Consider the following 72,089-nt stretch of genomic DNA (forward strand, 5'->3'; position numbering starts at 1 on the left):
TTCAGTCCCTGGTTAGAGAACTAGAGTCTACCTGCTGCAGCTAGAAGTTTGCATGCCACGACTAAAGATCCCTCACACTGCCACTAAGACCCAGTACAGCAAAATAAATAAATTACATAAATATTTAAAAATAAATACACAAATAAATTCTACTACATCTCCTGCCTCATTTCCCCCTCTGTCTTTTACAGAGAATTAGTATTGAGTTGTCAGCATTCAATGTCTCCACCTCTTCTTGTTATAGTATCTTCTCAGAATACTCTAGTAAGGTTTTAGTCACACTGTTTCCTGAAAATGTTTTTGTCTGTGAGTTCCATATTGTCACAATTAATAGATTCTTCATTATTCTAATTTACTCAGTCTCTAAGGAACATTCAATATTTCCCTTCTTGAAATATTTTCTTCTCTTAAATGTAGATACACCGTGATATCCCGGTTTAACCTCACGTTCCATTGGCTACTTCTTTTTAGTCTTTGCTAACTTTCTCTTTCTCATTCTGACCTCAGTATTACAGAGGCTTTGATTCTTGACCTTTGACTTCTTCTCTATTTACATTCACATTTTAAATGATCTTATTTGATCCCATGATTTTAAATGACCTCCATATGTTAATGTCTCCCTAAATGATATCTTCAAATTCTGGACTCTTCTGAGAACTTCAGACTCATATATTCACATTCCTATTCGACATCTCCATTAGTTTTACAATAGGCATGTAATCCCTTACATGCATAAAATGAAACATTTCACTTTTTTTTCACATAATGATTGTTTAGGTACTCGGCCCAATCTTTCTCCCTTCCCTCACCCAGATAGCTAAAAAAAAGTAGAGAAGACATAATTTTTAGTCATCTAAAAAGCAACAAAAATCTCAGAAGACAACAAGGAATTATCAAGTCAAATGTAGAGATAAAATGGAAATCGGGAGAGGTAAATGAGCATGGCAGCTGTTGCAAGATGAGCAGAACTGTAATCAAAACTTAGACCCCCCCAAATTTGAGACCCTAACAGGAGAATTGTTTCTCAATAATGGTTTGGATCTCAAAGACTTTCACTTCTTGGAGAGAAGGTAAAATAGGAAGGGAAAAACTCTCACATGAAATTTCAGCATGATTTTGAGTTGACTGGATTATCTGGGGAAAACCTCTGGTCTTGAACTTAGTTTAAATTGATTGTGGATCACTGTTACCTCTGGAAACTTGGCAGAATGAATCACAAATTCCCTCTGGAGGTGGTTGCAGTCATCCTAAGTTTCTTAAAAGATTGAAGGCAAAATGAGAAGAGGGCAATAGAGGATGAGATGGTTAATTAGCATCACCTACTTCATGGACATGAATATGAGTAAACTCTGGGAGATAGTGAAGGACAGGGAAGCCTGGTGTGCTGCGGTACATAGGGTCGCAAAGAGTTAGACCCAACTTAGCAACTGAACATCAATAACAAAGCCTCTTATAACTACCAATATATATATTTCCATCCCATAATTTAAGATAACCAGGAATACAGGAAATAAGTCACAATGAAGGAAAAACACTAAAAGAAAAATGAGGTAACAGAGTGACCTATAAATACTTCTCAGAAAAAGATTATAATACACTTTTGCTTACAAATGAGAAGCTCGTTACCTATAGGTAAAATTTAAAAATTGATGAATCAGATTAAAAAAAAAAAGATACAAATTTACTAGACATGAAAGGAGGAAAAACTGGCTACAAAATCACAAAATTAACTTTTGATTATTCCTTTCTTCTTAAATCCTCTTCCTCACGCAATCTTCCCATCTTAGTTAGTGATTACCCTTTACTGAATCGCTCAGATGACATGTCCTTCCTCCTCAACATTCAATCCATCAACAGTGCTGTTGATTACACCCCAAGAACTTGCAATATTCAGATATTTTTCAGCAATTTTACGTTATAATCCTGCCCACACTGCTATAATCTATCACCTGAACTACTGCAATAGCCTATTAAATGATCTCCCTGATTTTTTATCATTGTCCTCTAATTTTTTCCAGTGGAGCCCAAAGAGATCTTTGAAAATTTTGTATCAGATCATATCAATTTTCTTCTTAAAACCCTTCAGTGCCTTGCTGTTATTTAGTCACTAAGTTGTGTCCGACTCTTTGCAACCCCTTGGACTGTAACCTGCCAGGATCTTCTGTCCAAGGGATTTCCCAGGCAAGAATACTGGAGTGGGTTGCCATTTCTTTCTCCACTTAATGGTTTCCTTTCCCTTAAAAAAGCTTATGAAGTCCTACGTGATCTCCTGATATATTTTTCTTATACCATGCTCTCAGCTGCCTTTCTTGAGCATATAAGCTTAACTTCACCTCACAATCCTCGCACATACTAATATTTTTTTCTGGAATGTACCCTTCTTTTATACAAGACAACTCAAGGGTCATCTCTACCCTGATAAGTCCCTGATAATTCCATCTAACCCCTGCATTACCAGTCATTCTAGAGTACGTCTTGTTCTTTTGCATTTACCACTCTCTTGAAATATATTAATTATTCATTAATTAACTTATAAGACCTTACCACTCTAGTTCACAGTTCTATTTTCAGAGCTCAAAGTAGTGTCTGGCAAAGAGTAGGGGCACAAAAATATTTGCTGAATGATTAAGTACTTACTTTACATCTTATATTAGCATAATTGACAACTTTATTATAAACATATGTTTCTGTGAAAGTTTATCATTGGAAAGTCATTTGCAAAGATATTTCTCATTTTTCTCCACTGTTTAGTGTATGAGTGTGTTAAGTGGCTTCAGTCCTGTCCAACTCTTTGCAACCTGGTGGACTGTAGCCTGCTAGGCTCCTTTGTCCCTGGAGATTCTTCAGGCAAGAATACTGGAGTGGGTTTCTTCTCCTCCTCCAGGGGTTCTTACCGACCCAGAGAGCGAACCCACATCTCTTGTCTCCTGCATTGGCAGGCATGCTCTTTACCACTAGGGCCACAAATTATGAAATTGTGAAAAACAAAATGTAGAAATTGGACTATTTGTGATGTCCAATGAACTACAAGTTTCACTAAACTGCCAGTGAATGAGGGAAAGCATTTGTAGCATATCTAAGAGGATTTCAGTTTGTGTCCTGATAAAGTTAAAACTATGGAGACGTCTAAATCTTGAGTACTAAAAATACAAATCATGGAGGGTATACATTTAAAAATAAAAATTGGTTTACTGACCAATAACATATCTTCTGATGAATTTCTTAAATGTTACAGAAATTCTGAGAGTGCTAAATAAGTGACCAGTAAGGAGTTCAGTGAAAGAGATTACTTGGAATTTAGTTAAGGATTGAAATTGGCCAAAAGGTGAACACAGAGAAAGTGAGATGGCTTTTAGAAGAAGAAAGAAATACAGTTTAAGGGGGAAAAGACCGAAAACTTTTCTTATTTGGGAACAGAGGTATCTGAATTATATGGAGGCTTGCATTTTCAGGAAGGAGAAACTAGAGGAGTGTTTGAAAGGCAGGGCGAGCCAAATGAAAGTGTCATTATGTTAAAGGACAAGGGGGACAAGATTGGAAATGGACACAATAAAAACTATGGAAGGCATCATGTTAATGGGCATTTGCCAGAATGTGAGAAGTGCTTCCTATATTCCTTTGTTCATTCTCCACAACAACTGGGATATAAGGAGGGGCTGGTTTTGATTCCTGTTTTAAAATTGAGGAAGTAGAAATTTTAAAAGGTTTAAAGTACTTATGTAAGGCAAGTACTTTTAGTGAGGAACTCAGGATTTTCACCCTAATCTTTCTGAGTCTTAAATCCATTCTTACTCAACATTCTTTATAAAGCTTTCTCTTCAACTTAAATCTAGGGTGTACAAGTTCTGCAGCAAAACCCTGAAGGTTTTCACAGGTCCCTGTTTAAAATTTGCTGTTGCTTTCCGATGAGAGAGTGAGAGAGAGTGTGTGTGTGCACACAAGAGTGCCTGAGCCACTGCCTCTATTTGTAATAACACATCAGATTTCCAGGGCCTGAGGTTTCCTTGGCAGGCAGCCATCTATTCCCACCTTCTCAAGCTTGTGGCTACAACAGTTGGCATTCCATTTTCCTGCCTGCTCTTTTTAGACATTTCTTCCATCTGATTAGTTATTTAAAATCTTCCTGCAGTGTTTGTTGATCTTCACCTGTTTGTTGCTTTTCCTGTGTTTAGAGGTTAAAACGTTATGTTGGTGCCAGCTTAACAAAACCTAACAAGAGATGAATTCACACGACCATTTGAACTAAGCAGATGGCAAGGTATGGTCTGAAAGTTGAATAGCTTGTTGTTGTGCCTGCCTTAATATAAGAGGAAAAAATTTCAATGGATTTCATCTATAGAATAAGGGGCTCAACATAAAATTAAGCCCAATTATACTAATTGGCTAACAACGATTTAAAAAAAGAATTTCTTTCAATTTGCTAACTGCAATACCCTGGTTTAATTGAATTATATCAAGTCTCAGAATAAATTTGGTTATTACTGCTAGCAATAACATTTTTTAAATAATGGATCTCAAAGCCTTAGGAAGGCAGCCTGCTTAATGAACTAGGCCACTTGGACCCTCAAGCTCTGAGAGTCAAAAATCTGAGTCAAGAACATTAGGGACTAACTTTTAGGCTATTTGATTGAACTAATAATCACTCAAGAGTGATTAGTAAGTGCTCAGTACATACTACCAAAATGAGAGAGATGCTAACCTCGTTGAAGTGAGAGTAAGCAACAATGACCAAAAGAGCTGTGTTAGACAGAGACAGACTGACCTGAGGAAGCATGACCATTTGCTCCATTGGCTTGTCTTGACATGAATTTGTATACTCTTAGATCGTAAGACTTTCTCTGTTGTTTAGTCACTAAGTTGTGTCCAGCTCTTTGCGACCCCATGGACTGTTGCCCCCACAGGCTCCTCTGTCCGTATAATTTTCCAGCCAAGAATACTGGAGTGGGTTGCCATTTCCTTTTCCAAGGGATCTTACCAACCTGGGGATTGAAACCAAGTCTTTGGCACTGCAGGCAGACCCTTTACCATCTGAGCCATCAGGAAATCCCTCAGTTCAGTTCAGTTCAGTCACTCAGTCGTGTCTGACTCCTTGCGACCCCATGAATCCCAGCACGCCAGGCTTCCCTGTCCATCACCAACTCCCGGAGTTTACACAAACTCGTGTCCATTGAGTTGGTGATGCTATCCAGCCATCTCATCTTCTGTCGTTCCCTTCTCCTGCTGTCCCCAATCCCTCCCAGCATCAGGGTCTTTTCCAATGAGTCAAGTCTTCACATGAGGTGGCCAAAGTATTGAAATTTCAGCCTCAGCATCAGTGCTTCCAATGAACACCCAGGACTGGTCTCCTTTAGGATGGACTGGTTGGATCTCCTTGCAGTCCAAGGGACTCTCAGGAGTCTTCTCCAACACCACAGTTCAGAAGCATCAATTCTTTGGTGCTCAGCTTTCCTCACAGTCCAACTCTCTCATCCATACATGACTACTGGAAAAACCATAGCCTTGACTAGATGGACCTTTGTTGGTAAAATAATATCTCTGCTTTTTAATATGCTATCTAGGTTGGTCATAACTTTCCTTCCAAGGAGTAAGCATTTTTTAATTTCATGGCTGCAATCACCATCTGCAGTGATTTTGGAGCCCAAAAAAATAAAGTCTGACACTGTTTCCACTGTTTCCCCATCTATTTCCCATGAAGTGTTGGGGCCAGATGCCATGATCTTCGTTTTCTGAATGTTGAGCTTTAAGCCAACTTTTTCACTCTCCTCTTTCACTTTTATCAAGAGGCTTTTTATTTCCTCTTCACTTTCTGCCATAAGGGTGGTGTCATTTGCATATCTGAGGTTGCTGATATTTCTCCTGGCAATCTTGTGTTCAAGATTCCAGCTTGTGTTTCTTCTAGCCCAAGGTTTCTCATGATGTACTCTGCATACAAGTTAAATAAGCAGGGTGACAATATACAGCCTTGAGGTACTCCTTTTCCTATTTGGAAGCAGACTGTTGTTCCATGTCCAGTTCTAACTGTTGCTTCCTTACCTGCATATAGGTTTCTCAAGAGGCAGGTCAGGTGGTCTGGTATTCCCATCTTTTTCAGAATTTTCCACAGTTTCTCGTGATCCACACAGTCAAAGGCTTTGACATAGTCAATAGAGCATAAATAGATGTTTTTCTGGAACTCTCTTGCTTTTTCCATGATCCAGCGCATGTTGGCAATTTGATCTCTGTTTCCTCTGCCTTTCCTAAAACCAATTAGCCTTTACCAAATTTGGCTCTAACGCTAAATTCTGGTCCCCATTTCAGCTTTGTTTTTCTTAGGAGAAACTTCTCTTTATCCACCCATGCATATGCTTGGTCAGGGAAATACAGCCAACTATTTTCTAGATCCTAGTTTTCACTATCATCTTTGCTTTTAGATGAGACCCCTTCATATTAATGTCATTTATTTATTCTGGGAGTTGGTGATGGACAGGGAAGCCTGGCATGCAGCAGTCCATGGGGTCACAAAGAGTCGGACATGACTGAGCCACTGAACTGAAGTGATCCTACAACTTTGATGATTTTGGTATTAGAATCAAGGTTTCCTTACTTCGAGCTTTCCCCATCATTTGGGAAACTCAAAAACATTAGTGAGGCTACCACTTTTGTGTCACAGTTCTATACCTTTTCAACTCAAATATCTTTTTTTTTTTTTTTTCTGTTCCATTTTGACGTATTCTTTCCTGGTGACTCGGCGATACAGAATCTGCCTTCAATGCAGAAGAGCCGGGTTTGATTCCTGGGTCAAGGAGATCCCCTAGAGGAGGGAACGGCAATCCACTCCAGTATTTTTGCCTGGAGAATCCCATGAACAGAGGAACCTGGTGGGCTGCAGTCCATAGGACTGCAGAGTTGGACATGACCGAAGTGACTTAGCACACAGGTACTCATGCACCCATAGCCACATCTCACACCTTTACAAAGAGAGAACACATTTGCTTCCAAAATCTTAAGTTTAGCTATTTTAGTTTCATCTCTCTCACTGCATCTCATTTTTATCTGACTTCCTCCTTTCCTTGCCAAGTCACTTCACTTTTCATTTTTATTAGAATTAATATAAATTGTCCTTCTTATTTTTAAATAAATATTTCAATGGATTGAACAAAATAATATCTCTCCTCCTAGGAATTTCTATAGAATGTCTTGTATCTTCTCGCATTTTCAGAAAATGTAGGAAAATTCTGTGATTGTATTTTATTGTCCAGCAGACCAAATTTTTTTTTTTTTACGATATACACTATTTTGATCTGCCGACCTGTATTGAAATTTGCTATTCATTCTTTGGTACAGTTACGTTGATTTTTGCTCCTTCTACCCCACAGAAACTCCTTTCTTCAAAGTCACCAACTACATAGTTAATATGGGCTTCCCAGGTGGTTCAGATAGCAAAGAATCTGCCTGTGATGTGGAAGACGTGAGTTCAATCCCTGGGTTGGGAAGATCCCCTGGAGAAGGAAATGGCAACCTACTCCAGTGTTCTTACCTGGAGAATTCCATGGACAGAGGAGCCTAGCAGGCTATAGTCCATGGGATCACAAGGAGTTGGACATGATTGAACAACTAACACCTTTACTTATGTTATTAAACATTTGTCTAGGTATTTAATGCAGTAAATCAGTCTTTCTATCTGTTCCTTTTAAATACTGGTGTTCTAAGTGGCATGATGTCAGCCCTCATTTCTTCTTGCTTATACACTCTTCTTGTCTTGTGAGCTTTTATATACATTCTGTTTTTGAATTACCCTCACCACTAATATGCTAAAGATTCTCCCAAAGCTCTGACTTCTCTGTTGAAGTCACATCTACTCAAATACCTACTGAATATTTGTACTATATGTTCTAGAAGAATCTTAAACTCAACTTGTAAAGCTCCTCTTTATTATAAACTTATAAACCTGATCCTCTTCCTATACTCCCCAGTTGGAAGACTAGTGCTATCACCAAACTCTCCCAAGTCAGAGCAGAGGGAACTTGGAAAGCTTCTCCACTGGACCATAGTCTCTCCTTTTCCTTCTTACATATTTTATCTGTATCTCTGCTGCCACTGGTTACCTCTTGTTCCCTTTATTTACTTATTTATCTTTACCTAAATTACTGCAGTGGCTGCCTCTGAATGCTCATTCCAGTGGACTTACCTCCATATTGCTGTCATCTAATTTTGTTACTCCTCTGCTTAAAATCCTCTGGTGCTTTTCTGTTGGGTGAATAAAGACCAGGCATGCAAAGATTATACATAAAGTCTGAAATTATCTCCAACTTCCATCTAACTTCCCTTCACATGAATCTACCACATTGATATGCAAGGCATATCAGCTACAACCTTTCCCTAGTTTGTGAAATAGCATGTACTCTCACCACCTTCAAGTTTCTTCCATCTTCCCTCCTGTCTCCAACAGGATAATTCTTACTGTTCTTCCAAAAGTCGTTCAAAGTCATGTCTTTTGAATAACCTGTTATTTGCTGCTATAACTTTGCGTATCTGTCTCTACTGTAATTTGTATAACTGTACCTGTCTCCTTTCTTCATGGACTGTTAGTTTCTTGAGGTTATGAATTACAATCTTCATGTCACCCATAAGAACTTTAAATAATATGTGCTCAATTAATATTTATTGAATATAGAGGCAGATAAAATTATAAAAATCAGATCAACACTGTATGTGCCATTTATTCTTTTAAATGTCAGTTTTAGAATTATGTAATTCCTAAGGAAATTCTGTGCCTATTACTGAGGAACTTAGTTGCTTTGCTTTGCACATTCCAATATTTTCATTTTCTATGTTCTCCCTACATTTAGATAATAAATAATATTATTTATTTCATTAATAATATTTAATAATATTTCATTAATTTTGCTGGGAAAAATATATATATTGAAAAACAGACAAATTTTCTATGAGTAAGGAGTAAATAAGATGACTCTGTTTAGAAATTAACATAAAATGAATTGAAACTCTGGTAGAGAAAAAAATCAGGCCATTCAAACTTGGAAAAGAGACAATTTACCTAAATGCATCAATGATAGGTCATTATACTAGTTTCTTTATCAAAAATATAATAAATGTCAAGAAAGACTATCTTTTAATTAGTACAGTTGCTACTCATATTTTCTGGAGTGTTCTGATATATCTTTGTTTGGTGCTTCCTTCCTTCATAAGAGTCAGGAGGGCCTGTTTATGAATTATTTCACCAAGTACATTTAAATTTTTGATTTTCTATATTACAGTTTTCAACTGTGATTTTGTAGGAGAATTCTAATGGAATTATAGAATCTTAGTGGCTTTTACTTTGGGATGTTGTGCCAATGCAGGGTACAGACAACCTTTTTTCTGCAGGGTGATGTTGACACACATCTGCTCCAATGCATTAATGTTTTCATCCCAACTGACTCAGTTGGCAGGAACAGGCTCACTCCTCTTTGTGAATACAGAAGTAGGGAGGGGGCACTGAAAGGGAGAGAGGTATTTTACAATTTGTCAAGATATATATTCCAACTTACTTTAAAAAATAAGTACTGAGTCCAACTTGAGCTAATAAGCTAATGACTGCTTATCCTTTACTATTAGGCTTCAAAGCAGCTCTTAACTAAATGAGCCAATTATTATATCACTATGTATTTGTTCATTCCTTCCTATTAAATCATGCATTGGGTGTTATATAGAGGTTTTATGCTTATTAAAAAATAACCAGTATGTATGAGCTTATGAAAGGAAACCTCACTCAGATTTTTAAAAAGCAAATGAAAACCTTCAGATCTAACTGGTGCCATATGGTATACTCAGAAACACTTGTAAAAGGAAAGTTAAACCTTGAATATATTAATGATTTTTTGCTGAAAGAAAAAAAAGAAGCCTCTTTTCCATCTTCGCATCTGAAAAGACTTCTGAGTAGGGCATTATGGAACACTTTTCTACACAAAGAAGTGAATTCAGTAACATAAACCTTGTATTGATTTTATTATACTTATAAATAAAGAATGGCTTGGAGCAAGGCAAAACATTAACATTATGCCTTGATATTGCTCTTAATATATTAAAGACTTGAAGATATTCATAGCTGACTTTCCACTTATTTTTTTTCCCATTCCATTTCTCAAAAAAAAAAAAATACCCTCTTTAATCTAACCTTGATGTAAAGACACAAGCACAACCAATCAGTTGTAAGATACACGAATAGCCTTTAGAGGAGGGAGTCACATTCCCCCACCTTTCTTTTTTTTTCTTCTATGCTAAGTCTCTTACTTTTAATTTATACTAATATGTAAAGCATCTACTGAAGAGGTTGATTTGTTATTTTTTCTTCTTTCTAAATGCAAATGTGAAAGACCCAGAAAGCAATGAAAAATAAAGAAGTGTTAGGTTAAGGAGAACACCTGTACCTCTACATTTTTTTCTCCCTATCAAATTGTCAACATTAAGCTTGCCCATTGTTTTTTAAAAAAAAAAGAGTACTTTAATTTCAACCATTTTGAAGAGTGAACTTTCCAAATATCTTGCATGAATGCTATATACATAAATATGCATATCTTTTTATTCTTTCATGTACCATGACACACATCTCATTTGTTGAGGTAGAATGATATTTTCCTAGCATAGAGCAAAGAAAATGTACGGGATTGAATTTTTCTTTTCTGGCTTACTTGAAGCTATAAGAATTTGTTTGGGGATGGAATATAGGTTTCCCAGTGGATAGAAAGAAACACTCTGACAAAGGGTCTCAGCATAAATAGTAGCTCCCCATTTCAACTTACATATAGAGTGTTTTCTCAAACTACACAATTATTTGTCCAGGTCTTTGAAGTATGGGCTTCCCTGGTGGTTCAGATGGTGAAGAATCTGCCCATGATATGGGACACCTGGGTTCAATTCCTGGGTTGGGAAGATCTCCTGGAGAAGGGAATGGTAACCCATTCCAGTGTTGTTGCCTGGAGAATTCCATGGACAAAGGAGCCTGGTGGTTCACAGCTCATGGGGTTGCAAGGAGTCAGACATGACTGAGCTACTAACACTTTGATTTTTTCTGACCTGATGGAAGAAGCATCAACACCTCGACACACCTAAAGCAACTCTGACCATCTCAGTGGGTTTCTACTGTTTCCTAGACTGGGAGTTAAATCTCTTTTTTTCGCCATAATTCTTTAGTTAGCAATATGCGTCTCCTGCATTGCAGGTAGATTCTTGACCACTGAGCCACTGGGAATTTAATACTATGAATGGGCAAATCAGAAAAATTAGACATTTTTCAGGGCAAGAATGATGCAAGAAAGCCCTTGAAGATAAAAGTCTTGCTCGAATTTGTCTGAATAATGTCTAAAAGGCATTTTTAGGCGTATTCACTGCTGTGCTAGAAAAATAGCAAAAGTAATAGAAAAAAGAAAACTTTTAAATAAAAGCACATTTTAACAAATGAACAGGGAAAAAAAGGAAGGCAAAGAGCACCAATCAGAGGCTAACTTCAGTAAGATAAAAGTCATTTAGCAGGAGTTTTCTAGTGAATATATTTGTGATTATGGAGAAAGTATATTTCACTTTTACCAACTAGAATTTCTAGAATGAGAGGTGTCCATATTCTTTGAGAACATGGAAGACTTTACTCTTTCTTTATAAGCAAATTTACATTGAAATAGTTACATGAAAATGGCATGACTGTTCGATATTATTCCACTTGTTTCTAATATTCACTTGTTTCTAGTTTCCACTTGTTTCTAATGTTCAACTTACATTTAAGTTTGGGTACCTTTAAAATTTTTCATTAAGTATATTCTGAGGTAAATTTGAAATTGGTTCCAATTGATAAATATTAATTTCCTAGATATTAAAAAAACAGTTTGGTATACTTTGGCTCCATGATATTTTATGCTCTTCATATTATACACTGCAGAGTGGACCCAATGATTGCAAAGCTATAAAAACCTTTCATTTTCAAATAATGCTTTGTGTGACACAATAACAGTAACATTTGACATATCTTCTCCCAGCATTTTTTCTAATTCTTTTATTTTATTACCAAGTTGAATATTTTTTATCTTACCTTTTTTTCACTTGTTATTACATCACAAATGTTTCCATGACACTCTATACTCTAGGTAATAATGATTTTTAATGACTAAATAACATTGAATTTGTGATTTGTCATAATTAACATGTGTCTTATAATTGACTAAATTATTTTTAATATTTCAAAATCAAAATATTTTCCAAAGGTACCTTGTATGCATATTTTACTATATTTATTGTAGTCTCACAAATGGAATTATTGGTCAAGGTTATGGTTACATTTTTGATTAATTTTTAAAATTATACAAGTAACATGAACGTCAGAAACAATAAAGCAATATAAACGTACTTAAAGTACACATGATGGTCCTTTTGTTTTTTCATGTTTTCCCCTGTTGGTAGCTCATTTTCAATACTTTCACATATGTATATGTCCATATGGAGATAAAGGTTTTAGTTATATAAATAAAAATGTTTTATATGTATTATAACACTATTTATTTCATAATATGTCTTATAGTTCCTTATTAGCATGTTTTAAAAAAAATTTTTTAAGGTAAAGTATTCAAAATCTCATCACCCAGATATCTCTGTATTGGGACATTTAATTTGTAAACAAAATATATAGTTATACAAAAAGTAAAAACCCTAGAAAGTTAAAAACTCTAAGTAGTCCCTTCCAGTCATCATTTCTCCCCATCCCTCTATCTAAAGGTAAGTGCTCTTAAAATTTTTCTGTGATTCTTTCCAATTAAAAAACATCAGTGTCATCTTAACTTGTTTTAAATAACAAATTCTCAGCTATGCGTTAGGTAATTTTTATTCCAAGTGTCAGTATTTTTCATACAAAGAAATAAATTGTAAATCAGACGAAGATGCTATTTTCTGAGGTGTTTATTAGGTTGTGAAGATGAGATTTTCTCCCAATTATGATAGACTGGGCTAGAATTCTAATTATTAATAAGGTCTATTTATTGTGCAGAGAGGCAAGGTAACATGGCTCCTAGGAAAATGAGCTGAAGAGAACCCATGAGAGAAAGTTGCCTCTTTGTGGAAGGGTTATTCATGCTGAGAACTGCTTGAGAAATTAAACCTAGGCAGGATGCCCCTAGTTCTGTCTTCAATTACATTAGAGGCCATAAAACAGTTTAAAAGTGTGGTTTTCAGCAGAGTGGATGTAAAGGACAAAGGGCAAAGGATAATTAGCTTCTGACCTGGAAGAGCTCATAAGAGAAGAAAATTCCAGTAAAACAGCTTTACTGTGACCATTTCAATAGTATGTATGAGTGTGAAGCAGTATGTGTTCATCAGTAATAGAAGTCTATTTTTATTAGAATGCTACATGGCAGGTCACAAACTCAAATGGCCACACAGGCAGGCAGCCACACGAATGAGTGAAGCTGGTCTGAACTGGCGGGTGCAAGAGATCGTGCACCACTCAAAGGCATAACTGACTCCTGTCATTTGGGGAAAGTCACGGAGAAGGCAATGGCACCCCACTCCAGTACTCTTGCCTGGGAAATCCCATGGATGGAGGAGCCTGGTAGGCTAAAGTCCATGGGGTCACTAAGAGTTGGACACAACTGAGCAGCTTCACTTTCATTTTTCACTTTCATGCACTGGAGAGGGAAGTGGCAACCCACTCTAGTGTTCTTGCCTGAAGAATCCCAGGGATGGGGGAGCCTGGTGGGCTGCTGTCTATGGGGTCACACAGAGTCGGACACGACTGACGCGACTTAGCAGCAGCAGCAGCAGCAAGATGGGGGCTAAGGTTTGCTGTATCACAGAATATTTTAAGAGATCCAGATATAAGAATATTCATGTGCAATCTGCTATGGTATAAATATTGGTAATTATTTTAATTTTAAAATAACATATGGACCAATCAACATGTGTGACAAACCAAGTCCAAGGAGCTCCAAGTTGGGGCTTCTGACTAAGCTATTTGGGACAGCCATACAATGCCAAGGTAGAATAGAAGGGTCAATTTCAATGACAGTACTTCTTACTCAACCTTTCATTCAGAGATAAAATACCTTTCTGTTGTCATTGTTGTTCAGTGTCTAAGTTGTGTCCAACTCTTTGTAACTCCATGGACTGCAGCATGCCAGGCTCTTCTGTCCTCCAGTGTCTCCCGGAGTTTGTTCACATTCATGTCCATTGAGTCGGTGATGCTATTTAACCAAGTCATCCTCTGCTGCCCTCTTCTTTTGCCTTTAATCTTTTTCAGCAGTGGGCCATTTCTAATTAGTTAGCTCTTCACATCAGGTGGCCAGAATATTAGAGCGTCAGCTTCAGTAACAGTCCTTCCAATTAATATTTAGGGTTGATTTCCTTTAGGATTGACTGGTTTGATCTCCTTGCAGTCCAAGGGACTCTCAAGAGTATTCTCAGCATTATAGTTCAAAAGGAACAATTCTTCAGTGCTCAGCTTTCTTTATGATCCAACTCTCATGTCTGGTACATGACTACTGGAAAAACCATAGTTTTGACTATATGGACCTTTGTTGGCAAAGTGACCTTTTTTATGTCCTTTAACATTTCAAGCACAAACAGTCCCAGAGATTATCACACTAAGTGAAGTAAATCAGACAAAGACAAATATAGGATATCACTCATAAGTGGAATATAATTTTAAAATGATACAAATAAACTTATTTACAGAACAGAAACAGACTTACATATTTTGAAAACAAATTTATGGTTTCCAAAGGGGAAATTTGAGAGTAAGGGATAAATTAGGAGGTTGGGATTAACATACACACACTACTGTATATAAATAGCTAACCAACAAAGACCTCTGCATAACACAGAGAACTCTGCTCAATATTCTGTAATAACCTATATGGAAAAAGAACATGAAAAAAATGAATACATGTATATGTATAACTGAATCACTTTGCTCTACACCTAGAATTAACACAAAATTATGTCAGTTATATTCCAATAAAATTGAAAAAATTAAAAAAAATAAACTTTGGGAACAAAATTTTCTAAAAAATCATGAGCAGTCCAGGACGGATATGGTGGTTTTGCCTCCCTGCACACACAGCTTCCAATTTACGACCAAGATCCTGTTTCAGCTACTGCCATTAAATTATCTGACGGTCATTTCAGGCAATGGGAAATTTAAAAAAATAAAAATAAATAAATAAGTGGATGACATGTTCATTCCCTTTGAGAACACTACCCAGAAGTTTTATGTGCTATTTTCACTTATACCCAAATGGTCAAAACTGGGTTGCATGGTTATATCTAGCAGCCAGAGAAGCTGAAAAATGTAATATTTGTGCTTGGCAGCCACGCGTTCATCTTAAGTTTGATAGATATATTTGTAAAGAAGAGGAAACACCACTATTCTCTACTACTACAACCCTAGTGTACTAGACTCTGCTATGTTAGGAGGAGCCCAATAAAATATACTTTTATGTAACTGTAACTTTGATGTTCACGGTCACAAATAGTTCAAACTCCAGTAAGGCTTTATACTCTTGAGGAGAAACGTTATCTAAGAAAAGGGAACAGTGTGATCAAAGGAATCAAAGGTCTGAGAAATGCGGTGCTTTAAATGATATTGAAGGTTTAGCTCAAAATTTATCAGATTTCTCAACATAACGACACTCTAGGGAAGAAAACACTATGGAGAAAATATAGCCATGGAAGCTGCTCTCTGATCCTGGAACCTTTCTAATTCCACATTATACTGCTAGCCTGAGAAGCCCTGCCTTTATTCTGTCAGGGCCAGCCACTTCATGCATAGGGAACCAGCCACTCTTTGTCAGCCTACAAAGCTTTGCCAGCCTACAAACATACTGCCCACTCCTTCCTGAATCACCCAACTGAATCACCCATCATTAAGAAATAAAGTGCCTTAAAAAAAAAAAAAAAAAAGACTAGATCATCATAGCACCAAAACTAACTACAATATTTGATGCTTTAAAAAAGGCACATAGAACAGATATGGGAACCAATCTCCCAACTCAATACAGTCTCAGAACATCCAAGATATACTGCTCTGGCTAACTCGGGAAGGAGGAAGTTTCCAGCAGATGGACTCAGCCTATTTAACTCAGAAATACCCTTCTATAAAAAAACTGAGGGAATTCTGTGGTGAGGATTCCCTCAGGGGTGACGAGGGTGCCTGCCAATGTAGGAAATAGAGTTTGATCCCTGGTCTGGGATGTTTCCACATGCCAAAGAGCAACTAAGCAACTATTGAACCTGTGCTTTAGAGCCTAGGAGCTGCAACTACTGAGCCTACATGCCACAACTACTGAAGCCCCAGCACCCTAGAGGCCTGTGCAACAAGAAAAACCACCGCAATGAGAAGCCTGCTCACAGCAACTATAGACTAGACTCCACCCTCCACAACTAGAGCAAAAGCCCGAGCAGCCCTAAAGACCCAGCACAGCCAAAAAATATATAAATAAATAATTTTTTTAAAAAATTGAAGTTGTTTATTTGCATGTAAGCGAAGTCGCTCAGTCGTGTCTGACTCTTTGCGATCCCATGGACTGTAGCCTATCGGGCTCCTCCATCCATGGGATTTTCCAGGCAAGAGTGCTGGAGTGGATTGCCATTTCCTTCTCCAGGGGATCTTTCCCAGCCAGGAATCGAACCTGGGTCTCCGGCTTTGCAGGCAGATGCTTTACCGTCTGAGCCACCAGGGAAGCCGTATTTGCATGTAATGAGCGGTTTATAAAACACACAGTGGCACAGGGAATGATGGCTCACTAACAAAGATAAGAATATAGAAATGTAATAGGTGGCAAAGCCGAGGTGCTTGCTATGTATTATGAGGCATTGTTTGGTATTTAAAGTGCAGTAAGTATGTCTTTCTATTAATAACTTTATTTATACTGTTAAAATCTCTAAAAACTTGCTATTGAATTTCTATTAAGATAGAAGGAGAAAACAAGCGTTATGAGATTTTTCTGTCTGCAAATGATTCCTCATAAATATTCTAAGTTGGTTAAAGTAACTGTAGGGTCAAATAAAATACTCTGGATGTCGGTAAGGAAAGAAATTATTCAAAAGAACTCTCACAGTGGGGATCTTCCCAGGTGGCACAGTGGTAAGGAATCTGTCTGTCAATGCAGGAGACACAGGGTTGATCCCTGGGTAGGGAAGTTCACTTGGAAGAGGCAATGGCAACCCACTCCAGTATTCTTGCGGGGAGAATCCCATGGACAGAGGAGCCTGGCGGGCTGCAGTCCAGGGCGTTGCAGAGAGTCAGACACGACTGAGCACACACCATAACATACATTGCAACAGGGGGAAGGGATGACTGTGAAGAGGGATCTAGCGTGGATGCAACTCACAGTCGCTTGAAGCAGATTGAGCTGCGGTCAAGGCAGTGAGAGTACCACATCCTAGCCGTTAGACAAGACCCTGGCTCTTTGGCTTTGCAGAAAAGAATTTCCACAAAAACAGAAAGTAATGAAACAAGTAAAGTGTTTATCAGGAGGAAAAAAGAGTATAGCATATGTGGATACTCACATGGGTGGACTCAGAGAGACACAACCTGTGGCAGTTTAAATCACTTATATGGGGCATTTCTTCTGGGTTTCCTTTGGCCAATCATTTTGATTTGTCCAGTTCAGAGTCCATATTTGGTATCTCTCAGGATTCTCCCACATGTGTATATGCATTTCTTAGGCAAGATGGATTCAACTGAAGAGGCCTATGGGTAGTTAGTATCATTTAGCATTACTTCTCTTCTGACCTCTAAAGAGATTTTCTGTGCATGCGTAGTCAGGGAAGTCTCCTGACATTGAGAATGAGAAATGTATGGTCACTTATCATTTATCTGGGCAGGGCTCAGCCTCCTCCCTTGACTGTTCTTCTGTTTTCCTCTGGAAGTATAGGTCCATGAGAAATGAACTCCTACTGTTTGCCCCAGGGGCCCATCTATCTTCTGCTCCAGGACCATGAATTGCAATAGAGAAAACACTCCCATCATTAATTCTGTGAGAGTCTTAAAGGTCAGGCAGTAGATAACTTTGCTTTTGTAAGAAGAAGTAAACAAGGCCAGGAAGGGCTACACCTGGTATTAGGGTGTGGGACCAGCCAGGAGCCTAAAGAGCCAATTGGCTCATGGCACTGGTGATGGTGGTTTAGCCGCTAAGTCATGTCCTACTCTTGCGACCCCATGGACTGCAGCCTGCCAGGCTCCTCTGTCCATGGGATCCTCTAAGCAAGAATACTGGAGTTGTTTGCCATTTCCCTCTCCAGAGGCTCTTCCTGACCCAGGAATCGAACCTAAGTCTCCTGCATTGCAGGCAGATTCTTTACCGACTGAGCTACAAAGGGAACCCAATAAGGAGACATAGGAGATGTGGTTTTGATCCTTGGGTTGGGAAGATCCCCTGGAGTAGGAAACAGCAACCCATTCCAGTATTGTTGCCTGGAGAATCCCATGGACAGAGGAGCCTGGTGAACTATAGTCCATGGGGTCACAAAGAATCAGACACTACTGAGTGAGCACAGGGAAAGTCTTTCCTGGAAGTAAGCTGATTCTCTGGAGGGGCCATTAAGGAGGGAGCTTTCCAATGTTTCTGTGCTCAAGTATGGGGCGAAGTTCAGGGTCCTGTGGAAAAGAGAAAACCTGACTAAAATTTGGTCAAGTTAGCATTTTGTCCGAACTGGTCAGTATGTCAAAACTGTATATTGTCACCCTGATTAACTTATATGCAGAGTACGTCATGAGAAACGCTGGGCTGGAGGAAGCACAAGCTTGAATCAAGATTGCTGGGAGAAATATCAATGACCTCAGATATGCAGATGACACCACCCTTATGGCAGAAAGTGAAGAAGAACTAAAGGGCCTCTTGATGAAAGTGAAAGAGGAAAGCGAAAAATTTCACTTCAAGCTCAACATTCAGAAAACTAAGATCATGGCATCTGGTCCTATCACTTCATGGCAAATAGATGGGGAAACAGTGGAAACAGTGGCTGACTTTATTTTTCTGGGCTCCAAAATCACTGCAGATGGTGACTGCAGCCATGAAATTAAAAGACTCTTACTCCTTAGAAGGAAAGTTATGACCAACCTAGACAGCATATTGAAAAGCAGAGACATTACTTTATCAACAAAGGTCCATCTAGTCAAGGCTATAGTTTTTCCAGTGGTCATGTATGGATGTGAGAGTGGACTGTAAAGAAAGCTGAGCACCAAAGAATTGATGCTTTTGAACTGTGGTGTTGTAGAAGACTCTTGAGAGTCCCATGGACTGCAAGGAGATCCAACCAGTCCATCCTAAAGGAAATCAGTCCTGAATATTCATTGGAAGTGGCCAATATTTTAGCCACCTGATGCGAAGAGCTGACTCATTTGTAAAGACCCTGATGCTGGGAAAGATTGAGGGCAGGAGAAGGGGATGACAAAGGATGAATGAGATGGTTGGATTGCATCACTGACTCAATGAACACGGGTTTGGGTGGACTCTGGGAGTTGGTGATGGACAAGGAAGCCTGGCGTGCTGCAGTTCATGGGGTCACAAAGAGTCGGACATGACCGAGCAACCGAACTGAACTGGTCAGTAAGAATAAACAATCCATTTAACCACTTATGAGATGAACAACTGGAGGGTCTATATTGGCTCTGTTATAGGTGAATAAGGGACTCATTCATGAGTCTTATCAAAGCCATACAAAGAATGGGTGGTTCTCTACAGTGAGTGCTTTGCAAGGATACAAAAGAAAGGCTGTGGGTGGTTTCTTAATTATCACTGTTTAACTTAGTTGCATTTCAGTCTGACCATTCTTTTCAAGAAGAAGTAGTTAAATCTGAAGTTTCAACAATATATTTCAAAAGTCAATAATTAATTCTGAAAATCAATATCCCTGTCGAGAAACTAGAAAATGTTAATTCATTCCATTTAATAACAGAAAGGCTGAAATACAAAGACTATTTAACATCACTGTGATCATAAAAGAAAATTTGACCCTCACATGTTTTCTTCATACATTCATATTGACCTTCAGTTGATTAGATGTTGGCTTTCCTCCTTTCCAGCCTTCTCTTATGTTGAACCTGCTTGGACAGCACTCTTACTCTCCACTCCTCAGGTATTTGCATGTTCTATTGTGGTCCCAAGTAAGCCAAGAAGACCATTTTCAACAGAATGTTAATTGTGATTTACCAGGTCTATGAACATATTTTCTAGGTGGGGGAAGGGGAGTTTCTTTTGTACGTCATTCTGAAGTTGGCCCATGCACTCAATAAAAGCTCATTATGGAAAGATTATAATGTATAATAATACATTTTAAGTGGGATGCAATGATCCATAAAATTGGTGTGGCTAATTAGCAGATCAAATCTCTGTAAGAACTGGATGTCTTTAATACCCTGCAATTGCTTAATTCTATAGGTATTTCACTATCCACAAATGTTTAGTAAAATTAAATACTAGTATAAATGTTCAGTGGGATTAAAGCAACTGTAAAATAAAACCAAACAAAATGAGTTTATTTTGTTAATAGAATAAAGAGAATCCCAGTGTTAATATAACACTACACAAAATCTAGAGCAAACATCCTCCGAATCCCAGCCTCATTTCACATGTAATTAACCTTTCTCAATCAAGCTAAGCATCGCTCACACCTCCTTCTCTGCTGCTGCGCATCCACTACTTTTCTTTCGTGAGAGTAAAAGGCAAGCACCAATACTAACAGTACTAGACTAGTAATACTGCCTCACACTGTGCTTCCAGAGCAACATCATCCCAAGAATATTTTCAATACTGATCATTTCTCCCAGCTCAAAAGTACATTTTGCAAATCTTATTTCCTCTTGCAGATTTAGGAGACATTTGATGTTAAAAGATGATATGTTTCAATAGTAAAATCTTCTCAACTAATAATTACAGTTGAGGTGGACATGCAAAGATTGTGGTCCTCTAACAACCACTTCCTGATTTCTGGTAGATGCTGATGGTTTGGAAGCAGTGATGCTGTCCCCTATCTAATGCTACCACACGCAGTTCTCTTTGTGTGGGGCTTCATTTCCTATCTACAGAGATGGAACAAACATTTTACCTAGGTTTAGACCAACCAGCCCAGTCTATTCCCCTGACCTCAGTGATTTGTAAACAGGTGGGCTCAGGATCCAACTTGCTACGATCAGGGTAAATTTTAAGGAAAAGTTGAGAGCTCCTGGGAAGTAAATATCTATTTCTTAGGTCTTGAACCTGAGAGGATGTGAAGCTTTGGCTGTTGTAGCCATCCTGCTACTATACAGATCCAGAGAGTAAGGCTAACCTGTGGAGGAGAGGCTCCCAGGAGGAGGGAGAAACCATATCTTAATGATGTTGTTTGAACCTATATACAGCGCTTCTAAAACCAGTATGGGGCTTCCCTGGTGACTCAGCAGTAAAGAATCTGCCTGCCAATGTAGGAGATGTGAGTTTGATCCTTGGGTGGGGACGATACCCTGGAGAAGGAAATGGCAACCCACTCCAGTATTCTTGCCTGGGAAATCCCAAGGTCAGAGGAGACTGGCAGGCTACAGTCCATGGGGTTGCAAAGAGTCAGACATGATATAGCAATTAAACAAAGCCAGTTTTACCCCAAGACTTCCAAATTACATGAATCAATATTTTTAAAGTTTCAATAATGTTTTCTATCAAGACTAAAAGGGTTCAAAATGACATGTAGGACCGATCTAGTCATAGTAATATAGTTAAAATCATGGACTAAGGAATTACACAATCTTGGGTTCTAACTCCAGCAGAGTCACTAACTTCCTGAATTTCCTCTGGCAAAAGAGAACTAGGACATATTTGCTTCTAGCATTTAAAACGGTCTATAAAAACTACTTTGTAAGCACTGAATAAATTATATATAAAAGACATATTAATACTCAAAATAAGCTAGTTGCTATTTTTATAACACTGGTTTTGCAGAGATTTTACAAAAGACTAAAATCTATACAAGTGGTCGTACTATAGCCATACTGGATATTATTGATTCTTTGGAAGAAATGATGCTAAAGCTGAAGCTCCAGTACTTTGGCCACCTCATGCGGAGAGTTGACTCATTGGAAAAGACTCTGATGCTGGGAGGGATTGGGGGCAGGAGGAGAAGGGGACGACAGAGGATGAGGTGGCTGGATGGCATCACTGACTCAATGGACGTGAATCTGAGTGAACTCCGAGAGTTGGTGATGGACAGGGAGGCCTGGCGTGTTGTGATTCACGGGGTCGCAAAGAGTCGGACACGACTTAGCGACTGAACTGAACTGAAGGACAGTCTATATCCTAAAGTTTTTCTAGTCCTAGAAATGTATTTAGCTCTGCCACTTAAGAGACTTATGTTCAGTAGAGGAAACAAATTCTCTTCTGAAAATAAAATCATGAGTTTAACACTGGCATCTGTTTGTACTGATATTTTTCCAGTGTTTAGAGATGAAGTGAAGTGAGGGAAGTAAGGTGACTCACCGCTGAGAAGATCAATGGGATTTACAGAAAGTTTGCACTAAAAGGTAGATAGGAATGTTTCTTCACAAGTTTCAGTGAGATCATATTTTAAGGTACATTTCTACTCTTTTCATCACATTAAACAATAAACTAAAGAATTAGATTATAAATAGTAGCCCTGGGGTACACAATTTTAAAGAAGAAAAAGGAAAAAATACATAAAGTGGTAGCACTTTTGGTCTTCAGACATATAAGTAAGCAAAACCAATCAGAATTGGGCACTTTGGGTTCAAAGGAAACTAGTGTTCCTCACATGATGAAGAAGAAGAGTCAGACTTGATTTTTGAAATCAGTAGCCTTTGCTAAATTCCACTGGGATTGTGCTATAACAAGCTGAGCCTAGAGTGACGGGAGAACAAAGAGAACCCCTTGACCAGAAACTGAACAAAGTAGTTGAGCAGACTGATGTTACATACTGTCTCCCACTTCACAATAGGACAGGAGCCTTATGTGTCGATTCCGTATTAGGGGCATACAGGCCAGATGAAAAAAGCTTCAAAAACCACAACTAAGAGAAATGTGAAGGGAGAGAGAAAGGGAAAAAATAAACCTCAAATACATCCTTTAAAATAGCCTACTATCATAAGTTGACCCCAGGTGAATATAACATTAAGTAATAGTCTGAAAACTAATCTGAAATAAATAAGCTGAGTGTTCTCACTGATATAAGTTATAACTTTCATCTTAATAAATCAAAAACTATAAAAAAAAACAGGTGTGCATGAATCAAAACCAGGTGAACATGAAAAAGAAGAGGTTAGAGAACTTGGAATTAATATAGATGTTATTAACTTTTAACTTATCACAATAAACATTATTAAGAGGATTGAAATATTATACTCAGAAATTTATCTGGATCATAGCACAGAAAGATAAGGAGATAAAAATATGAAAAAGCAATTTTAAAAGCACACTGAGAAGCTCCAATATAAGCCCAATATTAATTCTAGAATAAAATGCTGTAAATTTTAAGAAAGAAATATTTGAAGAAATAACAGATAAAAGCTTTCCAGAATAAAGAAACTGATCTTAAATTTAACAAGTCCTAAAGGATGAATATGACACCTTTTGGCAGAAAGTGAAGAGGAACTAAAAAGCCTGTTGATGAAAGTGAAAGAAGAGAGTGAAAAAGTTGGCTTAAAGCTCAACATTCAGAAAACTAAGATCATGGAATCCAGTCCCATCACTTCATGGGAAATAGATGGGGAAACAGTGGAAACAATGTCAGACTTTATTTTTCTGGGCTCCAAAATCACTGCAGATGGTGATTGCAGCCATGAAATTAAAAGACGCTTACTCCTTGGAAGGAAAGTTATGACCAACCTAGATAGCATATTCAAAAGGAGAGACATTACTTTATCAACAAAGGTCCATCTAGTCAAGGCTATGGTTTTTCCAGTAGTCATGTATGGATGTGAGAGTTGGACTGTGAAGAAAGCTGAGCGCCGAAGAATTGATGCTTTTGAACTGTGGTGTTGTAGAAGACTCTTGAGAGTACCTTGGGCTGCAAGGAGATCCAACAGTCCATCCTAAAGGAAATCAGTCCTGAATATTCTTTGGAAGAACTGATATGAAGTGGAAGTTCCAGTACTTTGGCCACCTGCTGCGAAGAACTGACTCATTTGAAAAGACCCTGACACTGGGAAAGATAGAAGGCAGGAGGAGAAGGGGATGACAGAGGATGAGACAGTTGGATTACATCCCCAACTTGATGGACATGAGTCTGAGTAAGCTCTGGGAGTTGGTGATGGACAGGGAAAGCCTGGCATGCTGCAGTCCATGGGGTTGCCAAGAGTTGGACACAGCTGAGCGACTGAACTGAACTGACTGATGAGCTATAGAGACGTCTTAAAAATCCATGAAAGATGTTGCATAGAAGTAAAAGTAACATTCATAAAACAATACCAAAAAACCTTTGAAAATTAAAAATAAAATGTTTGAAAAGAAATAGAAAATTGAAAGATTAAGTGGAAGATATCTCCCAATAGCTAGACTAAAATGACAGATTTTAAAATAGGAGAAAATTACATAATTGTTTTAGGATGTTTGATATGTGAATAGTGAGAGCTCCAGGAGGTAGGGACAAATAAAACAGAGAAGTACTATAGTTACCAGAGAAATAATATAATAAAAATATTCAGGACTAAAAGCTGTTAATTTCCATATTGAAAGGTCCGCTGAAGACTTAGCAGAGGGAGTGGAAAGAAAACCACCTCAGCCCATATCATTATGGAATTTCAGAATGTAGTACCAGACCAAGAATGCCAGAAGCCCTCAGAGGAGATAAGCAGAACACATGCAAAAATCAAGACTCTAAATAGTACTATTCAATAAGCTTACTGGAAATCTGAAGATTATGGGAAATACTTTCAAATTTCAAAGAGAAAATGATCTGTTAAATTCTAAACCTAGCCAAGCTGAAAATTAATTTCAGGGATTAATTACATTTTTCAGATATTTAGGTTCTCAAAACTTTTACTTCCATGTTCCTTTTCTAAGGACATATTGAGAATGTGGTCCATTAAAAATAAGGAAATCATCCAACCAAAAGGAATAAAGCCTGGTCCACATAAAAAAGGCTACTCTAGTGACTCAGATTATAAAGAATCCACCTACAATTTAGAAGACCTGGGTCTGATCCCTGGGTTGGAAAATTTCCCTGGAGAAGGGAAGGGCTATCTACTCCAGTATTCTGGCCTGGAGAATTCCATGGACTGTACAATCCATGGGGTTGCAATGAGTTAGACACAACTGAGCAACTTTCACAATTTCCATATACAAAAAGCAGAATCACACTGAAAGGTGACAGTGCGGATAAAAGATACTAGGAGGACAGTGGTGCTGCAGATGCGGGAACAACCAGATCAGATGGAATGGGGGGATTCATGGAGATGCATTGAAGGAAAATTTGTGTTGCCTCATTAGCTTGTTTACTGAGAGTGCGTTAGCGAGCAGTGCACTGAAAAGCAAACAAACAAACAGACGAAACACCAAGAAATTATTAACTCCAAGGAATATAAATTCTGCACTCATACGTAATTCATAGTCCATTATGCAGCTCAGCTGTAAATATATTTACATAGATCGAGTAATGTAAACACTAAAATTCTGGATTAAACCAACATAATGATACAACTATACTGTGTATGTGCTACGTATGCAGTGAAGGGAGTTGAAAGGAGTGTCAGAAAGTAGCCAAAGGGATGGAGAGGCAGAGAATGAAAGAACTAAATCTTCCTCTTACATAGCAGCAAGACAATAAAGAATAATATTCTTCACCTTAGCAACAGCATATCACCCAGTTGAATCCAGTTTGTTGTTTTAGCCTCACTTACAAAAGTAGTCATATCCCAAGGGCCCACCAGTCGTCCGGCCCCTCTTCCTCTAAGATCGTAGTCCTAGCCCTTTGAAGTCTCTCTTCCAAAGTTCTAGCAATTCCAGCCCCTCTCTTTGTTCCCACAGACATAGGGTTTGTAGCTGCTTTTTTTTAGTCACTACTTCTTTGATAATTTTCCTTTTTGCTTTTGCAGCTATATAGCCAAAAATTCTTTATGCCTGACTAACATGACTTAGAGACTAAAGGACAAAAACAAACAATCGTTTGATTTTTTCTGGTGAAGCAGTTTGTATAATTTCTGTCTCCATACTGGACCCTGACTCGTAAGATGTTTAAAACTGAAAAATTTTAAATAGCACTACCCATCTATTGAATAGGAATATAGAAATAAATATCAGTTGAAACTACTAAAAAAGGTATAGGTGATTGCTTCTGGAGGTTTTTGTTTGTTTGTTTGTTTTTTTCTGAGCAGAAGACTCATTTCAAAAAAAAAAAGAATCTCACATAAAACCTTACGTTTAAATGATAAAAAAGGAATTTCTCTGGTGGAAAGGTTGAATCTGGTTGTTAACCAGAGTCATCCAATATATGACTCTCCTTGAAAACCTATGGAGCGAAGCCAGGAAAGATTTGTAATACAGGTCATGAAATAAGAAACATCAGCCTCAAAGTTTCATTCTTATACTAAATGAATCAGAATCCCAGGTATGTGATTTACCAAACATTCATTTGTCTTTTGTCTGCTGGTAACATAATCTATTGGTGTCTCCAAATAATTATCAAAGTAGAATGAAGTATCTGATTCATATTTAAATGCTATAAAAAATGAGAATTCAGAGAAGGCAATCACTGAGAAAAGAGGTAACACTTAAGGTGGACTTTGAAAGCAATTAGAGCACAGTTACTCAGAAATAGAATCATAAAGCAGGAATCTTAGGCAACCTAATACTGAGGTCATATGTCCACCATTTTACAATTGAAACTTGTAAGAAAAGCTGTTTGCAATGTTCATTCAAACATCAGTGTCTTGTTGCCCAAGGTTAGTTTAGACATACGGTAATTGCATCTTGTTTCCCAGTGTTTGTCTTACCTTTCTGGTGTCCCACTGATCCATTGATTCATCCCCACAGGCTATAGACTTCGTTTTCAGTGAAGAGCATGCTGGGAGAAGGGCTTTGTTTCCTCAACTCTTGAAATAGACTGATGTTGTCCTGGAAAGTCAGATTTCTAGGTTCTTTGAGTTTCCTGTGGCAGTGGGTAATTATCCAAAGGGAACTTTTATATTTCTAGGAGAATTACCTCCAAGTCTTGGAGTCCCTGCAATGCTCTTGTGAATCAGAGTTGAAAACAGGCTTTGTCAGACAGCAGGGTCTGTATGAATGTAGGTCAAAAATAGAAAATCTTTCAAAAGATTAGCAGTAACTACTGAAAGATAAGACAGCATCAAAATTATTCACAATCCTTTTCCTTCCCCTTAAAATTCATTAAGAATATTACTGTTGATGAAATCTACTGGATTTTGACAGTGTGGCCGAGAAAATATCTGTTTCATTCTAGTCTTCCAATCACCACAGAAAAGAATTGTATGTCCTCTATTCCCTAACTTTTTAGAGACAACAAACATTTGAAGTGGGAATATAGAAACCTGTTTTATTTTTCACTGACTTCAGTTTTCAGTGAAGAGCATGCTGGGAGTTTGCTCCCATGAAGTGTTTGTTTTTTTTTTTTTTACCTTTAGAAGCAATTTGATAGGCACAGGCTTTTTTTTAAATAAAGTCAGTTCCAATGAAGGTCTGATATATCACTTAACATAAAATCAGGCCATCCCCTTTTCAAGAATACTGTATGTGATTCAGCAATAATTTCTAGCTTGTTAAATGTCTTAATTTTTGTTCTCCTAGAGAGATTCCTTTAAGAGACATAGGGAAGGAATTTTGAATTGAAAGAATCCATTGCTGTTTTCACCTTTGAAGTACAACACACTTTAATTTTTCAGTTTACCTAAGGTAAGCTCCCACCTGTTTCATTGCATTGTGTATTCATAAGAAGTTTCTAGATGTTTCCAGGAATATGTAAGTTTAGCAGTTATTCCTATGAGGTGAGGAAAAAAGTCATGTCACATTACTTTGTCCTGGCCTCTCCTTCATGTCCTACTGCAACTTTTATCTTAAAAAGTTGAATTCACAGCAGTAGCTAGCGGAATGGTGGTTACTAGGGGCTGGAGGGAGTCAGGTGGGGATAGATGTTGGTCAAAGGGTACAAACTTCTTGTTAGAAGAGGGAGGACCTCTGGGGATTGATGTACTGCATTCTGATTAACTGCTCCGTACTGTGTACTTGAAAATCACTGACAGAAAAATCTTAAATATTCTGACCACCAAAAAGAAATGGCAGTTATGCGATGAGATGGAGGTGTTAGCTAACACGACAGTGGTAACCATTTTGCAAGATAAGTGCATTGAATCAATACATTCAGTTCAGTTCAGTTCAGTCGCTCAGTCGTGTCCAACTCTTTGCGACCCCATGAATTGCAGCACTCCAGGCCTCCCTGTCCATCACCAACTCCCGAAGTTCACTCAGACTCACGTCCATCGAGTCCGTGATGACATCCAGCCATCTCATCCTCTGTCGTCCCCTTATCCTCCTGCCCCCAATCCCTCCCAGCATCAGAGTCTTTTCCAATGAGTCAACTCTTCGCATGAGGTGGCCAAACATTACACAGCTTAAATTTACAGTGTTATATGTTAATTATACATCAATAGCGCTGCAGATAAAGAAGAAATACTGGAGAGGCACTTTGAAATATGTTGAAAAGAGCTTTAAAATGAGCTGGAGAAAGGCAAAACAGATAAATTACTTTTTCATTACTCTCATTTCAAAACCAATATTATTTTTAAAGTTATAAGATTAAAAATATCTTAGTAAATGGTATCAGAAACTATAAAAAAGAACATAGACTATGTCCATTATCCTCATCAAACTTACTTTCTTCTCAGGTATTTAAAAAACATATATGCTGATTTTATATTTCAAAAAAATAATCGCATTGGAATATCCTTGCTTTGAGTACTTAGCAGTAAAAGTAGACATACCTTCCATTCAAAAGCTATAGATTTATATCATTATTTTAGTGACCATAGAATAGCCCATAGATAGATTCCCACAATTTATTTCATGAATTCCTTATTATTTTCATTTTTATCATTACTAATAAGATTGAAGTAATCGTTCCTGTAAATACATTTTGAAATATTTATCAGATTTCTTTTCGCATCTAGCAGAGCAAGCCCTCCATCATTACTTTTCTTGCTTATACTTTTTATGGCAATTTTCAAAGTGTGTTTTAGTAGCTCTATTTTAAAATGATTTTGTTGTCACCCACTACCATGCCACCATCAACACCATAAGAGTATTTTGATTGATAACATATCTTAATGCATTTTTTTACTGCCAAGGATTGATTTTGCTTAATATAATTTGCCATCTTAGTTAACTGATTTTCTGTATAGATCATCATATGAATCAAAAATATTTTTAGTGTTTACCTCTCTAATATTTTGGTCTTGACCGACTGCATCAGATAACAGTTCTAGGATGATAGTAAACAATAGTGATGCTAATCATGTATGTCTTCTTCCCAATTTTTGTGTTTTTTTTTTAAAGCATGATGCTAGCTTTTAGGTTGAGATAGACTGAGATTTTCTTCATTCTTCTACTCTTGGTTTAGAGATTTTTTAAAAAATCAATAATGATTGTATTTTCATCCACTATATTCGTGGTATATGGGTAGTTAACGAAAGTATTTTTACTATTGATCCCCTAATATAATGAAGTATTGATTTTTAACATTGATCCAGCCTGTTATCCTGAGAACAAATTTTACATATTCAACGGATATTATACTGATACATTTGTCTTGTAAATATTGAGATTTTTTTCTGATATTTATAAATAAGAACAGTCCGCATTTGATATTTTTGCATGTTAAATTTCCTGAATTAAGTTCAGAATTATAGACTACCTTGGGAAACCTTTCTTTTTTAGTACATATGCAGGAAATTATTTAAAAGATTAGTAATTAACCTATTCTTGATTGTGTGATGAATGTTTTTAAGCTTTTCCAGTCAAATTCCTTGCTTGGGAGTAGTTTTTTTTTTTTTTTGGACAGTTTGTTTAAACTCATTTTAAGTTACATTTGGTTAAAGTTCTGTCAGTTATACTAATACATATATTCTCAGAAAATTCTTTTATTTGAGATTTCCAAATTTATTGTTATGAAATTCTGTTTAGCATTCATCCATAGATATTAAATCTTCTGCACATCAGTACTTATATCATTTTCCTAATTTGTAACATTATAAATTTGAAGGTTTTATAATTTTGCTCAGGATTCTTACAAGCAATTTATCACTTTTTAAAAACCACTTCAAAAATTCACTCTCAAATTTATAAATTAGGGTTTTTTTCCTAATATTACTTTAAATTTATCTATATTTATTTTTCTACTGTTGTGTCTAAGCTGATTACAGTCTTTATATGGCCTTTACGCTGAACATTCTAAATGTAAATATATATGTGTGTCCTTGCTAAGTCTCTTAGTCATGTCCAACTCTTCGTGAACCCATGTACTATAGCCCACCAAGCTCCTCTGTCCATGGAATTTTCCAGGCAAGAATATTGGAATGGGTTGCCACTTCCTACTCTAATGGATCTTCCTGACATAAGGATGGGACCCATGTCTCTTGCATTTCCTGCATTGGCAGGCAGATTCTTTACCACTGTGCCACTTGGGAAGTTCAGTTCAGTCGCTCAATCGTGTCCAACTGTTTTTGACCCCATGAACTGCAGCATGCCAGGTCTCCCTGTCCATCACCAACTCCCTGAGTTCACCCAAACCCATGTCCATTGAGTCAGTGATGCCATCCAGCCATCTCATCCTCTGTCGTCATCTTCTCCTCCTACCCTCAATCTTTCCCAGCATCAGGGTTATTGCAAATGGGTCAGCTCTTCATATGAGGTGGCCAAAGCTTTAACATCAGTCCTTCCAAAGAACACCCAGGACTGATCTCCTTTAGAATGGACTGCTTGGATCTCCTTGCAGTCCAAGGGACTCTCAAGAGTCTTCTCCAACACCACAGTTCAAAAGCATCAATTCTTCAGTGCTCAGCTTTCTTTATAGTCCAACTCTCACATCCATACACAACCACTGGAAAAACCATAGCCTTGACTAGACTGACCTTTGTTGGCAAAGTCATATCTCTGCTTTTGAATATACTATCTAGGTTGGTCATGACTTTCCTTCCAAAGAGTAAGCGTCTTTTAATTTCCTGGCTGCAATCACCATCTGCAGTGATTTTGGAGCCCCCCCCCCCAAATAAAGTCAGCCACTGTTTCCACCGTTTCCCTCTCTATTTGCCATGAAGTGATGGGACTGGATGATATGATCTTAGTTTTCTGAATGTTGAGCTTTAGGCCAACTTTTTCACTCTCCTCTTTCACTTTCATCAAGAGGCCCTTTAGTTCTTCACTTTCTGCCATAAGGGTGGTGTCATCTGCATATCTGAGGTTATTGATACTTCTCCCGGCGATCTTGATTCCGACTTGTGCTTCCTCCAGCCCAGTTTCTCATGATGCAGTCTATATATAAGTTAAATAGCAAGGTGACAATATACAGACTTGAAAGTGAAAGAAAGTGAAAGTGGTCTCTCAGTCATGTTCAACTCTTTGCGACCTCGTAGACTGTAGCTTACCAGGCTCCTCTGTCCATGGGATTCTCCAGGCAAAAATATGGAGTGGGTTGCCATTTCCTTCTCCAGGGGATCTTCCCAACCTAGGGATCGAACCCAGGTCTCCCACATTGCAGGCCTTAACGTATTCCTTTTCCTATTTGGAACCAGTCTGTTGTTCCATGTCCAGCTCTAAATGTTGCTTCCTGACCTGCATATAAGTTTCTTAAGAGGCAGATCAGGTGGTCTGGTATTCCCATCTCTTTCAGAATTTTCCACAGTTTACTGTGATCCACACAGTCAAAGGCTTTGGCATAGTCAATAAAGCAAAAAGAGATGTTTTTTTTGGAACTCTCTTGCTTTTTAGATGATCCAGTGGATGTTGGCAATTTGATCTCTGGTTCCTCTGCCTTTTCTAAAACCAGCTTGAACATCTGGAAGTTCATGGTTCATGTATTGCTGAAGCGTAGCTTGGAGAAGTTTAAGCATTACTTTACTAGTGTGTGAGATGAGTGCAATTGTGTTGTAGTTTGAGCATTCTTTGGCATTGCCTTTCTTTGGGACTGGAATGAAAACTGACCATTTCTAGTCCTGTGGCCACTGCTGAGTTTTCCAAATTTGCTGGCATATTGAGTACAGCACTTTCACAGCATCATCTTTCAGGATTTGAAATAGCTCAACTGGAATTCCATCACCTCCACTAGCTTTGTTTGCAGCGATGCTTCCTAAGGCCCACTTGACTTCACATTCCAGGATGTCTGGCTCTAGGTGAGTGATCACATCATCGTGATTATCTGGGTTATGGACATCTTTTTTGTACAGTTCTTCTGTGTATTCTTGCTACCTCTTCTTAATATCTTGTGCTTCTGTTAGGTCCCTACCATTTCTGTCCTTTATCGAGCCCATCTTTGCATGAAATGTTCCCGTGGTATCTCTAATTTTCTTGAAGAGATCTCTAGTCTTTCCCATTCTATTGTTTTCCTCTATTTCTTTGCATTGATCACTGAGGAAGGCTTTCTTATCTCTCCTTGCTATTCTTTGGAACTCTGCATTCAAATGGGTATATCTTTCCTTTTCTCCTTTGCTTTTTGCTTCCCTTCTTTTCACAGCTATTTGTAAGGCCTCCTCAGACATCCATTTTGCTTTTTTGCATTTCTTTTTCTTGGAGATGGTCTTGATCCCTGTCTCCTGTACAATGTCACGAACCTCCATTCATAGTTCATCAGGCACTCTGTCTATCAGATCTAGCCCCTTAAATCTATTTCTCACTTTCACTGTATAGTCATAAGGGATTTGATTCAGGTCATACCTGAATGGTCTAGTGTCTTCCTCCACTTTCTTCAATTTAAGTCTGAATTTGGCAATAAGGAGTTCATGATCAGAGCCACAGTCAGCTCCCAGTCTTATTCTTGCTGACTGTATAGAGCTTCTCCATCTTTGGCTGTAAAGAATATAATCAATCTGATTTTGGTGTCGACCATCAAGCCCCTTATCAATATGTATAATATTATACAACCTGGCATATATTACTATATGTTATATAATATTATAATATGTATTGTGATATATATGTTATATAATAATATGTATTGTTTGGATATGCTTATATAACAATTACTGCTTATAATAATTTATTTGTAGCTATATTATTTTTAATGTTAGACATTTTCCTGTGACTTGGGATCTGAATACTTTCTATAAATTGTGAATAGTTCTTATTGTCCTCAGTTTCTAAATGATCTGTTATGATGGCTTTGATATTCTTTGAATTTTTTATTCAAACATAATTTTAACAGTATTTTTTTATTCCCAAGAGGTCATGTTACCTTTTTTTTTGGCTTATTATCAAGCTTTAATTTTACTTCATAGATTTAATGGAAATTGGTGTGTTGGACTTATGATTATTTTTTAATATAATTAGATTTCTTTTTAAGATCTAGTAGGTAGTCAATTTTAAAAATTGACTTCTATAGGTGTTTGGAAAGAATGTGTATGCTTTCTTTTCCAGACATAATAGTTTAGCATAGCAAATCAATAAATCATATTATTGTATTATTCAAACATTTTATATATGCTTGATATGTCAATATTCTAGTATATTGTTCTGGGCATACACACCGAGGAAACCAGAATTGAAAGAGACACATGTACCCCAATGTTCATCGCAGCACTGTTTATAATAGCCAGGACATGGAAACAACCTAGATGTCCATCAGCAGATGAATGGATAAGAAAGCTGTGGTACATATACACAATGGAGTATTACTCAGCCGTTAAAAAGAATACATTTGAATCAGTTCTGATGTGATGGATGAAACTGGAGCTGATTATACAGAGTGAAGTAAGCCAGAAAGAAAAACACCAATACAGTATACTAACACATATATATGGAATTTAGAAAGATGGCAATGACGACCCTGTATGCAAGACAGCAAAAAAGACACAGATGTGTATAACGGACTTTTGGACTCAGAGGGAGAGGGAGAGGGTGGGATGATTTGGGAGAATGGCATTGTAACATGTATACTATCATGTAAGAATCGAATCGCCAGTCTATGTCCGACGCAGGATACAGCATGCTTGGGGCTGGTGCACAGTGATGACCCAGAGAGATGTTATGGGGAGGGAGGTGGGAGGGGGGTTCATGTTTGGGAACGCATGTACACCCGTGGTGGATTCATGTCAATGTATGGCAAAACCAATACAGTATTATAAAGTAAAATAAAGTAAAAATAAAAATTAAAAAAAAAAAGTTTATACCACCACTAAATTTCTATAATTTTTCTACAGGTGTATCTATTTTCCCCTTTATATGTGTTAATGAATGTTTAATCAACTTAATCAAATTGAATAAGGAACATTTGAGTCAAAATCTATTTAACTCAGAATTCTTTATATGTCATCCTATGGCAGTTAGTGGTCCAGTGACTAATCTAAGAGGTTAATTTTTTTTTTATTGTGCAAGTAAATTCATAGTGGGTTTTTTCTTAGTGTTTAATATAAAAATGTCTTTAATATTTAATAATTTTATCAAGACTTGGCTAACTGTTGCTATTAATATGTTCTGCATATTGGTGCATTTTATGCATACATGGTGTGCATTTTAGGGAAAATTTTTTTCCAAACTTTAAATTTTTTATTTTGTATTGGGATACAATATTGTGGTAGTTTCAGGTGAACAGTGAAAGGGCTCAGCCATACACAGACATATATACATGTATCCATTCTTCCCCAAACTCCCCTCCCATCCAGGCTGGCACATAACATTGAGCAGAATTTGATGTGATATGTAATAGGTCCTTGTTGGTTGGCCATTTTAAATATAGCAGTGTGTACATGACCTTCCCAAAGTCCCTAACTATCCCTTCCGCTTGGCAACTGTAAGTTCATTTTCTAAGTCTGTGAGTCTCATTCTGTTTTGTAAGTTTGTTTGCATCATGTCTTTCTCGATTCCACATATAAAGGATGCCATATGATATTTCTCCTTCTCTGTCTGACTTTTTTCACTCAGTATGAATGACAGTCTTTAGGTTCATCCATGCTGCTGCAAATGGCATTATTTCATTCTTTTTAATGGCTGAGTAACATTGCATTGTAAATGGATGGACATTTCAGTTGCTTCCATGTCTTGGCTATTGTAAGCAGTGTTGCAATGAACATTGGAGTGCATGTATCCTTTCAGAACATGTTTTTTCTCCAGATATGTGCCCCAGAGTGAGATTGCAGGGTCATACGGTTGCTCTACTTTTAGTTTTTTAAATAACCTCCGTACTATCCTCCTACATTGGCTGTACCACTATACATTCCCACCAACAGTGTAGGAGGGTTCCCTCTCACCAGACCCTCTCCAGCACTGGTTATTTGTGGGTTTTCTAATGATAGCTATTCTGACTGGTGTGAGGTGATATCTCACTGTATTTTTGGTTTGCATTTCTCTAATAGCTAGAGATGTTGAACATATTTCATGTGTCTATTGGCCATGTATATGTCCTCTTTGGAGAAATACCTATTCGGGTCTTTCCCCACTTTTTCAGTGGGTTGTTTGTTTTGATGCTGGTAAATGTCATAAGCTGTTTGTAAATTTTGGAGACTAATCCCTTATCAGTCACATTATTTACAAATATTTTCTCCTAATCTGTGGGTTGTCTTTTCATTTTGTTTATTGTTCCTTTGCTGTACAGAAGCTTTTGAGTTTAAGCAGGTTTATTTTTGTTTTTGTTTCCATTATTCCTGGAAATGGATCAAAAAAGATGTTGCTATGATTTATGCCAGAGAGTGTTCTGCCTATGTTTTCCTCTAGAGTTTTATAGTGTCTGGCCTCATATTTATGTTTTTAATATATTTTGAGCTTATTTTTGTATATGTAGTTAAGAATGACCTAATTTCATTTTTCACATGTGGCTGTCCAGTTTTCCCAACACCATTTGTTGAAGAGACTGTCTTTCCAGCATTGTGCAGTCTTGTCTCTTTTGTCATAGATTAATTGACCATAGATGCATGGGCTTATTTCTGAGTTTTCTACCCTGTTCCATTGACCTATATTTCTATTTTTGTGCCAGTACCGTATTGTTTTGATGACTGTAGCTTTGTAGTATAGTCTGAACCAAGGACATTTTCTTTTTATTTGCATTTATCTATGCAAGGAAATCCAACCAGTCCATTCTGAAGGAGATCAGCCCTGGGATTTCTTTGGAAGGAATGATGCTAAAGCTGAAACTCCAGTACTTTGGCCACCTCATGCAAAGAGTTGACTCATTGGAAAAGACTCTGCTGCTGGGAGGGATTGGGGGCAGGAGGAGAAGGGGACAACAGAGGATGAGATGGCTGGATGGCATCACGTCGATGGACGTGAGTCTGAGTGAACTCCGGGAGTTGGTGATGGACAGGGAGGCCTGGCGTGCTGCGATTCATGGGGTCGCAAAGAGTCGGACACAACTGAGCAACTGAACTGAACTGAACTGATGGCAAAAACAAACAAAAAACTGTGTGTTTATTCCTCACTGATGAGCTTCCAAAATCTTCAACTCATTTCTTTTACTGACACTGCTCATTACTGCTTGTATTTTCAAAATATATGGCTACCTGTTCTGTTTGATGATACTTCTTACTCTCCTTATTAATTCAATATTTCTGCTTGACATTTCTCATCTAGTTTCCTCTTCATTTACATTGTTATCTCACCATGCATTTCTTGTTAAAAGAAATTAATTTCTATTGTCTTTGTGGAGATTAAAAAGTAATCATGGTATGAACCTTACTATTTCCTGAAGAAAAAATTTTTAAATGTTTTGGTTTTCTAATTTATGGATTCAATGGATATTTTTTGTTGTTGTTGTTACTTATCCATACTTATTTATCCACAAATAGTAAAATTTTTACCCAGAGGCAGAGAAAATGGCTTTCTCCTGGATCTCTCCCCTGGTTGCTTAAATATTGTTGGAAACCTTTCACTGCTCACATTTAAATGCTTGTTGCTAGCTCAATGTTGCAGGTAAGTGTGGAAACACAAAGATGGAGGTAGAGCCAAAGGCTGGGGAATTTTTTCTTTCTGGCATCTTTGTGCACACATGTGCATGTATGTGTGCAGACATGTATATGTCTGTATGTGCATGTATATGTGACAGGTTCCTGGCTGACCCCACCATCTATTGGAGCCATGAGAGCTAGCCTTGCTTCCTTGAAGTAGATCTCCATATCTACTCAACAGAACCTTTTATGTTTTCTCTCTTTTCTGACCAGAATCTTGAGATTCATTGTCACTATGGATCTTATGTAATATTTTGTTTGATTAGCTTGGTTTTTGGTTTGTTTTAAATAGGTAAAAACTACTCTTGACTATAGAAAGGTAAAACATTGAATAAGTTTTAATGATTTAGATTTTGAGATCGCTCAAAAACAGATGAGGTAAAGATAGGGTACCAATATACTGAATTTTTCCAAACCCAGGGGTCAGTGGTATCTTTGATAAGATAGGAGACTATAAAGAGAATTATATGTGAAAATGCTTAAGTTTTAAATGCATTCAAGTATAGGAATATCCCATTAGAGATATTCTAGAGTGATCTGCAAATGCTCGAATCTGTAAATATGAGATAGGCCTCTAAAATCTATTTTAAAAACCTTTCATAGATTCTGATGTGTAGCTATGCTTGTAAACTCCTGCTCAGGTCACCTGGAAATGTACATGGGAGAGAAAGCAAGAAATTTGACCATATGTATGGAAGTCCTTTAAATAAAATAAAGGTTATGAAATAATCTTGCATTAAAATGTAAAAATGTAAGCAGTCAAATGAGTATTATCATTTCTGTTGTTTCACTGCTTTCAAGTCTGTAACTTATTATTTAGATTTCCTCAAGGATTGAAATTTTTCATTTGAGAATGAATTTGAAATAGACAAGTCTTATAGAATTAATTTTTAGCAGCATGACTAAGTAGGTCTTTGGGAATCTTTTTACAGGTCTTGGACAATTGAAGAATGAAAGTGAAAACTTACTCTTCCTGAAGTTCTTAGGACTGGAGTTCAAATACCAACGTGAAGCTAATTACCCTTAAGTTGATCAAGATGCTTATGATCAGAAGCACATTTCAGAAGAAAAGAGTCTCTTTTTCTTGACACTTATGTTCACAGTCCTGACACAAACAAGAGATAGGTCTTTTTAGTACATGCAAAAAGTCCAAGTATTAAGTCAAATTGTATGTAATAAGTGAGATTGGTATTTAACTACATGACAACTCTAGGTGAATAAAAAAGAGCAGGCCAAAAGACTACTTTTCCAATAATGGACTTCAGATAATTCAGTTCCATCCCAGCATTGTTCACATGTTTCAGTAGCTTGTATATTAAATTCAAAGATATGTAACATTAAAGCTGGACTAATTTTAAGCATAATAGGCATCAAAAGATATGTAAGTTCTGTGTTTATTTCGATTATGTGAACAGAGGGAAATTCTTGAGTAATATAAAATTAAAGTCACAAAATATGCCTTTTATACCATTTCACTTTAAAAAATCTTAATTTTCAGTTTTCTTTTCCCATCACATAGTTGAATTAATTTTTCTCAAAGACTGGACAGATAACAGGACAATATGTTCTCAAGAAGAGTTTCTTTCTTGATTAAGCAATACCAGTAGTTCTTGTTAACATTTTAGAGATGGGGAAATTATCCAACAGGCTCTGAAGACTACTTTGCTCTAGCTAAAGAATATAAGTTGATTTATTTCTTCAATCTTTAAGTCTTGAAAATAATTTTTAAATAATTTATTCTTTACTACATCTGTGCTGGAAAGTTGAATGTCATAAATAACACAGATGGACAAAAATAGAATAAAACAAAGTTAACAAAGATTCATTGAGAACCTCAGAGCAAAGTTGTTTCCTGTGTCCCTAACATTGGTCAGGTCTAATGATAAAGTACAAAACATGTTATTGCTATGACACGTCTTGTCTCATTATCCAATAAGTTTATTCTAACAAAGAGAAGCAAGGTTTAATTTCCTTACTGTGAAATCCCATGAGAATATGTAGGTGGATCTACTTTAGGAAAATCTACCCCCTAACTCTGTGTTTTTTCTCCCGTAACATTGAAATTACCTGTGGAATTCAGTCCCAATTTTGAGGGGATAGCTGCTGGTATCTCCTAGTGAAGCTCTGTGACTACAGAAGTACATATGATATATACACATCATATTTAAGAAATCATAGTCTAGCTTAGCTCTCTTATTTGGGGACCAGAGGGTTTGTGTACTCTGTAACATTATCCATAGGTTTAATAACAGGTTGGGATCTGAGGCCAGTTTCCTTGGTAAATACTTTTTCTCACACTATGCTTCCTCATTGGGCTCAGTTTTGCCTGCTGCTGCTGCTGCTGCTGCTAAGTTGCTTCAGTCGTGTCCGACTCTGTGTGACCCCACAGACGGCAGCCCACCATGCTTCTCCATCCCTGGGATTCTCCAGGCAAGAACCCTGGAGTGGGTTGCCATTTCCTTCTCCAATGCATGAAAGTGAAAAGTGAAAGTGAAGTCCCTCAGTCATGCCTGACTCTTCGCGACCCCAGGGACTGTAGCCTAGCAGGCTCCTCTGTCCATGGGTTTTTCCAGGCAAGTGTACTGGAGCGGGTTGCCTAAGTTGCCTCAAAACTAATTTTCAAAAGTCACCAGATCAATAAAAATATCAGTAGTTTATTTCATTTTACAGAGACAGAATAGGGTTGAGAAAGAAGAGATATTGATAGATAGAACATTAACTTAAAATGGGTGGTGCAAGTACAAATGTGGGGATTAGCTGGGATCTTAAGCCAATCATCAGGGAGTCAGTGGCCACATGTAAGCAGGAATGGAAAAGGAAGCTGGTTTTAGGATCTGAGAGACCATCCTTGACCAGTAGGCTGAAAAAGGGTTTAGGATGAACATGGCTCATGAACAAAAGATTATCTGTGAGGAAACCAGATTTTTAACAGTTTCTATTTTATATTGAAGTACAGCTGATTTATAACACTGTGTTAGTTTCAAATGCACAGCCAAATGATTCAGTTATACATATCAATGTATCTATATATTCTTTTTTCAAATTCTTTTCCCATTTAGGTTATTTTAGAACATTGAGCAGAATTCCATGTGCTATACAGCAGGTCCTTGTTGGTTGTCTATTTTATATATAGCAATGTGTACATGTCAGTCCCGAACTCCCAGTCTATCTTTCCTCCATTCCCTTCCCCTCAGGTAACCTGAAATCAGTTTTGAAGAGTCAGTTGTACCTACATTTTCCACTTACTCAGCATTATCCCGTATTTACTTTATTCCTGGTCATAAATTAGAGGGTCTTCCTACCCTGCCAGCCCAGTCTCCACATATGTATGGATAGAGAGGGAGAAGGAGAGAAATGTATAGACATGTACAAATTTGCTTCCTATTCCTCTTCTAAATATTCACTGGACACGTACTATAGAATCAAACTATTCAATCAATGCAGAACTTACAAGACTCAAATTAAATATAGCCTCTATGCTTAAATAAGGCTTCCCAGGTGCCACTAGTGATAAAGAACCCGCTTGCCAATGCAGGAAACATAAGAAACATGGGCTCAATCTGTGGGACTGAACATCCCCTGGAGAAGGAAATGGCAACCCATTCCAGTATTCTTGCCTGGAGAATCCCATGGACAGAGGAGCCTGGCGGGCTACAGTTCATAGGGTCACAAAGAGTTGGACATGACTGAAGTGACTTAGCACAGACACACATGGACACTGACTCAGCAAAGACTGTCTTTTTCTTGATTCAACCCTGCTATTCTTCTGGCCTTGAGCCTCACCTGCTATGGAATTTCAGCACTGATGCTTATTTATCAGATTATTAGCTTCTTGGCATATTGTTAGGATTGCTTAAAATACAGGCATTTCTATATAAATGGAAATGCTTTAACACTTTATGCATTTTAATAATCAAACTAAAGAAACTGCAGCCATCAAACTCTGGCGCAATCTCTTTTATTGAATGTGATAACATTACTGGGTAGCACACAGTGTTCTTGTGGGGATTAATGCATGAAAATGCCATTTTGCATAACAATAATGTCAAAAGCATAACTCTGAAAAGGTCCATCTTAGTTATAAAACTCAAGCGGAGGATTGATACATTATCTTTAGAGAATTCCAAAATGCTTTGTGATTCTGCATTGTAGAATATCTCTGACAAGATATAAGAAGAAAGTATTCCATTTAAGTACACAGGTGCAGGTCTGATCCCGGAGCTCTGTTTCTGAAGTCGTGTTTGTTTTAGGTAAAGGTCACTAAAAAAAGTGTTCCTTTTGAAACTTCAGATATTAGAAGAAAATATGGCAATATTGGGGTGAATGACCTTTGTGTTGATCACTCTGTCAAGAATCCATAAGTATTGGTAGAGGAGAAGAGACTGTCTATTTTTAAAGATTTTTGGAACACAATTCAGTATTTGGTATTATTGTCAACTGCATTTTGTTTGACAAATGCAGGCTCTGCAACATCAATATTTAAAATCCTTAATATAACACTCTCTATTTCATAAGGAAATATACTATCTTCTCTTTCCAATATTGAGAAAAGTGGGAGGTTCCACATCTTATGTGTTTTTTCCCTGACTTTCTTATTCCTCATGGTCCTTTACTTTGTGCTGATGTTTATTAAGAAATACCATGTGAAAGTTAATAATAACATAATTTAGAGCAATAATTACATTTTTATTCAATAGCTGTGGGAAAACACTGGGTTGAATAATGAGATAAAAATGAGTGTCTTAGGCCTAACAGGACATTAATCAACATATTAACTGTGTGGGCAAACTGATTTGAGACTGTTATGGCTTAATTTGTCTCAAAATCATTATTTTTAATGTATTGCATAATGTACTTTAAAATATGTGTTCAACTGATCATAAAGAAGCATTAGATTTCAACAGAAGAGATGCTACTCCTTATCATGTCATGAGTTATCCTCTTTTTATAGTACCCAGTATAAAATCGATATTCCTCAAACTCTGACATTTCACAGCTATGTTCAGATAAGGCTAAATTAGTTTTGCAACCTCTCCACCTAAATTCAGTTATAATATCAGAGTCTGCATATTTTCTTAATCCTAATTGCCAAAATGTATGTATTATTCACTGTTGTTTTCAAGGGTTTTCACCAAAACTGTTTAAATGTCATCTTTGTTTCAGTAAATAATAGCAATCTTCCAAACCCAGGAATTTTTGACCAGTTTGAAGTGACAAGAATTCAATGCTTAGCTCAAGATTTTCATTTAACACAAATTTGATCCTTCAGAGACCTCAATCACACCTAAGGATCCAGTCATCATGGACAAAGTCTTCCTCATCCTTCAGGAGGAGGAAATGATAACCCACCCCAGTATTCTTGCCTAGGATACCCCATGGACAGAGGAGCTTTGCAGGCTACAGTCCAAAGGGTTGCAAAGAGTCAGATATGACTGAGCATGCACACACACACACACACACACACACACACACACACGTGTATTTATATAATTGAATCACTTTGCAACACAGCAGAAATTAACACACTATTGCAAACAAAATATACTGCATTAAAATAAAAAGGCAAATGAGAGTGTGATTAACTGTGTTCAATGCTGCTGATAAAGATGAAGATAGAGAATTAACCATTAATAACGATTTGGGATGTAAACTAGACTTGATTAGAGTGGGTTTAAGCAAAAATAGGAAAAGAAGAATCAGAGACAGTGAGTGTCCACACTGATTTGAGAAGTTTATTAAAGGAAGCAAATAAATGGGATAATAGATGACATAAATGGGGTCAGAAAAATTGTTTTTAAAATGAGGGAGATAAAATCATATTTCTAATAGTTACTATCCAGAAGAGGGTAGAAAATAAATGAAAAAGAAGTGAAAGGGAAGAATCCTTATGGCGGTATCCTTAAGTAGTAGAGAAGATACAGTGCAGAATTGAGGAACTGGATTTAGGTAGGAGCATGGACAGCTCATCCACAGTAAGGGTGGAGGGTAGTCCACCACTCATCCATGGTACAGATACCATGGATGGGTAATTGTGGTGGTGAGTGTTGGCAGAAATTGTCTTAAGTTTCCTTGGTCAAATAAAAGCTGGGTCATCAGCTGAGGATGAGGACAGGTGAAAAGGCAGTATGTCCAGACTTGAGGAGAGAAAAGAAGGTTTGAAATAATCATCTGGAAAAGGCAGTAGATCAACGAGTTCATGGAAATACTTAGGGGCACAGAATGGATTTAATGACAGAATTTTGCCAAGTGACTAGGCTTAAGTGAGACCTGATGCAGTGTTTGGCAGGGAGGAAAAGGGGAGAGGGTCTTTGTTCTAGCTACTAATGTCAAATAAGCTAATATCCACTTGTTAAAATCTTGCCCCATTTCTTTGTACAAATTAAGCGATGATGTAAAAAATAAAGTCCATATAACAAAAGCATTTGTGGTTCCCTTTGCTTTCCATATTGCCCTGTGTGTTATATCTTAACCTATATTCTAAATTTCTGAGTCTTAAAATTCTTTGTAGTTTCATAGAAATTAACATAGATTTTTATTTCTCTATACATAATATCTGAATAATGACTGTATAACATTCATTTTGTTCAAGATTTAAAATTATACCATTTTATTCTATTAGCTAATTTTTTCCCCAGAAGAAAGTGGTAGCAGAAAGGCATAAGACTTTGGTTTCATAGTGAAATATATGCATACACTGAAAGGCTTCTGACAAACATGTTTCATACACTATGAAATAAAACAATCCTCACTCAGACTCGGATGCTGAATATTTTCTTGGCAGTCCATGCTGCCATATTTCTTCAGTGGCAGTGTCTCTAAGCAGGGCATACTTTTGTTGCAGACCTTTAGGTTATGACATTTGCCTTTGCCCAAATATGCCGCTGAGAACACAGGGCAATGTTTTCAAAAGAAATTCTATTTTCCCATTTGCAGAAAACACACATATTCACTGGGAAATATACTGACAAAGAAGTTTCAATTGACTAGTACAATAAGCCACATGAGTTATTTGTATAAGCAAGTAGCTATTTCAGAGGGTGATTAAAATATCATTCTATTTATTAGGGGTGTTACTATGTAACTAAAACTGGAAAAGTCAAGATCTCAAAGTACATATTTATTAGAATGTCTACACCCTCCTTCTACCAGCCATGAGTTTCCTGAAGTATAGCAAAAATAGAATCAATCATAAGCTATCACAGGGATGGAAAGGACATTGAAAGAGTATCTAGTTCATCCTTTTACTTCTAATTAAACCTAAACAGACTGGTTCCAAATAGGAAAAGGAGTACGTCAAGGCTGTACACTGTCACCCTGCTTATTTAACTTATATGCAGAGTACATCATGAGAAACGCTGGGCTGGAAGAAGCACAAGCTGGAATCAAGATTGCAGGGAGAAATATCAATAACCTCAGATATGCAGATGACACCACCCTTATGGCAGAAAGTGAAGAGGAACTAAAAAGCCTCTTGATGAAAGTGAAAGAGGGGTGAAAAAGTTGACTTAAAGCTCAACATTCAAAAAACGAAGATCATGGCATCTGGTCCCAACACTTCATGGGAAATAGATGGGGAAACAGTGGAAACAGTGTCAGACTTTATTTTTTGAGCTCCCAAATCACTGCAGATGGTGACTGCAGCCATGAAATTAAAAGACACTTACTCCTTGGAAGAAAAGTTATGACCACCTAGATAGGATATTGAAAAGCAGAAACATTATTTTGCCAAGAAAGGTCCATCTAGTCAAGGCTATGGTTTTTCCAGTGGTTGTGTATGGATGTGAGAGTTGGACTGTGAAGAAAGCTGAGCGCTGAAGAATTGATGCTTTTGAACTGTGGTGTTGGAGAAGATTCCTGAGAGTCCCTTGGACTGCAAGGGGATCCAACTAGTCCATTCTAAAGGAGATCAGCCCTGGGTGTTCTTTGGAAGGAATGATGCTAAAGCTGAAACTCCAGTACTTTGCCCACCTCATGGCCAGTACTAGAAAAGTAACTCCAGTACTTTTCCACTCATTGGAAAAGACTCTGATGCTGGGAGGGATTGGGGGCAGGAGGAAAGGGGGATGACAGAGGATGAGATGGCTGGATGGCATCACCGACTCGATGGACGTGAATCTGAGTGAACTCCAGGTGTTGGTGATGGACAGGGAGGCCTGGCATGCTGCGATTCAAACGGTCGCAAAGAGTTGGACACGACTGAGCAACTGAAGTGAACTGAACTGAAACCTAAACTTTATATGGTTCCAAGAGTGCTCCAAGGTTGAGGAAAATTACACAAAGTAGTCTATATCTAAGTCATGGAATTGATCATTTTTGCTAATTTCTTTTTTCCCTTCCCTTCCCCTCTTCCTTTCTTGCTTTTTTTTTTTTCATTTCATGTTTTTAGATCTCATGTTTTGTCTTTATAATTCAAAAAAGAAAGCTTCTAGTTTCAAAGCCTTTATCCCAACCTTCAAAATGAACTGCTCCTCACCACACTGTCCTCATCTTTCAGAAACACAGACTCATGTGCGATCCCATCGAGAGAAGGCCTGCACATTCATACTCACGCTATGAGGACTAGTCTCTTCCATTGAACTATGCCGAATCACTGCTTGTCGATCATGTTCCACCAGTCTCCACAGAACCTGTTCAGCAAGCTCTACTGTATGTGTTTTTATCCTCAAATGTACAGCTTGAGAGTTGCTTAAGTGTACACAGAGGTTCATGTACATGGAAGAGGGTAAGACAAATCAGTCTGACTGGGTATGCTATCTATTTTTAAATCTTTCCCTTTTATTTTGTATTTTGTAATATTAATCGGTAGTCTTCCCTTTCCTCTGTTCGTTCCTGGGTCTCCTGCATTGCAGGCAGATTATTTACCAGCTAGGCTACCAGGGAAGCCCAAATCAAGCCTAAGTATCAAAAATTAAATTTATAACATCTAAAATTGATTCAAATCACAGCAGGATCCTCTATGACCCACCTCCCAGAATATTGGAAATAAAAGCAAAAATAAACAAATGGGACCTAATCAAAATTAAAAGCTTCTCCACAACAAAGGAAACTATAAGCAAGGTGAAAAGACAGCCTTCAGAATGGGAGAAACTAATAGCAAATGAAGCAACTGACAAAGAATTAATCTTAAAACTATACAAGCAACTCCTGCATCTCAATTCCAGAAAAATAAATGACCCAATCAAAAAATGGGCCAAAGAACTAAACAGACATTTCTCCATAGAAGACATAAAGATGGCTAACAAACACATGAAAAGATGCTCAATATCACTCATTATCAGAGAAATGCAAATCAAAACCATAATGAGGTACCATCTCACTCTAGTCAGAATGGCTGCTATCTAAAAGTCTACAAGCAATAAATGCTGGAGAGGGTGTGGGGAAAAGGGAACCCTCTTACACTGTTGGTGGGAATGCAAACTAGTACAGCCACTATGGAGAACAGTGTGGAGATTCCTTAAAAAACTGGAAATAGGACTGCCATATGATCCAGCAATCACACTGCTGGGCATACACACTGAGGAAACCAGAATTGAAAGAGACACATGTACCCCAATGTTCATTGCAGCACTGTTTATAATAGCCAGGACATGGAAGCAACCTAGATGTCCATTGGTAGATGAATGGAAAAGAAAGCTGTGGTACATATACACAATGGAGTATTACTCAGTCATTAAAAAGAATACATTTGAATCAGTTCTAAAGAGGTGGATGAAGCTGGAGCCTATTATAAAGAGTGAAGTAAGCCAGAAAGAAAAACACCAATACAGTTAATAACGCATATATAGGGAATTTAGAAAGATGGTAACAATAACCCTGTATGCGAGACAGCAAAAGAGACACAGATGTATAGAACAGTCTTTTGGACTCTGTGGGAGAGGGCAAGGATAGGATGATTTGGGAGAATGGCATTGACACATGTATATTATCATATGCGAAATGAATTGCCAGTCCAAGTTCGATGCAGGATACAAGATGCTAAGGGCTGGTGCACTGGGATGACCCAGAGGGATGGAATGGGGAGGGAGGTGTGAGGGGGGTTCAGGATAGGGAACACCTGTACACCCATGGCAGATTCATGTCAGGGTTTGGCAAAACCAATACGATATTGCAAAGTAATTAGCCTCCAATTAAATTAAATAAATTTATATTTTTAAAAAAGAAAGAAAAGAAAGCTGCATATTATAGCCATTAGCTGCAATGGATATTTAAATATAAATAAATAATAATTAAATAAAATTTAAAAAAACAAATACCTTTATTAAGCTATTTCAATGTTTGGTGATTTAGTCACTATGTCGTGTCCAACCCTTGCGACCCCATGAACTGTAGCCCACCAGGTTCCTCTGTCCATGTGATTTCCCAGGTAAGGAGCTAGAGTAAGTTGCCATTTCCTTCTCCAGGGGATCTTCCTGACAAAGGGATGGAACCAGGGTCTCTTGCATTGCAGGCAGTCTCCTGTACTGTAGGCAGATTCTTTACAAATGGAGCCACCAGGGAACCGCAAAATATCTTTATTAAACTATTTCAATGTTTAACAACTTTTATTTCCCATCATGTATTTGCTAACACATGCACATACACATATATATATATGTACATATGTATATTCGTGTATGTATATCTGAAATCAGTCCACTTATATAGCGAAATGCATGTTTAATCATACCTGATATTCTCTAAAATACTTCTTCTTGCTTTCCGTTAAAAACAAAACGGTTGCCAGAGTCCATGAATGATGTACAATATCTGAATTGGTAGCACTTAGCAATTAGGTAGGTAGCAATGCTAATGTCAGATACCAGACAAACTGGATGTAAAACAAAGGCTGGCTTGACTTCCCATCCGGTGTGCCCTGCAAAGCTGGCTATGGTTAGACATTTCAGAAGACAAAAGGAAAGAAATGTTCAGAAGCTGGCAAAGCAACTTTGTGTATGATACACAGGAAAGAGGAGTTTAAATATGTGACATTTGAATCAAAAGTTTGGAAGAGGGAACACTTCTTAGAAAGCAAATAACTTTGTAAAATTTCTCTCTTGTTGAAATGTGCAAGGTGTATATTGAAATTCCAGTATAATTAATGTTGACTGTATTTGTTTTGATTTTCATCAGTTTAGATGTTTGTGAATCACATTTAACAATTTACTGTGTACTCTGACTAAGACTCTGACTCTGGTAATGTACTTTTTATTTCCGGCATTTAACTTACCTTTTATTTATAGTTTCTGTCCTACCCCGTATTCTTTATCTTTTCATGCACATGTCCATAATTTATATTAAGTTCTTTAACATATTAACACAGTTGGGTAATTCCCAATCCTGGGATGCAATTGCTAGTGTTAGCTCCATTTTATAGATGAGGAAACTGAAGCACGGAGGTTAAACAATTTTATCCATGATCCAATAGCTAAAAAGCATTTGAATATAATCAGTCTAATTATAAGGTCCAAGTTTACCATCATGTCAAAATGTTTTTATTTATATACATTTAATTCATATCCCGTCACATAATTGGACTCTCTGTCAGTTCTAACAGAATTTTAGACATTGTTTTAGTATGAGATATGAGAGTTATATCTCATACCATAGAATTAACTTTTCATTTGTTCCTGTCATCCTTCTCCACCGAACAAAGGGTTCTTTGTTCATTCTACACCAAGGGGTGTCTTTCTCTCTGAAGAAGGAGAGAAATATATATCCTCAGTTTTAATCCAGCTATGAAGTTCTTGGGTCACTTATTGGAGAGACATAAATCAATCTGTATTTCAGACTAATACATGTATACAGTTAAGTGTTATGGCATTGTGTTTCCTTATAAAATATTTTAATCTGAAAAATATAGACAACATGCTGTTTTAAATAAAAATTAATTTGTTCATATATATGTATTCACCAAAAGGATTTCATTTTACATAGTTTCAATAAAGCAAACACTCAACCTTAACTCACATAAAGGTAGGTGTTAATTGACATATATTTAGTAGTGAAAAAGCAAGAAAAGTATCTATACACAAACATGAATTTATGAGGACCTAATTACTATAAAGTTTTACTAATGAATTTATTAAAACCTTTTTATAAAAATTTAAACATCAAGTTACAACAAATAGTTCTGCATAGCAGTCAGAAGTATTATCTTTGCAACATACTTTTTAAATAGATCAAGGGATAATGGGGGCAAGATTCAGCTTATGTGATTTTGATGTGTGACAAATCTAAGAATTGACAGAACCATGTAAATCATGTGTGTTATCGTGCCTCATCTGAATGTCTCTACAACATATACAAGTTGAAGGATTAAGTGTGAGAAGAGCTTTCAGAGCTTAGTCAGTGCTGGGGGCTGTCTTGACACTGATTAAGACCCTGACAGAGTGTACAGAAAACCCATTTGTTGGCATGACATGTCAGATGGATGAAGAATCAGTCTTTGTCTATTGAGTTCAGTTTTCTTTCAAACTGACTTCCAGATCAGCTGCAGTATTTTCAGAGGCAAGTAGTACATTGATTTTTAATACAGGCATTATGCAAAATATGTAGTAATGAAAACTTTTCAAAGAGGCTTTTCTATATAGCATTAGTAAGCACAGTGAACAATTGCGCATTCATACGAGCAGGGTTTCGTTCCATCTTCTACTTCTAAGAACCACTTTTTAAAACAGCAGTTCCAGTTAAAAGGCTAATTCTCTTTCTATCCATGACTAAACTGTGTGGTGAGGTTTATTTTGTTTGGCACTGAAAAATAAATGATGGAAAATTGGAGCTAACAATATGTTCTGATTATTCCAGTGGTATACAATATTCTCTGAATGTGACAAACCATGTTTATCCCACTAGGGAGAGCGAGTGAGGGACAGAGAGATTCCCCATGATTTATTGGCATGCATTGTGTTGTTAAATAGCCATTTTCTTATTCTACCTGTACATTGACATATTTCATTTCACTTCTAAGCATTTAGATTTTCATATGCAAAATCTTACTTAAATGTTGTATTGACTACAAGAAATAACTGTTATTTGGGGCAGTAGGTAAGACCATTGGGTCCATCAAGTATTATGCTTCCTTTTTTACTATTCCATATCATACGGGTTTTTCATTGTTTCTAAGATGTTTAGTCTACTTCTCATATTTCTATATTTTTTAAAAAAATGGTAGCACAAAGTAGAACATCATTCTAGAACACCAAATATTCAGTTAAGAAAGGATCAAAAATGATCCCCGTATATACTCTTGCTCTCACTATATTTCTAACTTAAGACATCTGTTCATACACAGTGTGTGAGCTCAGTTGTGTCTGACTCTTTGCAATCCCATGGAAGGTAGCCCACCAGGTTCCTCTGCCCATGGAATTTCCAGGCAAGAATACTGGAATGGGTTGCCATTTCCTACTCCTAGAGATCTTTCTGACTCAAGGATCAAACCTGTGTCTCTTGAATCTCCTGCATTGGCAGGTGAATTCTTTACCACTCTGCCACCTGGGAAGCCTCTCCTACACAGCAGCACTATCCAATAAGACTGGCTATTCCAGTATAAGAAAAATACAAATTTTAAGGAATCATTGAATTGTTATCTGCTCAGTGGTGAATTGCTTATGCCCTGAAAGATGTTTCTTCTGAAAAGGGAAAGGGGAATCTCAGGACCACGAACACTCTTTCCTAGTCTTATTCGAAGTGAAAAATAAAAATCTGAAGATGACTGTCTAGAGTTATGAGTAAAACCTGTGATCAGAGAAGATAGTGAAGATAATGACTCCACATATGAAACGACTCTGTAGTTGAGTTTGTGATGCAATACAGAATAGAAATGTTCCAAATAATTTTAAAATGTGTAATATTTAATTGTAGGTAGATAGGTAGGTAGGTAGGTAGGTAGTGTGTAATTATGTTGGTGTCACTGAGAGCCAGGGAGGTTTGGCAAGGAAGAGACAGGATACAGACATAAGACAGAAGAGATTAAGTAAAAATTATATAGCCTTACTAAATTACAAGTAATTATGATGTATTAAAAAAAAAGATTGCTTAGCTAACACTATTATTGGCCAAAGACAACCTGAAAACTAACCTTATCACCATAAAACCTAAGACGTGGCAGAGCAGTTCTCCTGAGTTCCCTTACCCTACTGCTCTCCGCCTGGGTGCTCCTTCCCAATAAAATCTCTTGCTTTGTCAGCAAAAAAGAAAAAAAAAAAGAAAGAAAAGAAAAATCTTAGAAACAATGCCGACTTATCTGGTAGCTCAGCTGGTAAAGAATCCACCTGCAATGCGGGAGACCCCAGTTTGATTCCTGGGTCAGGAAGATCTGCTGGAGAAGGAAACAGTTACCCACTCCAGTATTCTGGCCTGGAGAATTCCATGGACTGTATAGTCACAAAGAGTCAACTGTATGGTCCATGGGCTCGCAAAGATAAGACTGAGCGTATAGAAACAATATAAACAAAATCCCTAGATCCTCGTGTGTGTGTGTGTGTGTGTGTGTGTGTGTGTGTGTGTGTGTAAGTGTGAAGTTGCTCAGTCATGTCCGACTCTTTGCGACCCTGTGGACTGTAGCCCACCAGGCTCCTCTGTCCATGGGATTCTCCAGGCAAGAATACTGGAGTGGGTTGCCATTCCCTTCTCCAGGGGATCTTCCTAACCCAGGGATCGAACCCAGGTCTCCTGCTTTGCAGGCAGATGCTTTATCCTCTGAGCCTCATAGTGGTCTCTAATGTCACTTTCCTCTAAAAGAACATAAGAATCCTTGGGGGAAATGGCAGATTCCACACCTTGGGTATGATATATAATTATTATCCTGAAGTAATTTGTCACGCCAAAGAAAGAAACAGACAACTAGAGTAATAATAAAGTCAGCTGGAAGCCTATTTAACATTTTTAATAGTCCAAACTGGGACACATTAGTTTCAATCAGTAAACATGCACCATGCAAGGAACTGAAATACAATACATCTAAAATATTTAAATCAGTGAGATGATACTAATATTAGTTAAAAAAAAAAAAAAACAACCCACAACTCATCATTGGCCTCTGGAAGATGCCAAGAAATCAACTTATTTTTAAAGCTAACAGATTTTCTAGTTATTCTTATTCTGCTGCTTTTATGCAATTTACAGTTCAGAGTGCCAAAATAGTCGATAAGAACAAATTTTCTTTATTGAAATAGTCCAGTTAACAATTAAAGAAGGAAAGACATAATTAAAAGGACCATTTTCATAAAATAATGGACTTAGGCCAGAGATCAGTACACTTTTTCTGTAAAGGGGCAGGTAGTACTTAAGACTTTGAGACTCATGTGGTCTCTGGTGCAACTCTGTTACATCATGAAAGATAGTATGTGAATGCATTCTCAGTCATGTCCCATTCTCTGTGATTCTGTGGACTGTAGCCTGCCAGGCTCCTCCAGCCTTAGGATTTCCCAGGCAAGGATACTGGAGTAGGTTGCCATTTCCTCCTCTAGGGGATCTTCCTGACTCAGGGATCAAACCCATGTCTCTTGTGTCTCCTGCATTGGCAGGCGAACTCTCTATCAGGGCACCACCTGGGAAGCCCTCATGAAGGATACTATAGAAAGTACTTAAATAAATAAATGTGTCTTTGTTTCAATAAAACTTTGTTTACAAAAATAAGCTGCATAACATTTTGGCCCAGGGGCCATAGTTTGTTGAAGTAAGCAATGATCACTGAGGACTGCTAATGTTATAGTCATTATGTAGCTTTACTTTACACTGTGTATACTAGAATACCATTGCATATTATTAGAAATGAATAAGCTTCATCATATCAAGAACAGAGTATACTCATTTTTATTATGCTTACTGACATGTCATTTTATAATCTTCAATCAATGAAAGTAAAAGTGCAGGTATAAGATACTTCTGAACTTAATAACACAATGTAACAAGGTAGAAATTCCAGAAACAAATATGCAGTAAAACTATATTTTAGGTTTTATAGTAATACTAAAACCCTTAAAATTATAGTTCTATCCTTTATATACCCAGCAACTACTTATATATAACAAGCATTTGAATTTTTATTTTATGATACGTAATATTTGACTTGATGACTTCACTCCATTTAAATTATTCAAAAGAAAGCATCGCATTATCTCTTTAAAAGATATTTATTTAAGTTATCTAACTTCTTCCTCAGTCTCCATAAATGCTTACTATTGGTTTATGTTAATACTATCATTATTATTATAGTCACAACTATCATTCACAACTATTAAGCCTCATCCATATTGTAGACACTGTATACACTTATTACATTTTCGGTATTTAAAACAAACATAGAACAATGGCCTTACTCCCACTGCATATTAGAAAACAGATTTGGAGTGGGCAATTAATATTCCTCAGTTTTTAGTTTTAAATGAAGAGCTAAGTTTCAGGCTTAGATCTGGGTCTCTAGAGCTCACATTTTTTTCCACCTCACAACACTATATGAAATAACTAAAACCATGTATCAGAAACTTTGGTATTATGAAGACACCACCCTCCAGCCTAACGTCAAATGCAGCCTTCTTTATTCCAAGTGACCATCATATATTCACAAATTACTGGCAAGCTAGGGGCACTGAATAGAGAAATAGAAATGATGCTAACTGTCTGGAATGTGCATTCCACTGAAAATGTTAAGATGATATTCTCAGTAAAAAAAAAAAAAAAAATTCAGTATGAGGTGACCTGGTATATGATTTCAAAATACTTCAAATTATATGAAGGTTAAATTAATCTGATTCCAGAAAATGTAACATATGAGAAAAATAAAGTCAAGAAGAATAATGTGTCATCTAATAATGTATTACAAATGGATTTTGTTTACTAGAAAGTTAAAAACTTTTTATTTTAAATAATGTGTATGTGAAGACTTTTCTTAGGTCATCATATTTTTAACATTTTGGCATGTAGATCTCCTCACATAAAGTGTCTCTGAAATACATTTGGAAGGTTATAAGTCAGATTTATCTTTTTTATTTATAGTGATATTCCAGCAAAGTCAGTGACTTCCCTGGTGGCTCATATGGTAAAGCGTCTGCCTACAATGCAGGAGACCCAGGTTCGATCCCTGGGTTGGAAAGATCCTCTGGGGAAGGAAATGGCAACCCATTCCAGTACTTTTGCCTGGAAAATCCCATGGACAGAGAAGTGTGGTAGGGTACAGTCCATGGGGCTGCAAAGAGTCAGACACGACTGAGCGACTTCATTTTCACTTTCTTTCACTTTCCAGGAAAGTCAAGGTCGTGGGAACTTTAGGTTCTGTTCAAAAATTAAAGTTTGGGTCTCATTCTCTTCTCCAAGAAAATGGTTGTTTTGAGTTCTGCCAGTTGTTTTGAAAATCACAATGTTTTCATAATCACAGCTAAAATAAGTTGCAACTCTCCAGGACAAGCCTACATATTTTTCAGTCATTGATTCTACAAACAGTCATGCAGCCCTTCTCAGTGCATTCGTACATATTGCACTCTCATATTCTTCACTCAACACGTACTGAAAGTGAGCCTCTTCATTTCTTTATAGATTTCATCTTCTCTGGCTTCAGATAACAAAGGCCGTTGTCTGCCTAAGATTCCCTCCCACCACTACTCCTCCCATAATTCAGGGGTCAGATGTCACTTTCTGCTGGAAGCTTTCACAGACCTTTTACATTTGTTTCTAGCAAGTAGAGGGATTTCTATTCAAAGAAAAGACCTATTCCAACTCCTTTCAGCATGGCAAAGATTGGGTCTTCATCCTGATATTTGACTCATTCTCTCTCCTCCAGGGGATGAGAGTTAATGTTTCTATTTTTTTAGTTTGCTGAAACAAAATCCAAACTCCTACTCAACAAAACACAAGAGAAAACTGTTGGGTTTTGATGGGAAAAAAGTGATTGTTAAAACAGGATCACTCATTGGAAAATAAGATTACAGTTGCAGATTAAGTACATAGCAATAAATCACCACGAATGCTCTTATATCACACAGTGGGACTGACATCTAATCTATAAAATGCATACAAGGAAAGGGAAACAGAGGCTTGTCCTCTGCTGTTGGTATGACATCTGTATTGACAATCCCAATCCATTTGTCCAATGGGTTTATTTGAGGCATTTGATTTTTTTTTCTGTGAAACTTTAAGGCTTCCATTCAAACAGTCTCTTGACTGTTACCCACTGGGTCTCTGTATTTGTACAGCACTGTACAAATTGCTTGTATCCAAGATGGTGAAGTCAGTTCTTTTCTTGACCTCAAGCTAGCTAAAAATCTGGTAATATCTACTACAATTATATCCCAGGTTAGAACTCCGCTAGGAGTAGAAAGCTCCTAATGAAGTGAAAGAATAGATCATCTGAAAGCTCCAAGTGTGTGTAAATAATAAATATCTGTTCACTTTTTTTAATTTTTTGAATCAAGGACATCCCCTGCTTATCTCTTTAGAATGAGGAGTAGACTCATTTCTCTAGTTACAAAGACGTGCTTACTAGGAAGTGCTCCCATGGATATTCCATTTTAGGTGTTTCAAAAGGCAAATGCCAAGCTGGTATTTTTTTTTTTTTTTGCACATGCATCTGTGCTTTAAGTAGTTGAAGCATGCCCCGAACAACACTGCACGTTGATCTTGGATGAGAAGCCCCCTCTATATGCTCCTATAGCATGTTCTACTTCTACCATCACAGCATTGAACACACTGCATTGACTTGCTGATTTAAACTCAATGAAGGCCGGAACTATATCGTTTTTCATTTCTGTGTCTACAATACTTAAACAGCCTCAGACACAGAATAAGCATTCAATAAATATTAAGGGAGTGACTATCACATCAGTGATAAAAAATAGAATGGATTATGGGTATCCTTTTTACTAGTATTAACACAATACTTTGGGCACATGATTGGAAGAGCCAATCGATTGGAAAAGACCCTGATGCTGGGAAAGATTAAGGGCAGGAGGAGAAGGTGGTGGCAAAGAATGAGATGGTTGGATGACATCATTGACTCAATGGACATGAGTTTCAGCAAACTTTGGGAGATAGTGAAGAACATGGAAGCCCAGCGTGCTGCAATCCATGGGGTCACCAAGAGTCAGACAACTGAACAACAACAATATATTCATGTAGATTTTTGCATGTATTTGTTTATCCCAAACAACATTCATACAGTCAAAAGCAAAGCAAAGTAAGAGTTGTATGACTACCCTCTTTAATGATAAAACCAAAACCCAGCTGATCTTACCGCTCTGTTCTCCCATCAACAAATACACAGGATGATAAGAGAAGTCCAAAAACACTATGAAGGCTACTCAACCTTTATGCATTTTCAGGTGGTTGAAAACAGCAGCAGATAGATACTTTTTCAATTAATTTTAAATGAAAAGACAACCTGAGCAGAGAATTCCATAGCAGAGACCATAGTCAGAATGCCCTGGCACCAAGTTTCTCAAGATTAAACCAAGGGCAGATTAAATATCCTTCTGTGTCATAACTCAGTGACAAGCCCATCATATTACATTTTTCTCCCAAAAGCATTTTTGACTAGAATATTGCTATACAAGGTCCAATTTTAGAAGCAAAAGATTGAAAGGTCATTTAGTCCTTCCTGAAATGACCTGAAAACTTCCTCTTTACAATGTAGCGTATAGTTTTTTTCTCCACTTACCAGTTAGGTTTTTATATATTAAATTGATTGCTCAAATTTCCACAGAAACTAATTTCCGTGTGTTTGGCTCCCCATTTCTCTTAGAATAAGAGTCAAAGAACTTAATGCTTTGAATGTTATGTGACCTGACCTCTCCTACCAATTGCACTAAGCTCTTCTACTCCCCTACACCCTGACCACCCCTTCTAGCTCCCTTGTCCTTCACTGTGTGGACCAGGCATTCTCCCATCTCAAGGCCTTTACACTGGCTGCTCACCCTGCCTGGACATTCTTCTTTCAGAAATCAGCATAGATCATCACTCCTGCCAATTTCACATCTTTGTTTAAATGTCATCTCTCAGGCCTTCCTTCCCTACCTGCATTGGAACCTTGTTCCAGCACCTGTCATCTCTCTTATTCATATACACATCTCCCACAGTTCATACCATGTTCTAATATACTTTATAAAGTACTACTTACTATCTTCCATGTGAGTTTCTCCCCATTAGAGTGTAAAATCCAAGAAGGAAAATATTTTTCTTTCTCTCTAGCCCTCTTGAAAGTAAGCCCCTGGGACTGCAAGGAGATCAAATAAGTCAATCCTAAAGGAAATCAGTCCTGAATATTCTTTGGTCACCTGATGTGAAGAGCTGACTCATTGGAAAGACCCTGATGCTGAGAAAGACTGAAGACAGGAGGAGAAAGGGATGACAGAGGATGAGATGATTGGATGACATCTCTGACTCAAAGAACATGAATCTGAGCAAGATCAGGGTGACAGTGAAGGACAGGGAAGCCTGGCGTGCTGTAGTCCATAGGGTAACAAAGAGTGAGACACAACTGAGTGACTGAGCAACAATAAAAACTCGAGCACTTAAAATAATCAGTGACTGGCATACGACTGGAAACATTTCTGAACAAATAAATGTAATGGTTATATATCAAAAACGTGTAGTTCTCTAAAGGGCTTAAAGAGAATGAACCACCTTTTGAAATGTTAATTTAAAAGAACAGAATTATATATGCAGCTTGTTTGATGTTATCATTGTTCAGTCACTAAGTCGTGTTGACTTTTTTTGACCCTGTGAACTAAGCCGGCCAGGTTCCTCTGTCCATGGGATTTCCCAGACAAGAATACTGGAGTGGATTGCCATTTGATTCAGTTCAGTTCAGTTCAGTCGCTCAGTCACGTCTGACTCTTTGTGACCCCATGAATCACATTACGCCAGGCCTCCCTGTCCATCACCAACTCCCTGAGTTCACTCAAACTCACGTCCATCGAGTTGCTGATGCCATCCAGCCATTTCATCCTCTGTCGTCCCCTTCTCCTCCTGCCCCTAATCCCTCCCAGCATCAGGGTCTTTTCAATGAGTCAACCCTTTGCATAAGATGGCCAAAGTACTGGAGTTTCAGCTTCAGCATCATTCCTTCCAAAGAACACCCAGGACAAATCTTCTTTACAATGGACTGGTTGGATCTCTATGCAGTCCAAGGGACTCTCAAGAGTCTTCTCAAACACCACAGTTCAAAAGCATCAATTCTTTGGCGCTCAGCCTTCTTCACAGTCCAACTTTCACATCCATACATGAGTACTGGAAAAACCATAGCCTTGACGAGATGGACCTTAGTCGGCAAAGTAATGTCTCTGCTTTTGAATATACTATCTAGGTTGGTAATAACTTTCCTTCCAAGGAGTAAGCATCTTTTAATTTCATGGATGCAGTCACCATCTGCAGTGATTTGGGAGCCCCAGAAAAATAAAGTCTGACACTGTTTCCACTGTTTCCCCATCTATTTCCCACGAAGTGATGGGACCAGATGCCATGATCTTCGTTTTCAGAACATTGAGCTTTAAGCCAACTTTTTCACTCTCCTCTTTCACTTTCATCAAAAGGCTTTTTAGTTCCTCTTCACTTTCTGCCATAAGGGTGGTGTCATCTGCATATCTGAGGTTATTGATATTTCTCCTGGCAATCTTGATTCCAGTTTGTGCTTCTTCCAGCCCAGCGTTTCTCATGATGTACTCTGCATAAAAGTTAAATAAGCAGGGTGACAATATACAGCCTTGAGGTACTCCTTTTCCTATTTGGAAGCAGACTGTTGTTCCATGTCCAGTTCTAACTGTTGCTTCCTGACCTGCATATAGGTTTCTCAAGAGGCAGGTCAGGTGGTCAGGTATTCACAGCTCTTTTAGAATTTTCCACATGGAAAAGAAGTGCAAAAAAGCAAAATGGCTGTCTGGGGAGGCCTTACAAATAGCCATTTGATTACAACTATGTAAAAAGAAGTAAAAAGCAACCAAGCAAAATCCCATGCATGGTCATTAAGAAGAAGAATAGAAGGTTATACACACAGCAATAAAACTCATACAAACTGAAATCCTATGTTGAACACATGGGTAATTTTTTCCCTTCCTATGTGAAGAAAGCTGAGCACTGAAGAATTGATGCTTTTGAACTGTGGTGTTGGAGAAGACTCTTGAGAGTCCCTTAGACTACAAGGAGATCCAACCAGTCCATTCTGAAGGAAATCAGCCCTGGGATTTCTTTGGAAGGAATGATGCTAAAGCTGAAACTCCAGTACTTTGGCCACCTCATGTGAAGAGTTGACTCATTGGAAAAGACTCTGATGCTGGGAGGGATTGGGGGCAGGAGGAGAAGGGGACGACAGAGGATGAGATGTCTGGATGGCATCACTGACTCGATGGACGTGAGTCTGAGTGAACTCCGGGAGTTGGTGATGGACAGGGAGGCCTGGCGTGCTGCAATTCATGGGGTCACAAAGAGTCATACACGACTGAGCAACCGAACTGAACTGAACTGAAACTTTCTGCAACATACAAATTTTTAAAGAAACATTATGTTAGCATTTAAAATAAACATGAGAAAAAGCAATCCATAAAATGGCATTAAAGTTTTTCTATGAAAAATGCAGAAATTTTCAAATTGCTTCTCTGGTCTATCCCAAAAGAGAATCTAAATTTAGGAAAAAAAATTTTTTTCTTGAGACTTTTCTTTACAGTTAGGTGGCATTGAGTCTTTTCAGTTCAAAGTTCTTTGTCTGAAAATCTCATTAGAAAACATTGGCATCTTCAAGCACATATCTTAGTCCAAAATCTGGGTGGTTTTGTCTTTCACTTTCTTCTGTAAAATTTAATAGAAGACTTACTTAGACAGGAAGGGTTATTTTAACCACATATAGTTGTAGAAAAAGCCAGCTGTTTTCAGGATAAGAAGATTTTTAGAATAAATAGAAACAATTTTGCTACTCATAATATCAAACTATAGCTCATGAAAGCAAGTACTACCCAATTTAATAGCAGAATAATTTTACAATAAACAAATACCTTTGACATCAATGACAGTTAAGTGGTGCTGGATTTTAGCAAATGGAGCACTTTTTATTACAAGCACTTTACTTGTGCTCCAAGTTATCCAAAATAACTTGGATTCTTTTAAAACGTTTATCCAAAACAGTATAACAAAATAGTAGGGAAGAGTTTATATAAAAATCCCCTTTCATCCCACATTCTATAAACTGCAATCCCACATTCCATAGTGGGACCCCTTTGAATCTAGTGAATTTGTATTTGTTTGGATTATCTACTCAATCTCTCTTTCAATATGTGGTACTCAAATTTGTTTGACTCTTATTTTGGTTAAATATCTAAGTTTAATTAAAGTGTTTTAACCTATATTTCTTGTTCCATACACTTTCAGAAATACCTATTTGGTCTTATAAAAATGCCAAGATATTCCTTAATTTTACCTTTTGATAAAAAAAATAATAAGCTTATTTGTACCTCCACCCCTTCCTCCCCATTAAATTCTTACATTTTAATTGCATCTTCCATTTTAAGAATATAACTATTATAAACATAATTAGTTAAGTTTATTGATAAAAATTTCCAATTTCTGTAGTGACCATTCACTTTGTAATCACTCCTCACCTGTCATTATATTCTTCTTGTAAAACACAGCCCAGAGGGGTGTGTTTTACACCCCTCTTTAATTCTTTAGGGGAGGGTGTATGAGCTTTTTTGTGTGTGTGTATCTAAAAATTCACTTACTTTGTTCCCACTCTTGAATAACAGTGTGGCTTATAATGATTTCTAGGAATAATTGATTTCTAGGAATAATTAATTTCTAGGAATAACAGCATTTTGAAAATAGCATTACTTTGTTTTCCAGCAACCATTTTTGCTAGTGAGGAGGCTACTTTTGTTTCACTCTTTTATAGGTAATTTGTTACCTTTCTGGTAAATAATAAAATTTTCTTTTTATGGCAGATGCTCTGCAGTTTTATTATAATATGTCTAGATAGATATTTATCTCTGTCTTGTTCAGGACCTGTATACATTATTTTTTCCCAATTCTTGAATGGACTTACCATATAATAATATCAGTATTTCTTCCTAGTTATTAATATTTGCTCTATTCTCTTCTCACTTTATTGTTGAATGAACCTTGGAACTTCTCGCTCTGTTCCTATGTTTGCTAGCTTTTTTTAATTGTTCTTTAATACCTTTAAAAATTTAGTTACTCTGTTTTGCAATCTAGATGACATGCTTAGTGCAGTCTCCTGATGAATAATTCTCTCTTCGTATCTGTGTAATCCATCTATGTATTAATTCCTTCCTTTGAGATTTTCAACCCAATTTTGTATTAATTACCAGCATTTCTAATTGGTTCTTTCTTATCTGTCCAATATTGTCCTTTTATCTTTTTAAGAATTATTTTAATTAATTGATTGGTTTTGTTTCAAAATTTCTTGGTTTTTATCTTAGTAGATATAATTTAATCTTTTATCTCTTTGAGATTCTAAATATGTTTGTAAATTCTTTTTCAAATTAGCTTATATTTTTATTAACAATATTTGAAAAAGTACACATGAATAGAGTCTAATTCTAGACAGAGAAGCCAGCAAACTATTGTTCATTCTACAACATAAAGAGTAAAGAGAGAGAAGATCTCAGTAGGCATTAATCAAATTGAGATAAGATTTTAGAACTGTCCATTCAGCATTCCTGGACATCTGGACAAAATTTTTTCAAATTTTTGTAATTATATTATATGGAAGGAATTACATGACAATAAAGTATGTAGCAGTTATAGGCAGAAAAACCTATCACCTAGAGGTGAACAAAAGAGAATATGAGTTATTACTAAGGTCTTATACAGGTCCTGTAAGTTTTAGATGGTTTGTGTATAGCACCACCTCTTGTGTCTCTCAATGACTTTCTGGAATGAATGTAGACCACTGATTTTCAACTCTTAACTTCACAATAAAATCATCTAGACCTTTTACAAAATATTAATGCCTAAGACTTCCAGATGGAGAAGGCAATGGCAACCCACTCCAGTCCTCTTGCCTGGAAAATCACATGGATAGAGGAGCCTGGTGGGCTGCAGTCCATGGAGTCGCTAAGAGTCGGACACGACTGAGCGACTTCACTTTCACTTTTCACTTTCACGCATTGGAGAAGGAAATGGCAACTGACTCCAGTGTTCTTGCCTGGAGAATCCCAGGGACGGGGGAGCCTGGTGGGCTGCTATCTATGGGGTCGCACAGAATCGGACATGACTGAAGCAACTTAGCAGCAGCAGCAGCAGCAGCAGCAGCAAGACTTCCAGAGATTCTTATTTAATTGTTCTACTGTATAGCCTGGCATTTAATATTTTTAGAGCACCTCAGATGCTTCTAAACATGGCTAGGACTGAAACGCTGCTCAGAAATATTGAGTAGATAAACTTAGTATAGTTTCCTATTCATATTGACTGGACTCTACTATATTTTGACCACAATACCTGAAAATAACTGTACAGAGAAATGCAAGAAATCCATTTTCTTGAGGAAAGTGAAAGTCGCTCAGTCACGTTCGACTCTTTGCTACCCCACAGACTACACAGTCCATGGAATTCTCCAGGCCAGAATACTGGAGTGGGCAGCCTTTCCCTTCTCCAGGGGATCTTCCCAACCCAGGGATCGAACCCAGGGCTCCCTCACTGCAGACGGATTCTTTACCAGCTGATCCATAAGGGAAGCCCAAGAATACTGGAATGGGTAGTCTATCCCTTCTCCAGAGTATCTTCCTAACCCAGGAATAGAACCAGAGTCTCCTGCATTGCAGGCAGATTCTTTACCAACTGAGCTATCAGGGAAGCCCTGTTTTCTTGAGGAGCTGTATAATTTGGCTGATGTATTAGTTTCCTATTGATGATGTAACAAATTCCACAAACTAAGTGCCATAACACAACCCAAATTTATTATGCTGTAGTTCTGGAGATCAAAAACCCAAAATGAGTTTCACTGGGATAAAATCAAGTGTCAGGATGCCTGTGTTCCTTTGGAGACTCTAATGGAGAATTTTGTTCTGTGATTCTCCCAGTTTCTGAGAGCCACCTGAATTCTTTGGCCTTCCATCCTTTTTCAAAGGCCAGCAATGTAGCATCTTCAAATCTCTCCCTCTGACTCTAACCCTCCTGCCTCCCTCTTAAAGGGAATCTCTTTTGTGATTACATTGGGACCATGGGATAATCCAGGATAATCTTCTTATCTCAATATTCTTAACTTAATCACATTTGCAAATTACATTTTGTCATGTAAGGTAACATATTCATAGATTCTGGGGATTAGAACATTGGTATCTTTGGGGGAGTACATTATCCTGCCTATCACAGTTCAGGATAGGAACAACTGTAGCAACTTGATGATTAGATCATGCCCACCCTCCCCCGAAGTCCAAGGAGACTAGACTTTTTCAGGGAGGTTTATGGGAGCAGATCATATAATCATATTGTCAAGAATTGCTGCGTGATTTGAATAGAAGGAGATATTTCAAACATGAGCTTATACTGCTGTGGCCTGAAGTCTATACATCACTTTCAACAACATCACTTTGTTCTCTACTTTGTCAGATAAAGACATTAGCTCCTCATAATCCACCCCTTCTCCTGCTTTCCCTAGCCTTCCTTTTACCCTGTTAACATTTAAATTCTGTTCTACATGCAAAAGCTGTCTTCCAAACTCTGGCCATGGGTTGATTCTACAAACTGGAAAACACTATAAAGCATTAAATTATTAAGGTTTTGTGCAATTTTTTCACTGCTGTGCCAATTAATATGCTAGAAATATAATTTTATCTCTTGTTCAACTCTTATGACCTCTGGAAAACTTGATGGAAAATGTTCTTAATGTCAACAATAAAAACAACAACAAAAATGGATTCTATTTTCTTAGGATATAATTATGGATTTAAATAATCATATTTTTAGTTGTTTAATATTTTGATCATGATGTGTTTGAAGATATTTTCTTCTGGAATTTATTTTCTTCTTCAAAAAGAAACTATTTTTCTTTTCTTTTTTTTTCTTTCTAGCCAAATTTTTTTCAGGTTCTTTAAAAGAAAAAGTCTAATTTACTGAGTCTGCCCCTTCCATGAAGACTCTTCTTGGAGTCTTCTGTCCTCTGGCTCCAGCTATGATTGATTGTTAGTGGGATTGAGTACAATTAATATTCTCAACCCTCCTTTCTTTGCCTGATTGAGCTAAACTACATACTGGAGGATTGAGTCTCATCTCTTCCTCTCTATTAAAGGACACATTTTGCTTCAGCATATCTTTTAAGTAGCATCATTTGGAAGGTATGTACGTGAAGTAAACTTCTTGAATTCTTACATATGTGACTGTGTTTTTATACTGTCCTCATGTAAGAGTCAGACATGACTGAGCGACTTCACTTTCACTTTTCACTTTCATGCATTGGAGAAGGAAATGGCAACCCACTCCAGTGTTCTTGCCTGGAGAATCCCAGGGACAGGGGAGCCTGCCGGGCTGCCGTCTGTGGGTAGCACAAAGTCGGTCATGACTGAAACGACTTAGCAGCAGCAGCATGTAATGAAAAGTTTAATTGGTTATAGAACTATATCTTGAATACATTTACGTATATGTTTATATGCATATATATTTTTTCAGTATAGTCAGAAGACTGAGAACATTGCAGTATTCGATAATTCATTTGGATATTCCTTGTTCCTTCTGTTTTTCCCTCTGGAAGATTTTAAGATTTTCTATTTATTCACTAAAATGTCAGTTTTGTGTTCACATGTGGAATGGATTTTTAAAATTCATCGCATTGAATATTAAGTATACTTTTAATCAGAAACTTATTCTTTACTACCTATGGAAAATTCTCCTTTTTAAAATCTTCAATAATTTCCCTTTGTCATCTTTCACTAGTTTATTTTTCAGAGCACTTAGTGAAATGTTGGACCTCCTGGAATGCTGGCTTCTTTTTTATTTATTTTTCTATAATTTTTATCTCTTTACATTTTTATTTCTCTTGTCTTTATGTTCAAATATTTCAATTTTTCATGATTGCTAATTCATACATTCTTGTCTTATTCTCTAATTATCTTTTATAATATCTTGGGTTTTAAACTTGTTTCATGGATACTATATTTTCTCAAAAGTCTAAGAAAGTTATATGTATTATTCAAAAATAACAGTCTGTGATGAGTTAAAGATTTTGCATTACAAATTAAATGAGTGCTCTTCTTTTTTCACTGAGAAGGTCTTGTTATGAAAATTAAAGAAAAAAAAAGAAAGTTGAAAACAAGCAGTTAACTCAAGAGTATGATGCTTAACACCATAGCTGGTTTAGATTCTGGCACAGATTTCTTACCTTGCAAGGACCAGTAACAACTACTTCGATACCAACAGTCAGGCTGTGGACCACTCTTTGAGTAGTGCTGCAGCTCCTTGCTCTTGCCTGGATAACCTCTTGCCTTCTGTACACATTTTCCTATTTGTTGACTTCCCTCTCTCTCAAGTGTTACCAATAAAATGATGATTTATACTAAAGAGCAAAGAAATTAGCAGCTAGTGTAGATTACCTGTGTTATAAGGCCCCTGATGTTTGTTTTTCCATCAGGGTTACCTCTGGGTGAGAATTCCAATCAGGAGCTCCACGTGGAGCAGGCTGGACAGGTTATCTCAGGTAGGAACCTGAATCTTTTTGAAACATCTAGAGTTCAGGAAAGGGAAGAGCTTCACTGCTCCAAAGACTTAGTTTTCTACAGGCATGTTAGGCCATATCTTCAGAGAAGATCTATCAATTTTCTACCTGGAGATAAATATTGGCTACCTATAGCGCCATTGCTGCATTTGGCCTTTATAGAGGCTTTAATTTCTCATTCTGCTTTCATCCCTGAATCTCAGACTGGTCTTCTCCATTAAGTACTAACTCTTCATTCAGGTTTTTCCATTAATTCTGTTGAGAGGAGACTGTCCTCCAGCTTCTATTAAGCTCTGCTGCAGAGTGTTCTGGGCTTCAGTGTTCCTATTTATGTGTCTCAAAAGTTTGTTGAAATCACCTGTTGAAATGCCTCAAAATCTCTTCTCCATTAGGAGATTATGTCTTTCTCTACTTCTATGCATTTATTCAGATGGAAGGAGGGTCCTGTGAAAGACCAGGGAGAACATACATGTTTAGCAGGTCATGGTAAACTGGAAGTTTATCAATATGACATAGTGTCCTGCCGAGACTGAAAGAAGCCAAACGTTAAAAACAAGCTTGGGAGGAAAAAAAAAAAAAAGCTTGGTGACTATTTAATACTATGGAACTCTGTTGCTCAACAAAATCTCTAATCTTACAAAAGTGCAGTTTTTTTCTCTGTGGAAAGGTGAAACTGGCCATCATAAGAATAATTTGATGTTTTTTCAGTTGTGGTAATGATTGTATAAAGCTCTCCTTGAGCTTGTGGTCCTTCTGACCAGAGGTGCTGCTCTGCTGAGTTAGCTGGAGGACATCTCATCACAAAAGGAGAAAAATGACTCATCAATCCATGGGGGATGGGACCATTTGATTTGCAGTCACTGCCCTCAGAGTTCACTGTTGAAGTTGTTGTTGTTTAGTTGCTGAGTCGTGTCTGACTGTTTTGTAACTCATGGACTGTAGCCCACCAGGGTCCTCTGTCCATGGGATTTCCCAGGCAAGAGTACTAGAATGGGTTGCCATTTCCTTCCCCAGTAGATCTTCCCAACTCAGGGGCTGAACCTACTTCTCCTGCATTGGCAGGCAGATTCTTTATCACTGAGCAACCTGGGAAGCCCCTATTACTACAGCAGGCAGTGTCAAACTAACCACACCTAGATTAAGTAAGAAAATTTGGCTTTTTTTACATGCTAACTATTCTCTACATTAGAGTCTATTTTTAAGCACATTTGACATCATTGTAAGGAGCAGTGGATTTTGAATAAAGAAGATTTGTGCTTAAATTCCCTCACCAGTTACTGGGAGGTGTGATCTTGGAAAGATTATATAACATCTCATGTCTCTTTTCTCATCTGAAACATGGGGTTTATTAAAAACCCATTTCACAGGATTCTTGGGAAGAGTTATTCACATAGTACATATTACACAGCAAGCCATCAAAAGTGTTCAAAATTTTTAGTAGGAAATTAATTCTAGAATTTCAAAAGTGATCAATGAATGAAACAATAAAATGGGACTATTGGCTTTGTATATCTACAGCTAAGAATTCTGTTCAAATGCATATGTCGTTCCAAGGATCAGTCCTATTTTTATATACCTCCACATACACACAACCAGTCAATCCTAAAGGAAATCAACACTGAATATTCATTGGAAGGACTGATGCTGAAGCTGAAGCTCAAATCCTTTGATCACCTGGTACGAAGAGCTGGCTCACCGGAAAAGACCTTGATGCTGGGAAAGACTGAGGGCAGGAGGAGAAGAAGGCTACAGAGGATGAGATGGTTGGGTGGCATCATCAACTCAACGGACATGAGTTTGAGCAAACTCAGGGAGATAGTCAAGGACAGTGAAGCCTGGTGTGCCGCAGTCCATGGGGTCACAAAGAGTTGGACACGACTGAAAGACTGAACAGCAACAATGCGCACAACACACAGAGCCTACAAACTGCTTATGGAATAATTTGATTTTCAACATTTTAAAAGTTTATGAAAAACACATTTTAAAGGAATATTCAACTAGAACCCTTTTGAAAAATCCATGGAAACAAATTCTTTGATTTGCACAGTGTAGTTAGGATGGAAAAAGAAAAAAAAGACAAATTTTCTTACTTAATTGAGCTCAGAAGGCAGTGACAACAAAGTAAATAATTATATATATTTTTTCAGATAATTTGTGAGCTCATACATACCTATGTAACTGGTCTCATAAATTTTTAAAACAGACCATATCAAATATAGGGAGCTTATTCCATTCATTCTAACTCCCTAAAAACAATAGCCTAAAAGTGTGTGTGTGCTTAGTCATGTCCAACTCTTTGTGACCCCTTAAACTGTAGCCCACCAGGCTCCTCTGTCCATGGAAGTTCCCAGGCAAGAATACTGGAGTGGTTGCCATGCCTTCCGCCAGGGGATCGTCCCTACCCAGGGATCGAGCCCACATCCCCTGTGTCTTCTGCTTTGAAGGTGAATTCTTTTACCTGCTGAACCATCAAGGAAGCCCCAAACTTGTAGGCACAAAGAAAGAATGCCTCACTCATTCTATACACAGCCAGTTACTGAACTTCCTCCTTCCCTAGATCTTCTAGAGAAAGTCCTTGTCCAGGATGGGAATGTGTCTTAACTACACACCTTTTCCTTTCAGGCTAGTGCTGCTGGCTCATCTTTCCTTCCCAGTGGCCATTTATAACCCGTTAATTTCCCCTTAGGAGACCCTGGGTGGTGGTTGCGGTCTGTTGTTGGTGTTGCTTTTCCCTCCCAAACACAATACTCCCTTTCTCCTTCTTCCATATCCTGCATGGTCCCCTCAGAATCATCCTTTGTGCTCTGAGCAATTTCTTCCATTTGTGACTACAGAGAGAAACAATGGCGTCAGTTATGGCTCAGAAGCATCCATGATACCTGTAATAAAGAGGGAGGGGGCGTCTCCAATTGTGAAATGAAATGAGACACCATTACCAGCCAACACCGGGCTAGAGCCCTGGAGAGGGCCCAGGAGTCTCCTTCAGAATTTCCACCCCAGTCTCCACCTACATCCTCATCCTCTTCTAATTAAACCTGTTTCCTCAAGCACCGATATTTCCAAAATACTCATTTTCAATTTCGTTATTTCCCTGTGTTGTTTGGTTGCTGGTATGAAAACACCCATACGTTTTGTAGGTTTTCTCTGAAAATGTAAAACGATGTTTTAACAACAGTGTGTATTGGGGAGGGGGAAGGGGATTTGGCCTGAGCTCCTCTCAGCATTATGATATTGTTGTTGCACAAAAATGCATTCTGAGTTCCACACAAGTGACTTACAAATGAACTCTCAGAATATAACCCATGCTGGTGAGGGGACTATCTATGTAAATTGTTTGAAAACCATTGCAGCTCCGTTCCATCAAGGATCAAAACGTCTGCAACTTCACAAGTAAATAAATCATTCTCTAGCTTCAACAACTTTGCAGTGAGTATCTGCTTACTTTAGGAAGTTCATTCATGTTCCTTCACCTGGTGTAAATTGTTATTCAAACTGGTCTTAAGCCAGAGATCAAATTAATATTAATAAAAATAGTGAGAAGCCACACAGAGAATGTGAAAACAGCTAACTTTAGGAAGGACTATGACAAAAAATAACAGATATACAAAACATTTGGGCATTTATGAAATGTTTGAAGACATTTTAAAAATCAGGAAATGAAAGCATGTTAAGGAATAAGAAAAAAATCAGAGTATGAATAAGATATTTTTTCATTATTAAAGATTTCTTGAAAGAAACCTCAGACAATAACCACTAATGACATATTAATATCTCTTGTTTTTCCAGCCAGGATTCAGATGTACCAGGAAATTTTCTGAAAAGGTGAAAATACATTTTTCAGATTTTTGCCAGTAGTATAAGCATTCCTTTTTTGACCAACTGATTAAATCACAGTAGCAATACCTACTTGAATCATTTTGGGCTCATTTGATACAAGAAAAAAAAAGCTAAGAACCATTATTATTTAAAACTTGAGCATCATGTTGGAAAACGTCATTTGAATCTTGCTTGAATTCTACTTCTATGTGAAAATGAAACAGCCACACAAGTTACTGTAAATCTATGGTATGTGTCTGTGTCAGCATCCAGAGACAGGAAAAATGTGTTTCTTTCTCTTTCCATATGTAAACAGCAGCAACCTTACTGATTTTTTTTTTCTTATTTTATCCTGGAAGAAATGACATCGTTTCCCCCAACCCCCATACACATATAAAATTATGTTGCTGGCCTCAAAGGTCAATGAACACATTCATGCAGAAAGACATGAATGGCTGTTGGGAACGGGTTCTCTCTTACCATAATAAGGACTTGCACATTTTGGCCAAGAAAAATTTGCACAAGGACATATTCTTCTACAGGTAGTAGTAAGCAAATTCCTTAGGTTCAAAGGGGGATTCAGAAAATGTGGTCTAACACAACGAGGCTGACCAGCCAGGCTTACCTGGTAAGGCTGTTTGTGTTTGGTGGCAGACCTATACAATTTCTTTTGCCATCTATGCGCTCCTCGGATACTGCCACTGGAACATTAGTTAGCTTCAGTATGAATCCTGATAAATACAGTGGTAAGGTGTCACTGGATGTAGGAGAGATAAATGTCAGCTTGACTGTGACAGAAGGAGAACATTAATGGAAAGTTTTCCTTGTCACTTTGAAGTACACTGATGTAGGAGGGGTTGAGGAAGTTCAAAAGTGGTTTTGCCTCATGAAATGGGGTTTCTTATGAAATGTACTTCCACTAAGATAACGGTGCAAGTTTAAACCTGTCTTCATATGAATGAACAGGAAGGCCGAAGTTTCATTTCATTTTTAAAACTGTTTTTCTATACAGTTGCAAGTTCCACATGCTATTTGGAGGTTTTGAGGGTCCTAGCTTTCCACCCCTTTTGCTTTTAAGCAAGGTAGGGAAATAGGTTATATGAGCTCACACACGAGGAAAAGTAAAAGAACACAAAAATTAAGAATTAGAACCCTGGGTTTGCATACCTTTACAGCCACATTAACTTTCTGATATCCCAAGTAAAATGTAATAAGAGATACTTACCCACCTCACTGGGTTTTCACAAAGATAAAATAAGATGATTTCTATGAAAGCAATTTGTAAACTTTTAGCACTAACAAAATTAAGTTACTTGAGTTTCTCAAACAGATTGCAAAAAAAGCTCAAAATAGTTTCTCAGAATTTTTACGTAGAGCAATATTGAGTGAGTCAAACATGTTTTCACAAATGAATCTTACGAAGAAAACGTGATCTAAACAATAAACTCTAATTCCCTTCACATCCGTCTTTGACAGTAAAAGATAACACGTACATAACAAAGTATTCCAGATCACAAAAATGAAAGAGCAAGAAAAATCAGTTTACCAGCACAGATGTGAACTACCTCTCCAACTTCAGGTCTGTATTTATTTCACAATTAGATTTTCTCTTGAAGAAACTCATTGTTACTCATCAATATTTTATTTAGTGAGAATTAGTTAAATGAAAGGAACAAAACATGATGCTCACATTCCTTTCAAGAAGTAAATTTTATCTCAAACTTGAAAAAAAGGTGAAGAACTTGCTCTTTCCCCATTTCCAAACGATTGTGACCATTCATAGCACAGGTGCCTTTCTTTAAATATATTTAGCCTGGAAGCTAACAAAGGTGATAGACATAGGACTAGCAGGAATGGTCATTACCTTTGCTTGCAGGGAGAAAAAACATTCACAATAAATTTCTAAATCAGCTCAATGCACCTGCATTTGTACTGGACATTCCTAATTCCAGGGGTATCCCATTAAAAAAAAAATCCAGCGAAAAGGATCCCGAAAGACAAGCACTCTTACTTGAAAATCAGAGAGGAAATTAGAGATAAAGGACAAGCCCGAAATTGATCTTATTTAAAGAGTGGCACTGGCACCCACAATGTGAATACAAGTAATTAGCTTAACATTTGTCTCCTGACAGTTTTCCTTTCCTTTTTTTTTTTAATGTAATCAAGCCCATTTCCTTCACTGTCCTGACCCGTCGCAGGCTTCAATAGAACTGCAAAGCACAAACTGCTGGATTGTGGATGTCTTTTCTGCTGGATGTGGCTCTCTATTCAGTGATGTCAATCCTCTTGCAGACTCCCCGCATATTTAAGCACTGGTGGCTCAAAAAGAGTGAGCTCCTGTTCTATTTTTTCACATTCCGAGTCCTACATGATTATGATTGCACTGCAGATGGCTTGAAGCTGTCAGGGATAAACACAAGAGTTAAAGAGACCATTTGTCACTGAGACTGGACAGCAGAATGGCCGTGTCTAAAGGCTTCTTTGTTAGTCCAAGCGACTTAACCGTCTTGACTCTGTACTTGAATTGTGTGTAGCTTACAGTTACATAGATGAGCTCTT

Source organism: Ovis canadensis, chromosome 2, assembly GCF_042477335.2.
Source record: "Ovis canadensis isolate MfBH-ARS-UI-01 breed Bighorn chromosome 2, ARS-UI_OviCan_v2, whole genome shotgun sequence".
In the NCBI taxonomy this organism is placed as follows: domain Eukaryota; kingdom Metazoa; phylum Chordata; class Mammalia; order Artiodactyla; family Bovidae; genus Ovis; species Ovis canadensis.